The sequence below is a fragment of the Populus alba genome, chromosome 5, assembly GCF_005239225.2.
Source record: "Populus alba chromosome 5, ASM523922v2, whole genome shotgun sequence".
Classification (NCBI taxonomy): Eukaryota; Viridiplantae; Streptophyta; class Magnoliopsida; order Malpighiales; family Salicaceae; genus Populus; species Populus alba.
The window spans coordinates 4,275,462-4,346,002 of record NC_133288.1 but is presented as its reverse complement, the minus strand read 5'-3'; the positions used below and the strand labels follow the sequence as shown (position 1 = coordinate 4,346,002).

The window sequence follows — 70,541 nt, the reverse complement described above, 5'->3', positions numbered from 1 at the left end:
TCCCATTCAGGAACCATGCATCTGTCCCTACTACATCCTCTGCCCCCATCTTCAAAGCACCTGACCCTACACCCTGTATCATCACTCCTTATGGCCCAGAACAAGTTAAACTCTTTTTTGAAAGATTTCCCTCGTGGGTGGAATACCAAGATCTGAAAAGAGCATTTTGCAAGCTTGGTCGAGTTACCAAACTCTTTATATCTACACGAAAGACCGTTCTTGGAAGACGTTTTGGCTTTGTGGACATCTTATCTCCTGTTCCGATATCTGATCTATGCGATCAAGCTAACACCATCTGGTTTGATACATATAAGCTGAGAGTGAATCCAGCTAAACTTCACCCCATTAGGCCTCCCCCTACATCGCCAAAACCCAGCCCAAAGCCTGTCAAAACACATAACACAAAGTCTACGTTGCGAGACAACAGATCATTTATTGAGGTTCTCACAAACACAAAACCCCATCCGATCAGTACGAAAAGAAGAATGATGCAGTATGTCTCCACAGATGAAGATAAGGAATGGCTTTATAGGAGTTTGGTAGGGAATATATTGCCCAATGTCGATGTCGCAACCATGGAGGCAAAAATATTACAAACCGTTGATAACACAGTGAGCTTCAGATTTTTAGGTGCCAGCCAGGGGATCATCACTTTTGTGGACCGGTTGAGTGTACAACAAGAACAAGCAAAGGAGGGGTCTTTATTGCAATCACTTTTTACTAACCTCAGACAATGGGAAGGAAGCACTAGAGCTCATGATCGATTCGCTTGGTTAGCAATTTTTGGCCTACCAATGGAAGGCTGGAACAAAAATTGCATTGACATTCTCCTGCAGAGTTGGGGAAACATTATTGGCTATGATACAACATGTGTTAGTCAGGGATCCATCTCTGGAATCAGAGTTCTCATTAATACTAGAAAGTTGGAACCTTTGCACGATCAAGTGATTCTCGAGCTTGATGGAACACAAGTCGATGTTAGCTTGCAAGAAATTAAGGGTGATCTAATCCCCTCACTCACAACAGTCAAGCACTCCATGGATGTCTCTCTCTACACGGAATCTGTGCTATCCGATGATGAAACAGGGGAAGTGGAAGTGGAAATTATTCCGGCAGTATCAATTCCCAGGGCTACAAGACCAAATGTTGAGTTTGAATTTTTATGTGCATGGGATAACCAGAACCAGGTTGACAACGCATCTCTCACATCTGCCATATCATCGGAGTACCTGCATCCAGAAATCACGGAGGTCTGCAGACATGCAGCTCCATCAGACGATTGTATGTACGATTATAGTAACCGTTTGGCTTTGGTTCCTTATGAATATGTTGGGGTGGCTACAACTCAGTGCATAGAGACAGATGTGCAACAAACAGGATGTTTTTTCAAGAAATATGGGCTGGACCAGCAAACCGGTTGCATTAGCGAAGATTTGACAATGATGGGCCAAGATGAAATCCAGAAGCCATCCAATATGGGCCAGATATCAAGTGTTATCCCAAGCAGTGGGCCATCTTTTGCCAACTTTATTTCTTCCATTGCAGATCCAATCGAACTGTGTGATTTGAATTTACAGAACAGGAGATCCCAACGCAATAAGGCAAGAAAGTTGTCTCGTAAATCTTCATCCTTCAAAAGAAGAAAATCGCGCAAAATGGAAAATCGAAGCTCTAAACAAGCTGAGATGGGAATCACTGAGTATTCAGTATCCGATAATGGAATCATGAATAGAAATGCTATTATTCGATCTGGAAGGGACCTAGCTAGAGAGGATGATGCAAGCAGTGTGCAAGTTCTTTTTTCCTCATCAACTAACAAACAAACACCTGAGACTGTGCATCCTAACCCCAGGGATGAAGCGAACTCTTGCTGGGTGGTGGGAAAAGCAATATTGCAAAGTCATGAGGACAGCCATCTCATGACACAGACACTACAAGGTTTTATTGAAAAAGAGCAGGAGGAGTGGATTAGAAGGAAGAAATAGTGAGCTCACTATTCAGTTCTTGTCCAAGGTATGGTTATTATTCCTTTTGATGAGTAGTATTATTATTTGGAATTCATGTGGTATAGGAGGTAGAGACAAGAAAAGTTGTGCGAGGTCTCTTGTTAGAAAATTTAATCTAGATATTTTGGGTATTCTGGAGACAAAACTTGAAAATATTGATGATTGCACTATCAACTCAATCTGGGGTAGACATTCTAGGGACTGGTTTGCAGTGCCTTCTCTAGGCCTTTCCGGGGGTATTCTCTGCATATGGAATACGACATCTTTCTGTGTTTCTAATTGTTCAGTGGCTATGAATGGTCGTATTCTAAATATTGAAGGGGTACTGTCTCGGTACAATTTGGAATGTATGGTCTCTTTGGTTTACGCCCCAAATGATGGTTTATTAAAGAAGGAGGTCTGGGATTATCTTGTGTCTTTTACAAACAGCATTAGCAAACCATGGTGTCTTGCAGGGGACTTTAATGAAACTCTCTCCCCTTCAGATAGGAAAGGTAGCTCTAAAATCTCATCCTCCATGCTAAGTTTCAAGATGTGTGTTGACAGTTGTGGTCTGATTGAACTCCCCTTAAATGGAAAGAAGTTTACGTGGTCTAGAGGAAATGCTGCAAGTCGTATTGATAGAATGTTTGTGACGGGCGATTGGCTGCAACATCTTCCATCATCTACTCTGTATGGACTCCCGAAGAATTTTTCAGATCACAGACCATTACATATGCTGGTAGACTCTACAAACTGGGGACCAAAGCCTGTTCGGATGATGAATTGTTGGTGGCTAAACTCTGAATTTGTGAAGATGGTTCAGCTCTACTGGAATACAGCCTCAAATTCAAGCTCTGGCAAACGAAGTATGGCTGTAGCCTTAAAGTTATTAAAAGATAGATGTAAGAAATGGAGCAGAGATGTTGTGGGCAACACTTCTAGCAAGATCTCATCTCTAGAAATTGAAGCAGACATCCTAGATTCTCAAAAAGAGAGTAGAGACTTATCAGCTGATGAATTACTCCGAAGCAACATAATCTCTGCCAATCTTAGAAGGTTATACAGAATGCAAGAGTCTGCATGGCATCAAAAGTCAAGAGTGCAGTGGTGCAAACTTGGAGATAGGAACACCCGCTTCTTCCATTTATCTGCTACAACACGCCAGAAAAAGAATCAGATCTTTTCTCTGGATGTTGACGGAGCCACTTTGACGAAACCCGGTGATGTGAAGATGGTTGTATTCAATTTCTTCAGCAAGTTGTACTCTTTTTCAGATAGACCAAGAGCCTCCTGCAATAATCTGAATTTCCTAAAGCTTCAGCCCTCGTCCTCGACTGCTTTAGAACTGCCATTCTCTGCTGATGAGGTCAAAACTGCTGTGTGGGATTGTGAAGGAAACAAAGCACCAGGTCCCGATGGTATCAACTTCTTCTTCATCAAGAAATCTTGGAACATCATTGGCGGGGACATTGTTCAAATGGTGGATGAATTTTATCGGACTAATATTCTTCCTCCAGGCATCAACAGCTCTTTTGTCACCCTTATCCCAAAGGTAAAAGGAGCCAATAAGCTGCAGGATTTTAGGCCTATCAGCTTGGTAGGCAGCCTCTACAAAATTATCTCAAAACTGCTAGCATCCAGAGTGAAACGAGTTTTGCCTGAAGTCATCAGTGACCACCAAAATGCTTTCATAAAAGGAAGACAAATTCTGGATAGTGTGTTGATCGCCAACGAGGCAATTAACTTCATGAAGAAGAAAAAGGGCAAAGGATATCTCTTTAAACTAGACTTCCACAAAGCATTTGATTCAGTGTTATGGGACTATGTGAATGAAGTCATGGCCAGTATGGGTTTTGGAAGTCGATGGCGAGGCTGGATTATGCAATGTATATCAACAGCCAAGATGTCTGTGCTGGTAAACGGCTCCCCCACAAAGGAATTCAGTTTAGAAAAAGGGCTTCGTCAAGGAGACCCTCTTTCTCCTTTTCTCTTCAACATTGCGGTGCAGGGGTTGAGCTGCATGCTACAACGAGGGTGTGATCTGGGGCTGATTGAGGGAGTGAGCATCGGGCAGGCTGGTTTTCATTTATCTCATCTACAGTTTGTAGACGACACACTCATTTTTAGTTCAGCCTCCTTAGAAAGCATGCAGAATGTTAAGCGCATACTATTGTGCTTTGAGCTCATGTCAGGCTTGAAAGTTAACTTCTCCAAAAGCAGTATCTTTGGTGTGGGTATAGAAGATCACGTGTGTGATTACACTGCACAGACACTAAGATGTAAGCAAGGGCACCTCCCTTTCAAATATCTTGGCCTCCCCATTGGTGCAAATTCCTGCAGACTTCTGATGTGGAATCCTATCATTCAAAATATCAGCTCTAGGTTGGTTGCATGGAAAGGGAAGCTCTTATCGATAGGGGGAAGGTTATGCTTAATTAAATCGGTTCTTAGCAACTTGCCAATTTACTTTCTCTCTCTGTTCCCTATGCCTGTGGCGGTATCAACAGCAATTGAAAAGAAGTTTAGATGCTTTTTATGGTCCGGAAAAGAGGAAGGCAAGTCTATATGCAATGTTGGCTGGCCAACTGTGTCGATGCCAAAGAGTGCTGGTGGACTTGGCATTGGATCTCTGCAAAACAAAAATAAAGCTCTACTATTCAAATGGCTATGGAGGTATGGCTCTGAGGAGTCGAGCATGTGGAAGGATGTGATTACAAGCATTTACAATCCTAAATACCACAGTCTTATACCGCATGATCATATCACAGGTGCTGGAAGCACATGGTCTCGGCTTGTTAATTACTGTGGCAAAGATTCTAGATTGCGGAATATTGTGACTAATAACACTGTGATGCTAGTTGGCAATGGAAAATGGATTAAGTTTTGGCTTGATGACTGGACAGGCAATGGCAGATTGGCAGAGAAGTTCCCTACTCTATTTCAGTTGTCCAACGATAAAGACGCCAGCCTAGAAAAGATGGGAATGTGGGATGGTCATGCATGGTGCTGGGTTTTCTCCTGGATCAGAGATTTGAGAGGACGGAATACTGGACTTCTTACTCAAATGTACGCTATTCTGTCAAGAATGCAACTGGACAAAGAAGCAGAGGATCGGCTTGTCTGGAAAGCCAATAACACAGGTAGATACTCGTTAAATCTCTATGTGGGCTTTTTATCTCCTAGTTCTCCATTGAACACTGTCTTCTCCTTTAAGGGGATTTTGGAGAGGTCTCGTCCCACCTAAAGTAGAGGTTTTTTGCTGGATGGCCATCATCAACAAAAATCAACACCCGCAGCATGTTAGTTAAAAGAGGCATACTGGATATCTCAGCTGCAATCTGTCCGATCTGCTTGGCTGAGGAAGAAATGGTCGACCACCTTTTTATTCATTGCTACAAGCACTGGCTCATTTGGTCCAAAATCATCAATTGGTGGGGCTTAGCTTGGTGTTGTCCAAGGAACTTGGCAAATCTCTTCTCTCAGTGGGACTCTTTGGTTTATGGCAAATTTCAGAAAAAAGTATGGGTGATGTTTGTTCTTTTCTGCGACATGGTCTATGTGGCTTTCTTCGCAATGATGTAATATTTAAGCAGAAGATCCCAGATTATGATACTTTGTTCTTCCTTATTGTTACTCGGCTTTGCTTATGGTTAAAGGCTATTGAACCGGATTTTCCCTACTCCTCCTCAGATTTGCTTCGATCTGCTGAAGGTCTGGTTCGGTGGACTAATTCTCAAAAGTTGAGGATTGGTATTATGTGGTCTCCCCCTATGACGAATAGATTCAAATGGAATGTTGATGGATCCTCTATCGGAAAACCTGGCCCCTCCGGAATAGGTGGTGTTTTGCGGAATCATCATGGAATACTTTTAGGTATTTTTTCTATGCCGATTGGGATCTTAGACTCTAATGTAGCTGAGCTGAGAGCAGTAGTCAAAGCTATCGAATTGTCAGCCTCTAACTGCTTCTTACATCATAAACATATTATTATCGAATCTGATTCTGCCAATGTCATTAGATGGATGAATAATTCTTATAATAGGCCTTGGATTCATCATAAACTCTTCTCTTCAGCTCAGAGGCTAGCTTCATGTTTTGATTCAATCACCTACTCTCATTCTTACCGGGAAAGCAATCACATGGCAGATCATCTCGCTAAACAAGGAGTGCACAGAATATCTGATTTTGTGGCTTGGCTATGACCCTCATAGATAATTTATCGGTACTTTGTTTAATCCAATGCAGATTATGTTGATTGGGGCATTCTTTTGGCTTCTATGCAGGAACCAGATGGTGGAAGGTTTTTATTGAGTTTGTAGGATTTATGTTATATAGGTTTGCTAGCTAATTCAGCAAACTTTTTCTCTGTGTAATGATTGCATTGCACAATTTTGCATTAATTAATAATATCAGCTTCTTTCAAAAAAAGTAAAAGGTTGGAATCTTTGTGGCGTCAGAAGTCTAGAGCTACGTACTTGGTGTAAAGTTCATAATACTAGATTTTTCCAGCTACCAGCAACTAATCGGGGAAGAACAAATTTTGTAGAAAGGGTTTCATCCAGTGGCGGTTTGATAACTGACCCCTACAGAACTCAAGGCCGAAGCAGTTAATTTCTTCCCAGGTCTGTCTTCAACCAAAAATTGGACGAGACTGAATATTGGAGGAAACGATTTCAGAAGGCTCAGCAGTCTCTCGGATGGTTTCTTGGAGAGGAAAGTGTCTTTAGATGAAATGAAGCTAGCTGTACGGATCTGTGATTGTTCGACAGCTCCAGGTCCTTATGGTTATACCTTCATATTCCACAAACGGGCTTGGAATTTTTTCAGTGGAGACTTTTTTTTACTCGGCTTCGAGATTTCCAGAAAGAGAATTTTGCCAAGAACAATCAATGAAGCCTATATTATTTTGATTTCAAAGGAGAAGGATGCTGTTGCTTTTTCGGAATTCAGACGAATTAGCTTATTGAATTCAGAAGGCTTGTCTGTTCTGAGGATGGCGGATTCTTTACTGGTATCTCCTCGGGACATGGTCGAACAGTTACCCATCTCCAACATGCTAATGATACAGTGATTTTCAGCAAGGATGATCAGGACAGCTTGCTTAATATGAAGAGGATTTTGAGGTGTTTTGAGCTTTCGTTTAGGCATGAAGATTAATTTGCACAAAAGTTCCATTATGGATATCAACGTGGATGATAGTTTCAGTGAAGGTATGGCTGGTTTCCTAAGGTGGAGGAAAGATACTCTCCCTTCAAATACCTTGGATTGCCTTGTTAGAAAATTTGTTTTAAAAATATGATCAATAGGTGGCCCAAATTAATAAACGAGAGCCACAACATGATAAAAACAAAAATCATAAACAACACAATGATCATCACTGTACGAAAACTTTAATTTTAAAATTTTATTATTGAATATTTTTTTTAAGTTATCTCATGAAATACAAACCAAACAATCATATTTATATTAGACCTAACCTAAACTAAAATAAAAATAAATAAAATTTTTAAACTAAGTAGAAAAAATAAAAACATCATATAGAAAAATATCTTTCTAAACTAAATAGAAATAAAAATAACTAAGAAAACAAATAACTTCTCTTAAAAATCATGTTGTATCAATCTTTTCATGTTAGGAAAAACTCATCATCAAGTTCAAATTATTATTACTCCAATCCCATGGATGTGCAATCAAGGCTCTCCAACATGTTTTATTTCTTCGCTTCAAGTGTATAAAAATTTTAGATATCAATTTTAATTCTTTAATGTTAAGATTATCATAAGAAAACAACAATTTACAATTTATTTCTTTTCCACTAGATTCTAAAGTATTGAATTGCAAACTTTAAACTTGTTTTTTCAACATATATTATATTAATATAACCCTCAAACAAGTTTGTGATAATAATAAACTTTGTAATCAAAAGTTTTGTGAGATTTAATGGTTTGATGAGCGACAAAATAAATTTGTGAAGGAAAAAATCTTATAAAATCACCTTAAAATATTTGAACTCAATCCAATAATTGGATCTCTCGTTATTATTATTTTAAGCCACTATTCTAGTTTAGCATGATCAAATCTATTCTTGAGCCTACACTTATCAAATTGATTTATAAAAATAAATCATCTATATAGTTTGTCTATAACATATCTTCATCTAATTATATTAAATCATCATCTAAATGCTTATAACTTTTAGTTTTATAAGCTTAACTGTATCATTTACTAAGTTTTACCAAATTAATATATTATTTAATTCAACTAAAAATTAACCTAGGTCAAATGGAGATTTAAATCTCAAATTTTTTAAATCATCTGAGTTGGGTTAGGTGTATTTTGCTATAAGTTGGAGATATCATCGGATGTCATATCCACTGCAAAGAGAATCAACTAGCAATCAATTTTTTTTTTTAAAATAAAAAACATAAAATGGCTGAAAACAGCCTTCTTTAAAATGTATGTTGCTGTTAAGGATTTAATGTTTTCTATCATGTATAAAAACAAGCTATAATTTATAAGATTTAATTATTTATAGTTTTAAGTACCATAAATTTTTTAACAAGAAACACACTCAAATACATGGGGAAAGGCTCAGACTTGCAATTAAAAACGTCTCGACTTGCATTGACATATATACCATTCACTTACATCTATCACACACTCACTCCATATATATATATGTTCTGGAAAAATGAGCAGGGTTGATTTCAAACAGCGAAAAATCAAGAAGGGGTAGAGTAAGAAACCAATTGTTTTTTTTTGTTTTAAAAATATTTTTGAAAAAAAATTTTAAAAAATATTTTTTAAATTTATTTTTTTATATTTTTATATTATTTTAATATGTTAATATTAAAAATATTATTTTAAAATAACAAATATTTAAAAAAAAAAAAAAACAACAATTACCCGCAAGAAAAGAGAGGCACTTGTTTCGACATCACACAAGCATTGAACTTGGCCACTGGGTTTTTTGTTTTTTATTCTACCAGCCCAAGTTTCAGCTGTGATGACCTTCGATGGCTTTGTATTGCTGGATCAGCCTGGTAATCAAATTTAGTAGCTGTTAGGCCTCTGATCAGTCTAAGTGATCGAATAAGAAGATCACTTTAGCCCTTTTACCTCTCTGTGGATTAGGTCATATATGGCATTTATCTCTCGCAAGCCTTTGTTCTCTGTAGATTAGGTCATAGCCTATATACTTAGCCCATTTGTTTTTTGGCATGATTTAAAGCTTAAATCACCTCCATTAAACTATGATGTTTTAAAAAAAACCTAGTGATATCAAAAATCGGTATTGTTTTATTGTCGAAATGTACCCGCCTGATGATTTCTTTCTTGTGTCCCTCTTCAGCACCTCTTGTTAGGAATTAAAAAAATATGACATGAATACAATTCCATGATCCAAATATAAAATTTAAAAACTATGCTAGAAGGACCAGAGAGTATGAAAAGACATGCACAATAAACATTGCAGTGTTTTGCATTATAAAAGCATCCCAAACATCGCACCTATAACTCAGCCTATTTGAAAACACACTTGAATATTATTTTTTGCACAAAAATATCTACGGAGAAGCCCGGACACCACCAAAGCTAGTGGTTGCTTAAAGGGATGAAGTTGGGTATCGGGAGTAAAAAAAATATATGGCTATTTTTAATTTTTTAATTTTTTTTTTTATAAAAAAGTGTTGTAGCAGACCTAACATGAATCTGAAGGATCAACAGTCCAGTGTTTGGTGTTGTTAAAGTCAGGATTAGCCATCTAATAATATTCTTTCCTCACCAACACCTAAATTAATTCAAATTAATAAACTAATATTCCACTAATGCACATAGTCAAAAATTAGCCAGATTCCAATCATTTTCTTCTTTGATATTAACACAACACCAAATCAGAAGAAAAGTATCAAATTGGTGGCCAACAACTCGTACAAAGGAAATGTACCAAAATATGATATTTTTATTCAAATTCTGCTAAATTTTCCAAAAACTATGATTTCATTTTTATGTTGTGGTTTCAACTTATGAATTAATATATGCATGCATGAAAGAAAGAAAGAAAGAAAGAAAGAGATTCCTGTGAGTGAGTGGTGAACTCGATCCATTCATGTTTCTGTTTTGGCTTGAATAGATATTCTTTGCTAGACAGAAGATCAGCACTAGTCAAGGATTTGGCATTGCATGATCTTACAAATACTGCCCTGTAATTAATAGCGGGGGATATTAATTATAACCATTGAGCTAAGCTTCCATTGGTAAACTCAGCAATGCTACTCTTACTTTTGGCTTTTTTGTTTTGTATCATCTGAAAATCTTCCTATCAGCGATCGCATTTGTAATACATGTATTTGGTATTATTAAACTTGAACAAGTAGGTTAACTTGAAGATTTATTGATCTGTTTTTGATATATACTAGGTTTTAAATAAAACTAGATGAGAATTAATTTGGTGTAACCTGATTGATCATTTTATATATCAACCTGTTATTTGATTTACTTAATTTGATTTTTTTCAAATAATTAAAATAATATTTTTTTTAAATTAACACGGACCCATCTAACTTTTAACTCCAAACTTAAAACTAAGTTTGATTTAATAACTTTGGATACATTTAAAAAAGAATCATTGCTGAGCAAGAAAAATAAGATATTAAAGTCGTCGTTAAATAGCACAAAATATCATCATAGAGTGTTTTTTTTTCTCTAGTACTTATTATTTGCTAAATCAGGAAACTTCAGAATTTCGTGAAATGTCATTGATATATAATTTGTTTGCTTACTTTTCTACATTGATTTATCAGTTTGGCCAAATGAATTTGACAAAAGTTGAAGTTCCATTACCTTGAGTAATATATGGGATTGCTAGTCACTTCTTGGATATTTGATAGACGGATGAAATATTATAGAATATTATATCTTAAAAGTTTATTTAAAATTATAAGTTATTGGGTTAAAAATTTTTTTTTTTATATAATATTAGAGTTTTAATGATCAAGCGGTCACAAATTTAAATCTTATTATCCTTATTTATTTGATAAAAATAAAGCATAAGGTAGTATGGATATGTATAAATTTTTCAAGTTCAAAACGATGTATTAGAAAATAATATATATTATATTTTTAGGTATTACTTAAAAAATTAAGCTATTAAATAAATATGATTTTTTATATTAAACATTATTTAATGTAAAATATTTATCTCAGATATTCACAGAAGTTATTAAATTGAATTGAAGTTTTGCCAGAGTGTTCTACTCCTCCATTTCTATAAGGAATCATCTCATTGTAACCAGTAGAAAGTTATTTTCATGCACAAATTATATCTCGAGGCTGCTGTTGTGAAATTTTCTTTATTATTTTTGGACTCCTTTTCTAATGACAATTGAGATATTTATTTAATTCAGATATTAGTAATTATTCAACTGTGCGAAGGTCACGCTAGTATTAGTGGTGAAATTCATGGATGTTTCTGTTTTAGTTTGGCTAGTTTTTATTTGCTAGACAGAGGAGAAGTGTAGGATTTGACATGGCATCATCTTACAATTACCTGTTTTAGATTGACAATCAGCATGACAAATCACACCATTAGCAGTAAATAACTATGATTTTGGATATTTCTTGGTAAAACTGGAGAATATCATTGCTATTAAGCTCAACATCCATTGGTATACGAAAAATGAGATTTATTATCACCTCAAAAGGAAAAAATAAAAATTGAGTATCTGTTTATATATATATAGTTATCAAACATGATTTGACTGGCCGATCAATTTAATTAGTTACCTGAAACCTAGTAAATGATGTTTTTTTTTATCATTTTAAAAATTAACATGGTAAAACTATAATGACTTGATGAGTGAATTCATAATTCAATTAATTTAACCAAACCCTAGCGCAAAACTTGACTAGATTAACTTTAAAAAAAAATTAATTTTTTTTTTCTAAAAAAATATCATTTGAAACAACTTGGTTTTATATATAAAAAAAAAAAAAAATCCTCTTATCAAGCATCCAATCAATAACATACAAGTATATATAGAATTAAGGTAGTTAAATATTGCTGGGAAAGAAAATATGAGATTAAGAAATGGTAGTTAAATAGAATAAAATGTAATTATGTACTTAGTTTTTCTGCAGTTAAAATGTCATTAGCTAATCAGGAAACTTGAGAGGATTTCATGCTGGCGCAACTTATGTATCTAATTTCTTATTATTCGCCGACTTTTATATATAGTACCTTAACTTATCATTTTTATATATTTTGACAAAACAAAACTTATTTTTTACTATCAGTTATACTGAATTTGATTAAAGATTAATATTCTTATCATGGAAGTTTTCCTGTTCTCATTCCATTAACTGAAGCATTTTCATGGATTTACTTGCAATTCATCTTGTTTGTTCCATGTACTGTGACTTTAAACCTCGAAAATCTTGTTTTTTTAAAGAGCAAAGAGAAGAATATTTGCATATGAACCGTTGATATATAATAATAATAGTGTTGCTAATAATTGTAACAATAACTATACTAGTAATAATTGTAATAATGAAAGTAATAATAATTTGCTATAATACTAGTAGTGATAGTTATAATAATGATAATAGTGATAAGAATAAAAATAATAGTAGTAGTAGTAGTAATTATAATAATAATGATTATAGTGATAGTGATAATGATCACGATAATAAAAACAACAACAACAAAATAATAATAAGTGTAATAATAGTGATAGTAATAATAATGATGATGATGATGAGAATAATAATAATTATTGATAATTTATTATTTAATATAAAATTTATTGAGAATTGAGTTCTATTTCTTTTTCATATATGATATCGCCGATCTAACAACCTGCATTACAGGTTTAAAATGTTTACTTGGCTCAACGTCTCTTTTTTTTATTATTATTGTTTTTTTTCATCGACTTTATCATTCAACATTGATTTTTTTTTAAATAAAAAACGGTCATTCATATTTTCTTTAAACCTATTAAATAAACCAACTCACATCAAATTAGCTTTTATATGATTTAATTTAAAACTTATGCTAGACAAAAATCCAAGTTAAGAGATTTAAAAGATTTATTTTCTTACATAGATTTAATAACATTACAAAAAAATTTCAGTGTTCGTAATGTTTTTTTTTATATTTTTAAAAAATGAATTGACTCGTGATGAAGTGTCGGCAAATAAACTAGTATATATATATATATATATATATATGTGTGTGTGTGTGTGTGTGTGTGTGTGTGTGTGTGTGTGTGTGTGTGTGTGTGTAGCATAGTTATAAGAAATAAAAAGAATTTTCAAAGAAATTTTATAATTTAAAAGTTTAAGATGAGATTTTGAAAATATTTTTATGTTAACTTTAATCTACTTTCTTCATTGGGCATGAAAGTCATGCATGCTCACTACATATTAACTTTTTGCTGGTTTTTTTTAACAAGGAGATAATTAAGCATAGATGCTTTTGCTTTCAAGGGGATAATCAATCGCAAATTTCTTAAGTCTTTGTTCGTATGGCTAGTTTCTATTTAATAATTTTTTTTTTATTTTGTTAAATAAAAGGGCTAAATGTTCAAAGAAAAAAAAGAGAGACAACAAAGCACAAAGACAAAGAATAGCCATCCCTGGCTCTTATCTTATAGGTGAGGAATCAAAATAACGCACTCCAATTGAAGCGAACAAGACTTGATTCACAAGCCAATCTGCAAACCTAATACATATATCCTCAAGAAAAATCAAACTAATGAATATGAACACCCCATTCTCTACTCAGAAGCTGCGATAATTACTTGAAGATAGGGCCCAGGATCAGAGATAAGATAATCATGGACTAACTTAACAAAATCATAGAATCTTGGACCGAAAGGCGAGCGTCAGCAAGCTTCTGGAGATCTAAAATATCTAATAACTCCATGATTGATCACCATGGGCACCTGTCTTCTTGCTTGTGCTGTCAATACTTGCGTTTCTGCAGTTTATACACCAAATATAGACAAAATACAATAAAGCCTGACAAAAAACAATAAACAAAAAACAAAAAACCAAAAGCATTAACGTATGCTCTCCCTTTCTATCCGCGAGAGGAGAAAGAAAGCCTGCCCTCCCACTGTTTTCTGCCACTGTTTTTAAAAGAGCGGTTTTTTGCCTTTCAAGACTGTGTCATTGTCTTGTATTTCTCACCTGTTAGCTTGCGGCCCCCACGTCACTCTTGGATATGCTTGATTATTATTGCACCGTGTCATGAAAAAATATTGTTGGATATGATGAGAGTGACTGCTACGATGGTGCAGAAAGCTTGATCGATTTATTGATTTGATTAGTTTAAATCTTGTGCTAGGAATCTTTAATCCTGATGTTCTAGTTCTATCCATGATTTATGAGCTGAGGTTATCAACTTTTTGACGGGTGAATTAATCAAAATTTATTGGTTTTATTTTTAATAAAATCATGATATTTTAAAATAATATAAATTATATTTTGAAATTTAATCTCATAATTTCATTTCAGTTATTGAATTAAAATGATTCTCTAATATAAATGGTATCACTATCTTAATAACCAAGTGGTCACGAGTTCGAATCTTACTATTATTTTTTATTTGATAAAAAATAAAGCATAAAGTAATATGACATGTGCAAGTTTTAAGATAAAAAAACTTTCACTTGAAGGTGTATGTTAAATAATAATATAAATTATATATTAATGCATTACTTAATAGTTAATAATTTAAACTATAGATGATTCTTTGACATAATTTTTTTTATAAAAAAAAACTCAAACTACATTTTTTTTTATTAAAAAAGAAACTCAATTTAATTCAGATTTTAGTTTAATAAATTATTATAATTATCCGTAACTAAACCTTAATAACTATATATAATTAGAAAAAATAAAAATAAAAGTATGCTTTGAAAATAAGTCATAAATCAAAAACATGAAAGCTGGACAACGGAGAAGCCCGTCCTCCTTCGGCTGTTACAGTTTAAAACTTATCAACATCAACCCTAATGTTTTAAGAATGTTTCAATGTAGTCCCTGACTGACATAATGGATCTTAATGACTAATCCACTTTTTCCATCGTCTTCCTTCATTTTTATCTCTCTCTCTCTCTCTCTCTCTCTCTCTCGCGCGCGCGCACATCCTCGTCCATGTGATAATACCAATATGCTTATAAGCTTCGAACAAATTAATTCAAGGAAGTAATTCGAAATTCGCTCTTGCAGTTAGGTGTTTAACATTTAGGGGCTGCATAGTAAAATTCTAGAAACATTAGGGATGATATTAAGAAATTCCAAACTATAAGGGCCAAAGTGAAAAATCACTGAAAGTCCAGGACTGAAAATTTAGGCCACCTACCCACGAGCGATGTGGAATTGCGGGTATCCAATGTGCTGTTTCTCTCCCTTCTGTTTTTCCTTTTTTTCATTATCATTGTTTTATTATATTTTTGTTTAGTACTCTATTTTTTGTACAATAAAAATTACCAAAAACTTTTTAGCAACAGCTATAATAAAATAAATCATGTCAAGAGACTTTATCAATTGAATTGGAGCGCAACTTGCTTTGATAATTGAAGAAGGGAAAAGAGGGACTATTCTGCACTAAAGACTTGTGTTCTTGGGGATTAACAGTAGCACAACGTATTATTCTTGCAAATGTCTCTGTTACATTACAAAAAGTTCCTAAGAAAACTCAAGCTGTTATGATCAATAATCTATCAGTCTGTCAAATTTAGAAACTGGGTTGCAGCAAAAACATGGTCAGCAACAATTTATGCCCACGCTGGAGAGCTGACTAGACAAGCTGGACCACCACCCAAACCCCTTATCTTGGGCTTAACCACTGGAGGTGTCCACAGACTGCTATAGCCATGACGTGAGCCATTTTTAGGCTCACCATTTTCTCTGCTGCTGTAACCAATGTTACTGTCATTAGTGACTTTGCAACACCTAGAAAGCCATTTGGACTGCATGTATGAGCTCGTCCTCCATGGGGGCACATGGAGCCCTCTCTCTCTAAGGGACTGTTTGGCAGCTGAGCAGAGCAGGGAGATGATTTTGCTGAGCTTTTCTTCACTGCCAACAAAAAAAGATGGGAGAGTGTCGGTTAGTTCTTTGTAGAATGGTGTTGGTCTTGCCAGTTCAAACTGGGACCTGAAGTCTATGTCCACTATGAGCCTCATTGTGTCACCATTTTCACCTTTGAATGTGATGTCAATGTACTCGTAAGCACCTGTTAGACAGCATTAAAGAAGAGAGTTAGCTTCCACAAAAAACAAACACATAAATGAGCTTCAGAAAATTAAAATTACTTCCCTTGGACCCTACAACCATTTCCCTAGGAGCCAGAGCTTGAAGTTCAAAACAGAAAAAGAAAAAGAAAAAAGCCAGAGCTTTGCATCCAAGATCTCCAAAGATAAGGGTGCTGTCAACAAGAAGCACCCTGTTCAGAGTGTAATTACACGGCATGTCTGACTTCTTTCTGATTAAGAAGGGATTGATTTTTTTTTTTTTATGCTGAAGATTTCTGGCACTACCCCACGTACACACACACAAAAAAAATGTTTGTATCTACTTTGTGAAAATTAATTTGTGAGACAGACTTGTAAAACAGCTTTTTGAAAACTAATTTGTAAGGGAAAAGGCCAAACTAGCTAGCCTAGACATTTCAATCAAGATCAAGTACTCCAAACAGATATTTACAGAGATACGTAACAGAGAAAATGAGAGAAGTTATAGGCTTGAGTATGTGTGGAGGTGTGTGAATAGAGAGAGGGGGGAGAGACTCACCAGCAGGGCATCCTAAGGAAGTGGCCCAAGAAGTTTGACAAATGGAAGCATTAAAACCATCCATTTTCAGCCTCTTCAGGAGCCACATCTTCAAACTGGTTGTTTTCTCTGCATCATTTTTGTTTCTCATATGCTTCAATAGAGTCTCAAGAACTCTCGTCTCAGCTTCCGTTACTCTCCCAAGCATCTCCTACCAAAACATAAGATCAAAATGAGCCCATAATATTAGAAGACACACATGGATAAGAAGGAATATTTCAAGACACAACAATATTAAAGAAAAAGTTACCTGTAAAGTAAAACACCTGGCTTGGTTGATAGAAAGGCAGTTTGAGGAAGCAGGAAATATGGGTGGTGTTGATGATTCTGATTCTATGAAGTCATGTACCATTTGAACCAGCCTTTCTTCTTCTAAGCTAACCATCCCTTTTGAACTAAGAACTTGATGAAGATTTTATCTTGGTTTTTCTTCCTCTTTTTACAGGCTATTGTGTTCTTGAGAGTCTTGCTTTTATAGCAGGCGGTGGGATTTACAGCTTTGCAAGGATGCAGATGAGGTCACAACCGGAGGTGGCATTATATGGTAAATATTGCTAGGAAACTATAAATAGGAAGAGAATAATAGAAGAGGATATCCTTATCTTTGATAGATTTAAAAAGACCATGAAAGTGATAGTGAGATATTGTCCTATTCCAGTTGTCCTGATCTCAGATGCAGTTTTCTATGCACTGAACACTTCAACTCCTCATTTATCTCTTTTCTTTAACTACAAACCATAGCACTTATTGAATTTTCTTTTTTATTTCAACATTTGAACTATAAGCCATTTTAATGTTCTCTTTTTAAATTACTAGAAATTCAAGTCTTTTGAGCATTATTTTTTATAGTATCTTGATATTTTAAAAAGAAGTATATGCAACTTATATATATATATATATATATATATATATATATATATAACATCCTGTACTTTAATTATAATAATTTATAGAAGGTTAATTATAATGATCTAGATTTCAGAACGTGTTTGTTAGGACTAACCCTATACAGTAGTAGTACACTATAAAGTGGTTGAGGGCATCTCTCTCACAGACAATTTGTGGTCTTTATTACGGCCTGAAGGAGGCAGCAGTACCGATCAGATACTCAAGCTTGCCCTATGCGGAAGAGGGTTGAACCTTATGGCCAGGACAAAAGTTCACAAGGCCTTCACGTGCATTGAGGCATGACCATCTCCAAATATTTTGCTTTTTATAGTTTTGGATTTTCCCATGCACTAGATATTTGTCTGCATTATTATATTATTATACAATACTCTAAATGGTGTAGAGAAATCACTTCCCCACATATCTTTTTTTTTTTTTTCAACTTTTCTATTTTTTCATTTTTTAACAGTGCTTTCCTCCTTTTTGTTTTTTTTTTTTCTAACTTTTCCTCTTTTTTTCCCGTTTCTTTTCTTTCTTTTTTTTCAACTTTCCTATTTTTTCTTTTTTTTCATTTTTTATTAAATTTTTTTTGAAAAATTTTTTTGTTGATTTTTTAAAATGTTTGTTTTCTATTTTTTTTTCTTTAAAATATTGTGGAATGCTGTGATGTTTTTTCACATATTTTTTCTATTTTATTTTTTTATTTTTTTAAATTATATTTGTCGATTTTTTTTTAATATTGAGCTGATTGAGAATTTAGTTCTGTAATTTTTTTTTCTTTAAAAAAATTGTTGATTTCTACAATGTTTCTCTGCATGGTTTTTTTTTTCTCTGAAATTATTATTTTTTATTTTATTTTTTAATATGGAGCTGGTTAAAAGTTACAGTTATAATATGTGAGGAAAGCACTGTAAATTTTCTCAAAATTATTGTTGATTGCTACAGTTTTTTTTCTCACCTGGTTTTTTTCCTGTTTTTATTATGTTTTTCCCTAAAATTATCTTTGTCAATTTTATTTTTTAAATATTAAGCTGGTTAAGAATTGCAATTACAAGTTTTTTCCTCACAAAACACTATGGATTAATACAATTTTTCCTCATATGGTTTTTTTTCCAGTTTTTTTTTGTGTTTTCTTTTTTGTAATATTTTTTTCCAAAATTATCTTCGTCCATTTTATTTTTTCTAATATTGAGTTGGTAAGAATTTAACTTTGTAATAAAGCTTAATCATGTGGGGAAAGCATTGTAGCTTTGCTCATAAAACATTATGGATTGCTACAGTGTCTCTCCGCATGGTTTTTTTTTGTTATAATTTTTTTCAAATTATCCTTTTTAATTTTATTTTTTTTAATATTGAGTTGTTTGTGAATTACAATTATAAGTCATTACAAATAAGGCTAAATTATGTGGGGAAGCACTGTAACTTTCATCACAAAACACTGTGAATTGCTACAGTGTTTCCAACATGATATTTTTCTCTTTTTTTGGTGTTTGTTTTGTTTTGTTTTTCTAAAATTGTCTATGTCGATTTTTTTTTTTAATATTAAGCTGATTAAGAATTTAGCTTTTATATATTTTTTTTCTTTAAAACACTATGAATTGTTGCAGTGTTTTCTCATGTGATTTTTTTATTATTTTTTTCAAAATTATCTTTGTCGATTTTTTTTTTTTAATATTGAGTTGGTTAAAAATTATAATTACAATAAAGCTAAATCATATGAGGAAAGCGTTGTAGTTTTTCTCACAAAATACTGTGGATTGCTACAATATTTCTCTAAATGGTTTTTTATTTTATTTTATTGGGAAAAGCGCTATAGTTTTCCTTACAACATTGTCAATTGCTGCAATATTTTTTCTCATGGGTTTTTTTCCTTCCAAAATTATCTTTATTGGTTTTTTTTTTAATATTAAGTTGATAGAGAATTTAGCTTTGTAATTTTTTTTTTCCTTTTTATTAACTAAAAAGCTAAATCATGTAGTGAAGCACTATATCTTTCCTCACAAAACACTATAGATATCTACAAATCATTTTGTTCAGTCTCTGAGTTTTTGATCACCAACACAACTTTTTTTCCCGTCATGAAATATTTGCTCTATCATACCTTTAATTTATATTACTTATCTAGCATTGGTTCACAGTTATAACACTATCAAGTGTATTTTTTTATAAGCCCGCGGCAGCGCGCGGGCATGTCATCTCGTAATTATGAAACTTGATCGGGTTGATTGGATTAAAAAAATTATATTTTAGGTTATATAAGTTGATTCAAATTAATTTAAATTAACTTTGAAAAGTTATTTAAAATTTTAATATTTTATATGAAAAAATTAAAAAATAATCCATGTTAATATAAGCTATATATGTTGTAAATAATAAAGTTTAAAAAAAATATTTCAAAAGGTTTTTTTTTATCTTACATTCAAAAAATACTATGTTATTCTTTTAAATTAAAGTATTTAAATCAAAAAGGTTTTTTTTTATCCCATAGTGAAAAAACATAACTTTTTTCTTGTGAACATGGAGTATATATATACTAAAGAGTTTCAAATTCCACATTAAAAAAATAAAACATTCTTCTAGTGTGTGTGTACACACACACACACACACACACACACACACATATAAAGGATCTCTCGCTATAAGAAAAAACACATTTGAAAAAAAAAATGTTTCTACCAGGTTTTGCCAAGTCGTCCGGGTCACAAGTCGACCAGGTTTGACCTTTTTTTGCTTTTGTCAGTCTTTCACCTTACTCAGACCGGTCTAGCCACTGGGTAGACCAGGTCCTAGGTCGATCTATCGGGCTAGTCCGGGTTTAATAACTAAGATCAGTATTAGTAACCTGGGCTTGGTTTGGATAATTTGATAGGATGAAGTATCAACCATCTAGAAATTAATAGACCTTGTTATATATAATACTAACATATTCTCTCGCACTCCGCTACAAATTAGATTTTTTAAAAAAATAAATTAAAAGTATAGATATATTTTAGTAATATCAATAAATTTAATTAAACAGTTTGATCTTAAAACCTATCAATTTGACTCTTTGTTTAGCTTGAGTTTCAAGTTAAATGGGTCCAAAAAACAACTGGAATAACCAGTAAAAATTTTAAGATGATATTTTTTTTTAATATTGAGATGATTCTAGATTGGATCGATTTCGATCACCTAGGGACCTAGATCATGGACTTTAATGGGTTTATTAACTTTGTTGTTTTTTGTAAATTATTTTTATTTAATTTTATGATAAAATTAGATATTTGCAAAATCAAGCATCAACCCTAAAAAAATGTTTATTTGAAATCATGATAACTCTATAAAAAGTAAAAATAAATAAATTATGAATTCTGTTTCTCAACCAATTCAATATTGAAGAAGAGCGAAATAAAAAAAAATAGAAAAATTAAAGGACCAAATTTTTTTTATAAAAAAAAATATCAAGTTTGATGGGTAAACCTGTTAAACTCATAAATCAGGTAACTAGGGTCAACACTTCAAACCTGCAAACAGTGTAATGGACTTCATTGGAATTAATAACTTTTTTTTTCTAAACTTATTTATTTAACTATATAATAGCAAAAATATACAATCATAAAATCAAGTGTCAAACAAATACCAGGATTTTTTTTTAAGACTCATGTTTAATATCAAGTGTCAAACTCATGTTTAATCAAATAAACAAATAGTCATTTATGTAAAAAAAAAAAAAAAACGTTAACAATAACCAAAAAATAAACTAGAAAAATTAAGAGATAGATATAGGTCAAGATATTTGATCCTGTAAAATGAGATATGTACCTGTTTATGCCTACTAAATTTACTTATTAAAATCAATAAAAGATGATACAAACAAAAACAAATACGGAACTGAAAACATTATGCAATACCAAACATATAAGAAATATTATTTAAGAATAAATATTTTTTTTATAAAATAAAGCTCACCTTTATAAAATAAAAAGAATTATTCAAAAATTAAATTGAAAAAAATCATTTTTAAAAAAACTTTTATTAAAAAAAGGTCTGCATAACCCACGGCTTAAGCCATGAGACTAGAATAAGCCGAGAATTAAATTGAAAATCAATAAAACTTTAACAAAAGAGTCAAGGGAAAAAAAAAATAGAAACAAAAAAAATAAGGACTGCATTGAAAAAATAATAATATATGACATTGTAATTCAAGGACTAAATTGAAAATAACTAAAACTTATAATAAGACCAAGGACGACAATAAACAATAAAAAATAAAGGGATTGAAACTGACAAATCTAAAGAAAAAAGAACAAATGTGCACTTTCTCTGGAAGAGAGAGAAGAAGAAGGAAAAAAAGAGAAAGAAATGATCGCCAATAAGAAACCAACCATAATACACCGGTATGACACACACTCGCTAGCATGTGAACGTAACACGCTAGCACCTTTTTCAAATAAAATAATTGTTTCCAATATAGAAATACCATAATGCCCTTCATGAACCTGAGAATCATGAAGAAAAAAAAAACCTTAGTGAAAGGACACAAATACCCCTAGATGCATGTCTTGATTTTTATTTTTTCTAAGAGTATAATAGTATTTCTATTGTATTTCAAAGTACAAAAAACCAAAAAAACCCTCCATTAACAACTCATTTTTTGTTACTTCAAAGGTAAAATAAGTATTTTAACTATTGCAATGTTTTTGAAAAGACTAAAAAAACCCTTGGAAAACAACTCAAGATATTGTTAAATCTAGGGAAAAAATTGTATTTTTACCATGTACAAAAAATAAAAATACTAAGATATCTCTAAACAACTTTTTAATGACTAAAAGATCAATTGTAAAGACCAAAACACCCTCAATACCATTACACTTTTTTTTTAACTCAGGGGCAAAAGAGTAATTTAACTTTAGCAATTCACCGTAAACTGTATCTACTACTACAATGAAAAACCCTCGCAGTTTAGAGTTTTGGTTAATTAGGCTGTTAAAGAAGAGTGGAAGTTACAGGAGTCTTGCAGAAAAGCTCTTGTTTTCAGATTTTGACAACGGGTCCTATCAGAATGAAACTGTGTTATATCGAGGTTAGGCCATGGGTTTTGGTGGTGTAGGCAAATCGCATGACCAAGATTTTGTCCTGTGAGAAGGCAAGCAATAACGGGGGACACTTCCAACTTTGATTGTTATATTGGATTTTGGAGACTTTAATTAAAATCAAGAAGTGCTAAATCCCCTGCAAAAACAAGATATGATGGCTGAAGAAATTGATGCACTAGGATATCTTGTGTGGGACTGGGACTAACTGGGACTGAATGAATAACGGTGACCACCTCTGTATGTAATCATGAATTTGGCATTTCGAGCTTCTATTACCATGTCGAAATTAATAGACCATTGAATTGGTTAGAGTTCACCACACAAGCCAAAAGTTAGATTCAAGTGCCCTCACCTACTCAGGAAAGGTCCATAAAATGCGATTCCTTGAGAAACTTTTAGCAAATGGTCTTTGTAATCTGTTTGTACCATGCAAAATTCAACCTGTAAGTCCCAACAAAAGAACACAACGCAGGTGCAGTATAGATACAGGAAGACTTCAATTGGTAGGGGAAGAGGATTACATTATTTAATTTCATTGCATAAACTTTTAATAGAGTGCGAAGTATCTGACAAATAATTGAACATAAAGTTCACTTAATCAGTTAGACGAACAAGAATTCTGGTAAAAGAAACGTTACACAAGCTTGACATTCTGTACAGACCGTGATATGCACAGTTTGAAAGCTTAACAGATGAGCTTGCTATATTTCACCTGCATCAAAACTGTCTTAGTCATTCGATATCTAGTTTCAGTCACCTGTAATTGTCCGATACCTAAGATCAGCAGCTGGGAATGATCTTTCTATTCAATGCTGAGCTGCAAATCAAATAATTGAAACGCAGCTTTAGATGCACAACTTGAACCTGACTCTCAAGCATGTAGAACCCTGAAAAGAAAGATGCCATCTAATTCAAAATTTAATGAAATCGGAACTCTTTATGTCAAAGAATAAAGCAGCATCAGGGGAGAATAACATGGCCAAGGTCATGGATGCCAGAGCATCCTATAGCCTATTTGCTTATCAGTTTACATATTCCAAGTTGGAAAAACTCGGTATGGATTTTCAAAACAAATTTCAGAATTTATACTATAAATTTGATGGGAGATTTATTTATCTTTTTCTTCTGTATTTTTTTCAAATTCACAAATATATTTTACAAAAGAGAAGGGGAGCACCTCGGCTTGAAGATTTCAAAATTTGTGAAGATTTTTTCATCTGATGAAATTTCCAGCTGACAGAATTCATACCTCCTAAAACAAAGGGAAGCAACTAGAGCGGTGATGCTGTCCATAAGGATTCTCACTGTCCGTTTAGATGAAACATCAACAACAGCAACTTGAAAGAAGCAAACCATCTTGTCAAACCTGAAAATCATCACACGTGCATTGTGATGAGGAGGTATAAATATAAGTGAAACCAAAATTTCCACGAATCCACATAAATGAATTTGAATGAGAATTTGGAGATTGTACAACCCTTTCAGTTATGCCAAATGAATTGGCTGCTCTCGAAACTTGAATCTCAAGCCTTGTGATTCCAAGAAACAGCCTCTATAATGCATGCATTACGAAACAATCGAGGGCATTCACATCAAGATCTTGGACAGCCTTGGTGTATAGGCACTGGACCCAGCAGCTTAATAAATCTTTCAAAATAAACATAAATTTTGTATGCATAGGAATAGGAGGCCAACATGAGACAACCAGCAACAAGCATCCAAAGAAGCACAGCACATCTCATGTCCCAGTTAACTCTTATCAGCAGCTTTGAAGAATCCCTTTGAATTATCCATGGATAAATGGAATATCTCAAAATTCACAATTGAGAAGTCAGAATGTAAAAACTGAAGAGAATACAGAAAGATATGTCAGTGAAGTTTCATGATAAGCTGCAGCATATATTGAACCAGAGTTGATTAGATACACCATGAAAGCCTCTGCAATAAAGCATTCATTCCAGCGTTCTAGTCCAACATGATGGATCAAATTGAATCACAAATGGGGCTGACAGAAAATACAGCATCAATATGTAAAGCAACTGATAGCAATACTTGCTTTCCTACAAATTATGAACCAGAAAATCATAACAAAGGTGAAAATACAAAATTGCATTTAAAAAAATTTAGTTAGTGAAATGTAGAGGGGGAAACAATTTAAAAAAAAGCTCGAATGGATATTTTTAAATGGAAATACTTTGTAAAAGACCAACAGATTATTAACGCAGAGGATGCCAAGGAATGAGAATTACAATATTCCATTGAAATCTGTATTACAAAAAATTTTCCTTCAAAATATTCCTAGGCTAAATTCTAAGGAAAGTTTCTCTCCTGCTCTATTTATGTCATGGTCTCAGAAAAGGCCAGCTCTACATCATAAATTACTAAATAGCCCATGGATACATTAGAAGAAATGCTTTTTGACTCTGCAATAGCAATGAGTAAACCCTGAAATAAAACGCCGGATGAGAAAGGATCTAGCTGGATCCAAAATTGCATCCCAGTTCCGTAGGATTGTTAGATATCTATAAGTTTTCTCAAACAAAATGTTGAGTGGGGTATTCATGCTCATATCCATTATAATCATAGTATAGCTTCTCCCCTTTAGCAATATCACGAGTAGCAACCAAAATGACCCGGCATTCCCCATTTACACTGTATCTCACACATTTACAATTCTGCTTCTTCTTACCATCCCTGCACAGAATTGGATATAACTTTAAGCTTAACAGAGGATGGGCTGATAATTTCTAATTCGGATACAATTTTCACAGAAAAAGTAGAATTTTATATGTGAAGTCACATAGGATATGTGGAAGGGCAACATGTGTCGTATAGAGCAGAAGACATAGCAATAAAAAGGTTTAAGAATAAACTGGTCATATTTTGCTTCAATATATATCATAATAGGAGAAGCAATGGGTTAAGCGAGCTTACGAGGTATGATTGTTAATGCCATTGATAAAGCGAGCAATATTTCCACGTTTATCAGGGCAAATGACAAGGCTTTTGGATGGGTCTCTTGCCAAAAGAAGGGTCATCATGCTATCACAATCATCATGTTCTCGGTTTTTGATGTAATCCACATCACCTGAGTATTCTGCTATGATGGTCAAATCCTTTATCTGGTCATCTGCCTCAACTGTATATCTGCATAGAAGAATAGAGTTGAACCTCCTCAAATATGCAGTAACCAAAATATAGTTGCTACCTCAATAAATCTGTTCAAGATGCAAGTACCCTTCACATGAATCAAAAACAACTAAAAGAGGAGGGCATTCGCCCCTTTTGCACATAGCTCTGCACTGTTCCAATGTCTCTATGTCCTCCTTGGAAAGAACCTAATAGAAGTACCAGATAAAGCAACCAACATGCAATACAAGACAATAAAAGGTCTGGAGAAAAAATAAGGATAAAAAAGAAAATTTTAAATTCAGACCTGCATGCCACCCTGCTCAAACTTGGCCTGATTGGCTGAATGAGGAGCCATGCCAGGCAAGTAGGTTAAATCATCACTAAATTCCATGTGCAATGCTGTTAACGCAGAAGCAAGGGTGCCCATTTGTTTCAGCCTTTGGGCGGGATCTGCTGATGGAATAAATGGCAACAGTCTCCTTCTTTTCTTTTGATACACCAATGAACGTCTCCGGCGCTTCCTAGAGTCTTGAAAACAACTCGAGAGAAAAGAATGAAAACATCAACTTTACATCACCAAATCGAATTCAACTAGTTGATGCATTAGCACTAGCATTCTTAACTAAATGTTTATGTGCAATAAAAAAGCACAAAAAGAGCAGTAATAGAAAATTGTGTTTTCAAAGGTGCATGCAGCAAAAAAAACAAGGCAATAATATCATTCATGGAAACCAAAAGGCAGAAATAGGTTAGACAAGGCCCCAAACTATTTGTTCCATGAAAGTCAATGCAATTAAGAGAATAATTTAAAGCAAACAACAAAATACATTGACAAAACAGCAACTTCCTTTATTACAACGTTTAACTTTTATGCTTTTTCCTTTTCATTTTACAAAGATACAAGGAATTATTAGTAAGAATTTTAGAAATTTTTGATGCTTATATGGTAAAACATACAGTACATTTACCAGAGTGGATTCAATTTTCAAGAAAACTTAGTCTTAAAGAAAGGTTTTGAGAATATAACATAATTCATAAGAGTGATGCTTTATTATGGGAGTCAACACTACATCGATTCATACCTAATGTTTAGCTGAATATAAGGGAATGGAAAGAAACAATGATTTTGCCTTTCTATTACGTTGCAGTACCTGCTAGTAAATGCAGAATAAATGTTTTTGGGTAGCTAAGTACTATAATCCTTTTTTAATAAACTATGTCATAAATGGTGATGAATATGCAATCATAATCAAAGTCCAAAAAAGATGTGATAAATACACAAATTCAGGTGTCATTTGGTTATCAGGAATGAAAGATCCAAAATGGAGAAATTGGAACGAAAACTAAAGAATTGGAATGACATTTTAATTCTAATACTGTATTTGGAATAGTAACAAGAAGTTGAAATGAAATTTAAAATTTTTAATGCCTTATTTTTAAGATAAAAGTGAATAATGATTGAAAGAATGATTTCATCAACTATCATGGTACTAAAAGTAATAAAGATGATTGCGGTGGTGGTGGTTATAATTATAGTGTAATAATAACAATTATCTATTTTTAAAAAAATTAATGCCACCACAATTGGAGGTGGCGGTGGAAGAAAAGTGGTGAAGGTGGTGAAAGAGTGATGGTGTAATAATAATAATAATAATAATAATAATATTTTTTGTAAAAAAAAGTCATCACCACCACCAATGATGACAACAACGATAGTTAATGAGGTAGTGATGATGGTAGAAGTAATTGATATATAATGAAAAGAAATATTATATCTTTCTTAAGAAGAAAATTCATTCTTGTTCCTTGTTTTTATTTCTACCTCCCTCATAGAAATGCAACTAATGAAAAGAAATATTATATCTTTCTTAAGAAGAAAATTCATTCTTGTTCCTTGTTTTTATTTCTACCTCCCTCATAGAAATGCAACTATATTTAATTTTCATTCCCATTCCCATTCCCATTCCCATTCTCCATTTATATTCTCATTTCATTCCTTTTAACAAAATACCTATGAAGTAGGAATAAAACTTTCATTCTCATTCTCATCATTCCATTCTTTGTTACCAAATAACACCTTAGTATGTTTGTGTAATCACATAACATACCATCAATGATCACACTCCAAACGTTGATCCCACTAATTTTGAACATGCATGGGCAAATGCTTGATGCAAATAAAATGTAATTGTGTGAAATGATTTATGTAGTATCCTAATATGCAAAACATAGTGATGAGGCATAATTTTGTTGATTATGAGATGAATTTCTCAACATGTGTCGACAATAAAGCGCAATCTTCCCTGGCCCATGTGATTCTACATGTAAAGCAGCAATTTGCTTGTTCTACAAAGTGAATGTCAAATGGATGCATCCAGGACTTGATTAGGTTGCTTGCTGACCATTCTAAGCCTAGGTCATGGAGGACATGGATTCAAATGCTGATTTAAGAAGGAATTTATCATTTTCCTTCAATAAAATCTATTCCTCAGTTAACCCTATTTAGTATTATTCTGTTAAGAGATTAAGAAGAGGGCTTGATTAACAAAAGTTAAAGCTATTATCCTCATACTTTCCACCATCATTGCCATTGTTGCTGTGCCACATCATTTTCAAATCTTTTATGTCTATATCCTCTATCCCTTAACTGTCCATCTTTTAGGTTGTTTAAGAATAGTAGATTAAACGCAGTTCATTTTTCCTTTCTACCAGTTTTGAACTCAATGTGTTTATTTAAATTTTTACCCTTAGCATATGGTTCCTGGTAATGAGAAAGAAAATTAGATAATGCTCACAATTATTACCGAATGATTTCTTTTACTTCAACATATTCTGGGCCATAAAAAGAACCAAATTTTGGACCATTTTTACAAGACATAGAATAGATAACCAAACTGAAAATATTTAAAACTTTTAACAAATTTAGTTAAGTATTTTCTAAGTCACTGAGGTTTTAGTTATATATTAGACTGTGTTGTTAATAGTGATAGCATGGTCAAAACAGTTTATAATACAGTGAAACTCCAGTCCTTTGATACCACCCATTTAATATACCTTCTAAGGACTACTTTCTTGGTTCTAAACGTATCAGGACTGTTCTGCTGAAATATTGGGTAGATTAGATTACCCATCTTTTTGTGTTCTTAGCATTTATGCCCTTGACAAATACTCCCAAAACAGTTTACTCACATGTGCATGCTCTGTTTGGTAATGCGGTTCAGCCTGCTTTTCAAAGTACTTTTCAAAAAAATTTAGCTTGAAAAAGCATCAAATTGATTTTTTTTATGTGCTTTTTGATGATTTTGATATGTTGTTATAAAAAATAAAAACTGAAAAAAATCATTTTGATGTGTTTTCAATTGAAAAATACTTTTACAAAAACACTCTTCACCACATTACCAAATACATTAATCCATGTCAAATGCAACACAAGTGTGCAAGCCAACTGAGCAAAATTTGTTTAGTGGACATGAGATCTTAACATTGATTCCATTTATGATTAGATTAAATGTAAAATCAGGAAAAAGAAGAGCAATAACTATCTTACTCAAAATAACAGGGATTATCACAAACCATACCAGAGGTCAATCACGTTTGTTGGAATCTTCTTTTAAGATGTGAAATGCCTCAAAAGGTTTCTACATTTGATCTAACTTAAATATCTCTACATCCGGCAATGATCAACATTTAGCAAAAACCCCATGGTGCAAAATAAAAGAATCAACTTCGCTCTAAATTGCAAGGCATTGAGCCCCTTGCCACGCTTTGTGATAGGTATTGAAATTCATAAATGTTCTAGCAGTAGTATTTCCAGAACTTCCTATGAGCTAGATCCAAGACAAAAATAATATCCATTTTTTCTTTCTTTTTGTTTTTCACTTCTTTTTTTAATTTTATCTCAAAGTTCTTCTTTATTCTCTCTTTCTTTCCTACACTTTCTGATTTCATTCGCTGAAGCCTTCTATGTTTCAAGTATTCTAGACCATTTCTAGCTTCCCTGGACAACCATAATTTTATTGTTTGTGAGTCATTAGTCCTTGCTATGTAAAGAGTACCATTTAGCTGCACGCCTATGATACCCCCCCCCCCCGGCTCTCATTCTTTATTATTATTATTAAGAGATTTGAAATTTTTTCACTTTTTTTTCATTTTATCTCAAAGTTCATCTTTATTCTCTCTTTCTTTCCCTCTTTCTAAATTTTATTGTTTGTGAGTCATCTTCTACTGTCCTTGCTATTAGTTCTAGTAAAAGTTGAAAAAAATATAAATTTTTTTTCACTTCTTTTTTCCCTTCTTTCTTAAATTTTATTGTTTGTGAGCCATCTAGTCCTTGCTATTAGTTCTAGTTAAAGTTAAAAAAATTTATCTTACTTTGAGTTATGTGGGCAGGAAGGGCACAATCCCACCCGAGTCCTACCCTCTCCCAATGCTTTCCAGTAAAAACTACCATTTAACTACACACCTATGATACCCCTACTCTCATTCTTTATTATTATTAAAAGATTTGAACCCGGTAATTTTTTAACTTTTAGTATAATTTTTTGCTTGCAAATCCTGAAACAAGTTCAATAACAATCCAAAAAAAAAAATTAAAAAATTCCATGAATCACAAAAACACACAAATTAAATGAATAAATAAATAAAACAATCTAGCACTTAGAAGGATAAATAAAGAATTCACCTTGTAGGGACCTGCATTTCATTTTAATATCATCCTTCTTACACTTCTGAATCCTAAAAAAATCGATTATCTTCCTCTGCGATAACCCTAGCACACAAAAATCAAACCAATCAAAACGCACATTTGGTATTCTCAAAACGACACTACAATCACAAAAATAAAAAAATTCAAAAGCAAAAATCAAATTCCCCTACTTCTTACACGTCTCTGGCCATCTCCAGAGCACTGGTTGCAAATCCACGAGCCAATCGGAACCCTAACAACAATCGGTCTCAAGCACTTCATGTGATATCCTTTATCACATTTATCACATAACAACAGCTCCTCCGATCGTTCCCCGGAGCGGCATTGTTCGCAGCTGACATCGCCGTAGTCCTCCCTCTCCACCACCGCATACGCCGCCTTCTGCAGTATCTCCGTCAACAGCTTCATCCTCTTCGGCGGCGGTGACGGAGGCGGTGACCCCCTCCGAGGTGCCGATGTGCGGCGGCGAGAGCTGATTTGGCGCCTAGCCGCCGCCGTAGTGGTGGAGGTTGGAGGCATTGGTAAATTGGGAGGTGAGCGGAGGGTAGAATTGGAATTCTCGAAGCTAATTTGGTGTTTTTTTTTTTTTTTTTTTCTGAGAATGAATTTGGTGTTTGTTTGTTGCACTACAGAGAGAGAGAGATATCAGGAGGTCTTTTTATTTTTTTCCCAGTCGCGGGTAATGGCGAGAGATGCTAACGTGCGCCGGGTGAGTGCACGGAATTTGATGCAACGGCCGTTACGGGGTTTTGGATTTTATAGCCGTTTGATAATTAAAAGATAAGAGTGGCCTTTATTTATTTTTACAAACCTATCTCGGAACACGTTTAAAATTGTGTTTTATAAAATTTATATTTTTAAAAAAATTATTTTTTTATATTTTTAAATTATTTTAATATGTTATTATTAAAATAATTTTTTAAAAAATTATAATAATAAATTATTTTAATATATTTATGATTGAAAAGCACATTGAAAAACATTTTTTTTTATTTCCATCCTCTAATATCTTGTTTTAAAAAGTATATTTAAAAAAAAAAAAACAATAGCTACACCATCCTCAAACACTTAATGCTATGTTTATATTTGCTTTCTAAAAGATTTTTTGAAAAATTTAAAAAAATATATTTTTTTTTGCTTTAAATTAATATTTTTTTGGTGTTTCTTAATATTTTGATATATAAATTGTTGATGTTAAAAATAAATTTTAAAAAAAAAAAAAAAATTATTCTGATAGAGTTTAGTTCTTAGGAGGTCAAAATTTTATATATAGGGTTAATTTAGATTTCTTTTTTGCTGTATAAATATTGGTTGTGCGGGTGCCTATCACTAATAAAACAAAAAAAGTAAAATGACTAGTGATAGATTTCAAGAACTTGTTTTTCAATTTCAATATTTTAAAAATAAACATAGTCTATTATTAATGGGCTCGATTCTTTCTTTCAAATTGATGTGATGATCAATTTCCAAGTCTATCCTTTAAATTCTTGATTCTTTCCTTGTTTGTTGCAATAATAACCTTGCTTTGATACCAATATGAGGTACTAATCAAAGCTATGAATTTGTTTAACAAATATAAAATTCTATATAGGGCAAGAATAGACCACATTAATTTACCTGAAATAAACTTGCTTTATTAAAGACAACAAAGGAGTTTAAATAGAAATTAACAATTATTTCTAATTCATAGAGTTAGAGATAGGACATCAAGAGCTAATAATAACTAAATAACCAAAATTTATTCAAAAAATAATTAATAACTAATTGACATATTCTTAAGTAAGGAAGCTTGTTGACTTAATCAATCAATCAAGAATATCATTTTGATTTTATAAAAAATTCATTTAACTTGGAATAACCTGGATCAACTTGCTAATTATATGATCCAAAACTTATCGTATGTCAAGTTTAAAAACTATAATACACATGTTAATCATGTAATTATAGATAATATTATCTTAAGGTCAAAATAAAATTAATAAACTATATAGGTTAAGTTCAAGGAAAGGGTAACACTATAGATATTTAAAAATTTTACCAATATTTTTACAACATTGTAAGTTTTTATTTATTTATCATCAAATGCATTGCATTGTAGCTTTTTTACGCTCCTTAAAATATGATAAATTCTAATTTCCACAAGATTAAAAGTTTTTGATATATTATATGTAATATCATTTAGTACACAAATTTTGATAAAAAAACATTATTTAAAAAAATGTTCAGTGTTGGTTTTTTTTTTTTTTTTGGTGGACGAAATGTGCTCCCACACCCATGTGTACTAGAGAAATTCATCATATTTGTCTCAAAACGAAAATTCAAGCTATCCCAGCTAATTGGTTCTCAAGACTTTGAATTAATATGATATGCACAAAGAGATACGTCTTAAATCCAAATGAAATTAAAGTCTAAAGTATTTTCCACTTAATTAAGATGGTGTTTGTGAATTTCATGAATTACATTATATTTATGTTTTCTTTAATTGATAAGTGTAATGATTTATAGTTAATAAAGGAATTGATTAATCTAAAACATCTATGATTTAAAACCTAAATCATACTGGGTTTTAAATTAAAAAAAATATATTAATATAGCAAAACTCAATTAATTCAACTGGATTTTTAGTGACTCGATCAAATTCAGTTTAAATCTAACAAATTAACTCTAATTTTTTTTTTAAAAAAATCTAAAACTACCTTTTAATAGAGATAATTGATTCACCATCCAAGTTATTCCTGAAACTGGGTTTATCAAAACTGGGTTTATCAACTAAGATTAAATAATATTTAAGATATGAACATAGTAGGAAAATATTATTCAATAAAATGGATGTGGGGTAAATCATCCCCCAGCAAGGTAAAATTAATTTACTTAACAACTCATGAATTTCACATAATAAAGTTTTTTTTTATTAATATGGATAACCAGGTTAATTTATTTACACCTTAACTCATCTTGACAATAAAATTTTTATTGATAGTATAAATGCATGAGAAATTATTGATGCAGAAATTAGTTCACTTGATATTATACTGAAGTTTTTAAATTCATGTTAAGGATAGCATTTCTCATGCTTAATTTAATTATATAGATTACATGAATTGTTTTACTGGGATTTTTTTACCAAGAACAGATTAGAAACTCAATTTTCCATATAGCTATTCAAATTGAGAAAATACGCAATAATCAAACTTAAAAACAAGTCAATTTTCTTTAAAAAAAAATAGTTTTTCTTGTCCATTAATATTCATGAAAAATCGAAGGTAAATATTAGATGAGTTCATTCACAATTGAATCCCAAAAAAAATACATTTTATCAATTAAATCTCAAATGTTTCAGACATTTTTCAATTGAGTCCACCTGACCTTTGCATAATATCTATAAATCTAAGAAGATCCAGACACCAGGGAGAAATAGAATCAAATTTCACTCCCTAATCCCTATGGAAAACGTAGTGAAGTCCTTTTATTATAGTTTTAGATAATAATTTGATAAAAAAAACTTGACAACATCAACATACAACAGATTCTCCTCTCAATCCCAACAAGAGAGGATGAATAACATTCTCAAAATCTCTATTAGTAATTCATAAGCTACCTTGCTCTTTATATATATATATATATATATTATATATATATATATATATATATATATATATATATATATATATATTGACCAGAGGCTTGAGATGAATTCAAGACTGCTCAAAAGAACTCCACTTCTTGGGCTTGTCGAAAATGCCGGGTCCGTATGTTGAGAAGAAAATCTCAACAAGGAGAGGGAATTGTAGCAGAGCGAAAAGCGTGACAGGAAGACTAGCCAGCAATATAATCGGAAAGGAAATCCACGGGAAACGATCGCGAAGCATCATAAAAAGCGTAATGCCGAAGGTTATCATCATAGTTGCTATCGAAAAGAAAAGACAGGAAAGGCCGACAATCATTTTCGTAGGCAAGGAGTTGAGGAAATCTTCCTCTCTGTACCGTGATGTCAGGATTCCTAAGAACATCAACAACGAGGATGTAGACGCAAACAATGACATTGCATCGGACACCATGAAGACCATGAACGAATTCCTATGCAAGTATATAGGAATCCCTGAATACTGATCGTATCCACCTGGAACAGTAAAGATCGCTGCAAACATTATGGTGGAAATAAGAGCAGCCACAACCGTGCAAGACTCGGATGTGTCCTTCATCCATCTCTCCCCTTCTTCCACTAATCTCTTGTGCTGATCAGTGAATAAAGCTTGGGGTGTTTTATGGTTAATATTTTTCATCTCTCTGTACTTGGGTTGGACAATGCTCTCCACCTCCTGCAGTGCAGCAAACTCTTCTGAGAAATATGTGGAGTACATTCTGATGAAAATCATCAACTATAGGAAGTAAGATTACCTTGTACCATTGTAGCTCTCTTTGCATTTGTAATGCTGCACCCGAAACACGATCAAGCTGAGAGGAGGGTGCTAATAATGCAGCTTGGTGTAAAATGTTGTTGTAATTCTTGTCCCAAGAAGTTGCCATTGAGTTCTTCTTTGCTCCCATTTTGTATATAAGGCTGAATATCTTTTCTTGGCGTTGCAGGGTTGCATACAAGAATATGCCCCGGTTAAGATCATCCTCGCACCATATAACGTCAGGATAATGTCTAACAATCTCAACGATGAATTCAACAATTCCATGCTTAACAGCATTGAATACAGCCTTGTACACACCAATTTCTTTGAATTCTGATCTATGCAGAGTTGATATTTGTTCGCATAGGCAACACAGAACTGCTAGTGCTTGGCCATGTATCAACTTCAGGTTATACATTTTCTTGATAGCTGGAACTGCAAGTATAACTTGGTTCAGGTTATTTTCGCATATAATTGGGTTATCTATTATTCAGAATTTACTTACCAAAAATCTTCAATCCCTTCCAAGCCATTACCAACAACTGGTCAGATGCTGCGAAGTCCATATAACATATCAAAATGGAATTTCTGCTCTTATAAGGGAAAATAATGTAGTAACTATAAGAAACTGAAAACTTTTAAATCTCAGATTGACATCTCATGTTTTATGGTATACCTCGTTTAACAATGCTCCTTCGATCAGTTGGTCCCTTATTCGGCCTCTCAATGTCCCCTTGGCTGTGGGTAGAGGCAAGTGGATGAGGTACCCGGATACCTACAACAGGATAACGCCACATTGAAGGATGTGAAAAGAAGAGCCAAACTGTCTTTCATTAAACCATCAGGTTTTTGTTGGCCTAATGGTCATGTTCATCATGATTTTTGGTGACCATCCTCAATGGTATTATGTTTTATTTGTAAACTGAGTGATAACAGTTGCATACCGTTGTATATCCACTGTTGCCACCAAGCAAGTTGAGTTCCACTGGGAAAAGCAGAAGGTTTTTGAGCAAGCATATCAAGAGCTGTGTCTTTGTCACTATCTTGATCCAAAGCCAATCGTGGGTAATGTTGAAGCAGATCCAAGGCAATATCTGCATGGGCATTAAACAATGAACCAAGAAAAGTGAACAACGGCTAAACAAGATGGAGAAAACAAAAATATGATCAACCGATCTTATTTTTGGACTGAGCTCTTCTTATACCGTAGAGTTCGTCCATGATACATGTTGTGAGAAGCATAACCCCATTCTTATTGTTTGTAGCTGGACTGAGCTCTTCTTTTGGACTCACGCTGTACAGATAACGAACCATGCCTTTATGCCCATAGAGAGAAGCTACAACAACTGGGATCTGGCCATTCTGGTTTGGAAGTTTAAGTAAACCTCCATTCTTTGCTACCAAGTCCTCGGCAATCCTTGTGATCCCTCCAATGGCAGCATAATTAAGAGCGGTGGCATTATTTTTGTTTCGGATTTTCAAGTCATCCGGCTCTAACCGGTCCACCAGCTCCACAACAATCTCTCTGTGTCCAGCCAGAACCGCAACATGGAGGGCAGTATCCCCATCAGCTGAAAGGCTAGCAGTCAGTCCATCAGGTTGTTCTTCCAGGAACTTAATTGTAGCCTCTAGGTCGCCATTGTCAACAGCCCTGTATAGCGGCAGATACTGAATGTATGCCGTATCTTTAATCTCAGCCAAGTTATAGCATCAAATGCATTCTCATTAGATATAACATGAAACACATTGAATCATTTGTATTGAACACCAGACAAGATTTAAAGCTTGGAGGGTTAATTAATTACCATGGTCCCCGCTTGAGCTCTCCTTTGATACTGAAGGCGCCCGTGATTTGAATTTGCGGGGTGGCTTGCTTAAGGCCAAATCACTGTAAGGGTCCATACCTTTTGGAGAAATAGCCTATAAATATCATTGAAACTTACATCACATACTGTGACAGAATTTTGTTCACTGGGTAAACTAAGTGAGTTATATTGTGCTTGACTTTCTACTTCCAGAGAGAATTTTTCGACATGCTCCCCTGCCTCTACAGTGAATAGCAGCCATAACTTTGTGTGGGTGTGCACAAGCAGAAACTCTCAAAATTATGATACAAATCAATAAAATGGTGTGTTTTTATCTCTAATTACAAAAACAGTTTGACTAAGAACTTAATATGCAAGTTCAATACTTACAGGAAGTACACTGTACAACCACAGCTTGCACTCGAGAGGATAGGTTGCAGCAGACGAGGTGACCTCAAAATCTTAACAACTTCAAGGAAGTGAATCCAGTTAATTTATAAGAGAGAGTGAAGCATGAAACATGAAAGAATAGAGGAAATCTCCATTTCAAGTAAATGAAACTAGGAATATATATTCAAGGATCTGCTTTGGATTCTAACAAAGAAGTGATTCTGTGTCTTTTGAAAGAGCTGATTGAGAACATATTTAGGATCACAGTAATGTTTTCTTTCCACTGTGACCTGGATCTCATGTCCTCTTTAATGATTCTTGCAAGGGTTAAAGTTGAGAGAGTAGATTTACGATCCAATTGTTCAAACACTACTAAAAAATATAGTAATTAGCAACGGACCATTCCGTTGCAAATAAAACTAAAATCCGTTGCTAAAATAATTTAGCAACGGAATCAGCAACGGCAAATATCGGATGCAGATTTGTCGTTGCTGATTTTTTAGCAACGGATTTATCCGTTGCTGATTTCATAGCAACGGATAATCCGTTGCTGATTGACAAAATCAGCAACGGATTTTCCGTTGCTGATTGAATAATTATTTACAATCAGCAACGGATAATCCGTTGCTGATATTGTATCAGCAACGGATTTTCCGTTGCTGATTGAATTATTATTTACAATCAGCAACGGAAAATCCGTTGCTGACTATATTATTTTTATTAAATTAATTTTTTTTATTTATTAAAATGAATTTTAATTTGTTTAATTAATTATTTATGGATAGTTTAAAAGTTGTAGAATATAACCAACATAAATTAATATTAAAATAATTGTATCACTAATAAAAAATGGAATAAAAATAATATTCATATTATAAAAATTTAGTTAAACTTGCATTAATACAAATAAATTGAAATACAATAAAAAGAAACAACAAAAGATACAATAAAAAGAATCCATCTGCCGTTCCACGATACCGTTCTTCACGATCACTGCTGTGCCCATCTCTCCCCTCCTGCTTTCATCCCTAGCATCATCTTTATGGCCTTTTCTGTCCCTACCTCGGTCATCTCTCTCACTCCCACGACTCCCTAGACCTATCACTCCGGGAACTCCCAGTATAAGTAGCACAATCCTTCAATTGAGAGGGAAAAATTAGACACCATATACAGTATATACTCTTACAAACCACAAAATCTCATAAAAATAATTGCTAAATACCAAAGAAATGTTTAGTGTAAAAGGCACAATAATTGAAGGCATCAAGGTATAATCCCCTGCCACCCTAGTCCCCTGATTTCTACTAAACTATGTTTGTGGGAAAACATTGATTACAGAGAGCCAGTAAGCACATGGAAGTGAAAATAACAGCAGTAATTCTGTTATGGCAGAAACTTATCCCTTCAAATTCTTAGAGTAGAACCGTTTATTCAAAACACCTAAAACAGACCAAGGAGTCAGAAGTTACATGTTATGGAATCAAGAAGTCAATAGCTTCTTAGTAGGTTTGTTCAACATATCCAGTCCTACATAGAGATGTTAGCATCATGAACCTCAGAAGTTACATTTTGTCTCAATAGAATTCAAGGACAGTTTCATTGTTAAAATTCTACAAGGATCAACAAAATATCACACTATTAATAGATTAGAACTTTTTTCCTATTTCTCATTGTTGTTCTGTACTTTTACTAAGCAAAGCTGAAGTAAAAAAATCACTTTCTTGGAAATGCATTAGTGAGTACCGAAATATCAACAACAAGATAAAGAAGGAATGCAAAATTGTTTCCTTTGTTCTTCATACAGGTACATATATATCATTGAAGAAACATACATGGATAGAAGCTAAGCATAAAAATAAAAACAATATGAATTAATTAGTGGTTCTAAATTCTGATTTAATAAAAGTGTTTCAATTAGCATTTCTTGCTATGTCATTCAAATTTTGATTTTAATAAATCTATTCAGTAATTTTAAAAAAAATAACAATAAAATCCATAATTTATAATGAATTGAAAAAATAAGAAGATGGTGGCACCTTGTAACTCCTTGGGTGAACCATTCTCCAGAAGTTTCAAGGGTCTCATTGTTTGGTGCTTTCTGCTTTCATTGACCCAATGTTCATTGGCTACTGCTACTTCTAATAAGACTGGATCACTTACTATGCTTATATTCTTGTGCATCACGCTAAGCATCCTTAGGCTGGAGTATCTTTAATGCATTACTAAGTACATATCCTTTTCTCATGATAAGAAGACACCATGGGATCACCTCCTCTGTGCATTCTATCTATATCTCAGAGCCGTTCAATCAATGATCCCCAGCTCGAATTCATTTCCTTGACAAAAAATCAGTAGAAGCTAAGATCGAAAAAATCATGACATAACTCAACACCACCACTATATTGCCCTATGGACTAACGGATAACATGTCTTGCGAATCAACATTATACCTGTTTGTCTATGCATGACCGGCAATAGGAGGATTATATTAGGGAAGCAGGAACAAGCCTATAAGCAGGAACAAAAATTCTTTGTATATATACTGCCTGTAAGCAGGAACTGCCAGTTTATTAGAAATGGTTTCAAAGTGATGATCAATACGAAAATATGATCAATAAGAAATGGTTTCAAAGGAACAAGCCCATATGTCAATGCATTCCTGTAAACTTTGCAACAAAATATGAAAACCTGTATTTACCTGGCAATTTTGACAATGCTCATAAAGGGAATGGATATATATGGAGAAGGACATATTTGAGACTGGTTTTCTTGCTGTGTGGTAAGAATCACCCCAAGTTCATTTCTGTGCCATGAACGAGCAACCATCAGAGGAGTCCACCTTGAACCAAACAAAAGAAAACCAGAGGTAAGTCAACACAATGATATGGTTTATCTCACCAGAGTCCATACAATAATGGGGCAAATGGACATCCAACAGTACAGAACATTTGCTAAAATTTAACTGTAAGTTTAATTGCAACAGAGAAACAAATAATTCCTAAAATTAATTACCTCTCCATCTGGCAAGGAGAAGGCATGGTACCTCGACCCAGCTGGGCAAGGGACTGCTATTGAAGAATAAGAACTCTTCAGGTCTAAAAAAAAGATGGAATACCCGAAAAAGGCAAAGGCCGATCTACGGTAAACCATTCGCCCCGTTACTGCTTGACTGACTTTAGGCTCTTCTCTTTGCTTTGTTAGAATGCCCTCTTACTGCTCATGAAGGAGCTCATAACCTGACACTATTCAATCCAATTGCCTTTCTTACCTTTGCTTTAGCATTCCCAGAGGACGGATTGAAGGTGGCAGGGGAACGGAAACCAAGAAAGAAGAATTGTCAATTCAGGATTACTCTTCTGTGAAGCTAGCCGCACCTTCTATTGATGGCTCACCAAAAGAGAAAGAACAAGGTGAAAGCATAGCTTGATGAGATCCGGGATGAGGAAGCCGTTAATCGTCGAGAGAGTGGCTTCTTTCTCCTCCCCCTTCTGTCTCCCATGCCTGCCTAAGGTGAGGGCGGGCCGCCCTCTTTTCCAAGAGAAATGTTAGGGACAAAGGAAGATCAGATCGAGGAAGAGAGAGTGCTAAGTTAATTGTTTTTCTACTGTTATGGATGTTACTATCAGGGGACGAAGGGGATGAAGAAATTCACTGCAAGTTAATTAGCATTTTCTGGGTTTTTTTATTTATTGCTCTGTTTACGTTTCTGAAGGGGAGAGAGTATGTAAGTTTAGGATCACTAATTAACGGTTGAGATTGTAAAAGTAAAATTCCTTATCAACGGTCCATGTAATTTTAATTTTATATTAAAATTTAAATATTTATTTTTTCAATCAGCAACGGATAGTCCGTTGCAAATTTTATCTTGTCTTTAGCAACGGATTTTCCGTTGCTAAAATCTGTTACTAATATTAAAAAAATAATAAATATGTAATCCGTTGCAAATCCATTGCTGAATTTAGCAACGGAATTATCCGTTGCTAAAATCAGATGCTAATAGTCCCTTTTTTTAGTAGTGAAAGAAGATCAGTGTGCTTGCAGTCCAAGCAAGCCAAAGATTAGGGTAGAAGACTCAGCTTCTAATACCTTTAGGAACAGCAAAAAAAAAGGCATGGGATCATTGTTATTAATATTTTCTTGCTAAAATATCTTCTTTTTGTACATTTTGTTGGGTATAAACATTGAAGAAAGATGGAAGTGATGGCTGGAAATCAAAAAAGATAGTTCCTGGTAAAGAAGAATAACTAAAACAGAAGTTTGCTCTTGCCGACAATCGCAATCATCCTAATGATTTGTGAGCACAGCGTTTCTTTCTTCCCTTCTTTACTCCTTTTCTCTGTTCTTTTCCTATTACGGCACAGAACTTCGAAATTCTTGCTCTTTTCTTTATTTTAATTTCAGAGAATCGTTACGAGGATCGATTAATAATTTAACTGCTGAATTAAATTTCCATACGAAAAACTTAGTTAAGGTAAGTTCATTTCATAGATTGTACTTTTTATTATGGTAAATTTAGAATTGTACTATCTTGTAAGTGTGCTCAAATTTTTTCAAATATAAAAAAATATACAAAGCCAACACATGGCAATTATAAAAAAAAGCAAAAACAATTTGAGATTGGAGTTATTAACTTGATTAAGTTTAATAAGCTCGATTAATTTAAATAATATTAATAAAATATACAATAATGATAAATAAATTGACAAAAATAACTAACAATAAAAAAAGTAAAAAAAAAAAAAGAAGAAGGATTGGAGCTCATCTGGGTGTCGGTTGCAATATTGGAGTACACATGTCAAAAACAAAACCAAATGGAAGTATGGAGCTTAATTATTAAAAAACCCGATACTCAAGAGCAAAATTGAAAAAAAAAAAAAAAAAGAATTTGTTTCAACCCGTTAACCTTGAGACCATAGGTATAAGATTGAGGATAACCCAAGAGAAAAAAAAAAGTGAAAAAAAAAAAAGAAGATAAGAAGATCAATTCTCAATAAATCAAATATATAAAAATAAAAAAGAAAAAAAAACTCAATTTTAAAAAAGAACCTAAAGAATAGATCATATTCAAGCCATGGTAACTTTCAAAACTCGTGATCCTGATAATGAGTTATGGACTAACCCCATTAAATGAAATCAAATGATAAAGATAAAATCAAAGAAAAAAATCAATCAAAATAACAAAAAAAAATTAAAACAATAAAACACAAAATAATGACTAAATTAGATACAAAAATCAAATAAGAGTACACCTTTACATTTTTGTAAGAAGAAGAGAGAGAAAAGAGGGAGGAAAATAAGAAAACTGACCTAAGCCAAACCACTTCTTTGTTATTAACACACACAACAATGTTGGAAAGAAAATGAACACCACTTCTAACGCCATCTTGAAAGGCAGTGTTTGGGCATAGGGCAACACCGCACATGTTTTTTTAAAGAGTGTAGGTGTTGCCCACTTGTATACACTAATAAATTTTTTAAAAAAAATATCACAATTAATAAGAAAATCAAATTGTCTGCGACCTTACATTTGAATTACAGATAAACCAACTTAAAATGATGCAAGTGTCTTCCATTCATAACTTTTTTTCTTGCTTTTAAAGGTATATTTGTTTTTATATTATGCTTTAAAAAAAAAAGACTAAATTGATGTTGACCATCCCTTTAACATTTTTGGCCTTTAAGGATAGATAAGTCATTTAATTATATATTTAAAGGTTTAAAGATCAAATCACCAGTTGACTAGCCCTTTAATTTTTTTTTTAAGGGTTTAGAAGTTATTTCACTATGTTTTTTAAATTTGTGAAGATAAATTTATTCCAGGTTAATTAAATAATAATAAATTAGTCAAATAAAAAGATAAAAATACCTTTAAAGTAAACTTAAGAATTTTCTTTGTTAGATTGATAAAAAAAAAAAAAAAAAAAATTATACTATTCAAATGAGTAGTGCAATATGTCTATTGCTACGAGGACTTTACCATGGCAATCAATTTTCTTATTTCACATTTTGAAGAGCAATGCTATGTATAAGCCTATAAACCATGCCAAGGTTACAATGCTTTTTCGGCAATTTGTTTTTAGAAATTTAGTTAATTTTTATGATCTTCAAAAATTAATTTAATTTTACAGAAACTGAATAATTAAAGTAATATAAATTTTTATCTAATTTTGGTCTAGAAAAACAACATACCAATATCATTTTTTTTTTTGTTTCTTGAAGAAAATGAATATACAAATAGACTAATCACAAATCCAGCAAAGAATATTGGGTCTCTCACGTCCTGGTAACGAGAGACCTACATATAACAATTTTCTAAGAAGTCAACGATAAAGTTAATTTAATCATAAAAGCTCTAAATTAAATGAGTTTTCTATGATGTGAGTCAACCCCATGTTAGCATCAATATTAATTAATACTACCTTAAAAGACATAAAGCAATTGTTTTCCAACAAGGTTCTTTTAGTTCTGGAGCTTTAAGTAAATTATGTGTCTGTTAATTTATTTTTTAATTAAAAATATTTTAAAATAATATTTTTTATTTATTTTCCATATTGATATATCAAAATCATTAAAAAATAAATGAAAAACATCAATTTAATATTTTTTTTAGATGAAAAACACTTTAAAAAACTGAAGCTAATACAATATCAAACAAATTTTATATGTTTGCATATATAATCGGTGCATTAAATAATTTATAATAAACTTATTTGAATTTAAACTTAATAACCTGACTATCATGTTTATTTTTCTTATACTTGCTTAATCTAAAATTTCAACTCCCTCACACAAAAAAAAAATTAATCACACTTTCATTCTCCTAATAGAGACTTTTACCGAAAAAATCTTAGTTATAATAAGCTCAAATCAATTAGTTTTACTAAAATAATAATATTTTATTATTTTATTTGATTAACCCAAATATGTTTAGAATAAATTAAACAAATTACTAAATACTTAGTGAAGTCAAACAAGTTTAACCAGGTAAATGACTTGCTTAATTCAACTAGGAATTTGATATGAATTAGAGCATGAATCCTTAATTTTCTAAATATATTTGTCAAATTAGGTTAGGTTTGATAGCTATTTATGAAATTCTTTTTTATTTTTTCAAATATACAAATTATATTTCAAAATCCAGTTTGATCCTACGAGGTGAGTACCGCCTCCAAATAATAAATTTCTAAATTGAGAGAAGCCATCCATTTTGACTCAACCATCAGAAGTCAGAACATTCATTACCTTGCAAGTACTTATATAGTGCCCATGTTTTGAGTTTTGACTTCTATTGTCTTCGATCAAATTTGTCTTTCAATTTTTTTTCTGATCTAAAATTATTATCAATATCAGAGCTTGCTAAGTGGCCAATCGTTTTGTTTTTTGTTGTCCAGCCACCATAATAATTGCCCTGAACTTGGGGCATCCACACCACCTCTCACTTCATTTTTCTCTTCTTTTTTTCTCTCAATCCACCGTTGATCCTCCATCATGGACCCCTACCAGTATCCCACCACCGGCAAACCGCCACAACGGCCACCGCCACCATCTCCAAAAAAAGAAATTCAAATCCAAGGCCCTAGACCTTCAGCGCTAAGACTCCACCAGGGCTCTCACAAAATCAAGAAGCCACCCCTCCCTCCTCAAAGACAACCTGTCATCATCTATGCAGTCTCTCCAAAGATCATCCACGCAGAGGAATCCAACTTCATGGCCGTCGTCCAACGGTTAACAGGTCTCTCCTCCGCTGATTTCTCCCACGACGGGTCTGTTTCTCCAGCTGCAAGACTTGCTGCCACTGAGAAAGCAAGTCCAAGAGAATTAACTAGACCAATTACCATTAATGATAGTAGTAGTGATGATCTCATGGAGATGATTGAAGAACTGGATTTTGATCAATTTCCAGGGATCTTGTCACCGGCACCAACGATGTTACCGCCGGTACCAACTGGGTTCTTCTCACCCGTGTCAACGGATGCAAATATTTCACAATCTTTCTGGAATGATAATTATAGTATGAGTCCATTATTTACGGCCAGCCCTTCAGGTTTCTTTTCAGGTTCTGGTATAGTTTCTCCTCTACATTCACCAGATATTTTTAGCAGCCTGTTCATGGATCTCTAGACAAGAAAAGGAAAGGATTGTGAAGATTTTAGGGTTTAGTTTTGGATTGGATTCTTGTTTTGACCAAGACCAAAAGGGGTGGTTGGATTCTTGCATTGACTTTTATTTAGAAGAAGATTCAAGATCAATAAGGTTTGGAAAAATTGTTGCAAGTTTTGTTAGTGGTTTAAGGCAAAATTTGGAGGTATTTATGTCTACCTACTTGTATATTTTACTCTCTTTTTTATTGGAATTTTGTTTCTTGGTTTTTCGTGGAGATGGTTGTTGTATATTTATTAATGGTATTTATAGCTTCGATGGCTGGTGGGTCAAGTAAAAAGACACTCTTGGCCCACACATCCTTGCTTAATTGCTCTTTTATGGTGGGTTGTTCATGCCTGAGGTGTTGCTTTGATCATCATGAATTCATGATTTCTCTTCAAAGAGAGTTTTCTACGGATTTAGTTTATGTTGATCGAAAGTAGTTTAATTGGTTGGAGAAAATATTGTCCATTGTTGTAATTGATTGATGTAAATGATTAGCCGGCACATGTATCATAGCCTTATTACCGATTTCTGTGTTTCAATGTGTTTTAAAAATAAATTTACTTTGAAGAAATATTAAATTAATTTTTTTATGATTTTAATGTAGTAATATTAATTATTTCAAAGTATTTTTAAGTAAAAATTACATTTGAAAAATATTTTATACAACAATATCAAACACACCAAAGAAAATATTTAAGATCATAGTGTATAGTACTTTTTAAAATAGTGCTTTTCAAAATAGCTTTTTGCTTGAAAATAAATTTAATCTTTTAGTTTTTTGTTTATTTTTTACTCATCACATTAAAATCTTTTAAAGAAAATAACACTAAAAAAACATCAATTTAATGTTTTTTAAACAAAAAATACTTTTGAAAAAAACACCTAAAACACATAAGTAAAAATTGTGTCAAGTACTCTCTAAATCTAGCTTAGTGTGATTAGTGTCAGAAAATAATACAAATTATATTTTAGAATTTTATCTAAAACTTTATATTACTTTTTAACAATTAGCCAATCTAAGCCCAGTTTTTTTATATAAAAAAAAAATAGAAAGGATCAACCCTATCAAATCCAAAAAACCCAATGTATCTCATATTATAATTCGGTTTAACTTTAAAAAATTAGTTGGTTTTTTTATTGAAAAAACTTGAAATAATCCACTAGACAGTGATCCATGCTTTGGCTAAATCATGGATAAGATTGGGTTTAACTTTCATTTAAGTAAGTGATGACTTGCAAGGGAAGCTACTATTTCTATAAAGAATTAGCCAGGAAAGTTGTCATCACCAACCATCAAGATTTACTTTGAAGAAATATTAAATTTATTTTTTAGAATTTATTTATTGAAGTTTTATAAATTCTAGAATCATTAAAAATTTATATGATTGTTAACTTTATAATTTTTAAAATTAATTAAAATAAATATAAATTAACTCGAATAAACATGTTAATATAAAAAAAAATAATGTAATGACAACCTTGATTATTAATCTTTATCTATACAATTAGAATACAGATGTATAGCTTAAGTTTAGGAGCAAGTTAATCTCCTCAAATCTGTATTTATACACCTATTGTTTCAACAGTAAAAAAAGAATAACACAATCAATTTTTTTGATTGAATTCTCTGTATAATTGATGTCTCATATAATCCACAAGTTAGATCCATTCCAATTAAACGCGCTAAATTTTTTACTGACCAGAAAAAAATCAGACGTCTCATCAAGGCACCACAAAATTCAGAATGTAGGCCTGAAATTGTTAAGAGTTTGTTTCAGTTTAGAGTTTGTTTCGTGTTGAACTAGTCTTTAGGTTTCCTGATTTCCTGCTTGAATAATTCCTATTGTTTAGGAATTCTGTTATTTCTGTTAGCTTTCCTTCTCTGTGTCAAGTTCTGTAAATGACTATATATTTAGTCTTAGAACATCTCAATAAAATTACAAAACTTATTTTCATTCTCTTATATTATTTCTCAGCAAACACCAAAACAATTCCAACATTGTGGTATCAGAGCTTGGTTGCTGGGTTTTAACATCAGAGATGTCAGCAGAAGGAAGTTTTGTGCAGCCTTCAATTCCTCGATTGGACGGACACTATGACCATTGGTGTATGCTCATGGAGAATTTTCTCCGTTTAAAGGAATACTGGAGCCTAATTGAAGATGGGATTCCAACAGTGATTGAAGGAGTCCAACCCACTCCAGCTCAGACGAAGGCAATTGAAGATGCAAAATTGAAAGATCTCAAGACAAAGAATTATCTTTTCCAGAGTATTGATCGCTCAATTTTAGAGACAATCTTGAACAAAGATTCTGCCAAGAGTATTTGGGATTCCTTGAAGACAAAATTTCAAGGAACAGAACGCGTGCAACGAGCTCATCGACAAGCACTTCAAAAGGAGTTTGAAATGCTAAACATGAAGAGAGGTGAGTCTGTAACCACTTATTTTGCTCGCACTATGGCAATTGTGAACAAAATGCGGTTAAATGGTGTGAAGAACTTGACTGATTTAACAGTTATCGAGAAAATTTTACGATTTATGACTCCCAAATTTGATTATGTAGTATGCTCTATTGAGGAATCAAAAGATCTTGATGTTATTTCTCTAGATGAATTACAAAGTAGTCTAGTGGTTCATGAACAGCGTATGAATGCCCATAATATAGAAGAGCATGCTTTGAAGGTTACAACAGGTGAATCCTCAGCCTGGCGAGGAAATGGTCAGGGTTTTCGAGGATCCAATAGAGGGAGAGGCAGAGGCAGAGGAATTGGAGGTGGACGACGTCATCTTGACAAATCCACTGTTGAGTGTTATTACTGCCACAGATTAGGACATTTTGCTTATGAATGTCCTAAAAAGGTGAACGAAGGGGAGACAAACTATGCAGAAGGAGGTGAAGAAATGTTGTTAATGGCCTATGTGAATGAGCAACCAGCTCACATGGAGGAATTATGGTTTCTTGACTCGGGTTGCAGCAACCATATGTGTGGGAAGAGGGAGTTATTTTCTGATTTTGATGATAGCTTCAGGGAGACAGTAAAGTTGGGAGATAATTCAACAATGCTTGTTACTGGAAAAGGAAATATCAGAATGTTTGTGAATGGTTTTGTGCAAATCATTACAAATATTTTCTTTGTGCCAGGTCTGAAAACCAGTCTATTGAGCATGGGACAACTAGTTGAGAAAGGTCTTGCTATTCTTATTCAACAAGAAAAATGCAAGATATATCATTCTGACAGAGGTTTGATTATGGAGATTACCATGTCTTCAAACAGAATGTTCAAACTATTTGCCCAGGTGCAGCTCAAGGACTCCAACGAGCAGGCATGCTTTAACACTTCATCAGAAGAAACTGCTATGCTTTGGCATAACAGGTATGGGCATCTTAGCTTCACTGGCTTGAATCTTCTTCATCAAAAGGAGATGGTGACAGGGCTGCCAAAGCTATGTACATCAACAAAGGTGTGCGGAGATTGCTTGATTGGCAAACAACATAGACATTTCTTTCCTGCAGAATCCTCATGGAGAGCTACTCAGGTTCTACAACTCATACACTCTGATATTTGTGGTCCCATTACACCCACTTCAAACTCCAACAAGAAATACATAATCACTTTTATTGATGATTATAGTCGTAAAGTCTGGGCTTATTTTCTTGCTGCTAAATCTGAAGCTTTTACTGCCTTCAAATTATTTAAGAATCATGTTGAAAAGGAGGCTGGTTCATGTATTCACAGCCTTCGCACTGATCGTGGAGGTGAATTCATGTCACAGGAATTTATGGAGTTTTGCAATGAGCATGGTATACGTCGTCAACTTACAGCTGCCTACTCTCCCCAGCAGAATGGGGTCTCGGAAAGGAAGAATCGAACCATCATGAACATGGTTCGAAGCATGCTATCAGCAAAGAACATGCCAAAAAGCTTTTGGCCGGAAGCTGTAAATTGGGCTGTGTATGTCCTAAACAGAAGTCCAACATCTGCAAATAAAAACATGACTCCAGAAGAGGCTTGGAGTGGCATTAAACCAGCAGTTCATCACTTTAGAGTCTTCGGTTGCATTGCACATGCTCATGTCCCAGACTGTAAAAGAAGCAAGCTAGATGATAAAAGTGTAAAGTGTGTCTTGCTTGGCATTAGTAAAGAATCAAAGGCTTATCGGCTATATGATCCCACTTCACAATCAATTGTAATCAGCAGAGATGTGGTATTTGATGAAACCAATAGTTGGGATTGGAGTGAGAGTCTAGCAGCTGTGGATTCGGTTGATTTAACATGGGAAGATACAGTCATGGATGAACATGCTGCCACAGCTGATGTTTGTGCAGACAGTGGACACACAAGGCAACATGATGATCAAGATGAAGGACAACATGATGGACAAGATGTTCAAACCATTTTGCAAGAAGAAAACACCACCGAAAGAGCATCTAGCAGTACCAGTGCTGCCAATGCTGCTGTCTCTCCAAACAACAGTGACATCATTTGCAGCAGACCAGAAAGGGAGCATGGAAGACCCTTGTGGATGAGGGATTATGTCAGTGGGGAAGACATATCTGAGGAAGAATCTTATATGGTCATGTTTGCTACTGCTAGTGATCCTGTGTTCTTTGAAGAAGCTGTGAAAGATGCAAGATGGAGAATGGCCATGGATGCAGAAATAGATGCAATTGAAAGAAATCATACTTGGGAGTTAACAAATCTACCCACAGGTGCAAAGAAGGTTGGGGTAAAGTGGATATACAAGACAAAGTTCAACAAAAATGGGGAGGTGGATAAACACAAAGCTCGATTAGTTGCCAAAGGCTACACTCAAGAGCATGGAATTGACTATACTGAAGTATTTGCACCCGTAGCACGTATGGATACAGTTCGTTTAGTCATCTCACTTGCAGCCCAGAAGCAGTGGACAATTTTTCAGCTTGATGTTAAATCAGCCTTCTTGCATGGACATCTTTCTGAGGAGTTTTTTGTTAAACAACCTCCAGGCTATGTGAAGAAAGGTGATGAACATAAAGTATACAAACTGAAAAAGGCATTGTATGGTTTGAAACAGGCTCCTCGAGCATGGTACAGTCGCATTGAGTCTTACTTTACGAAGGAAGGTTTCGAAAAGTGTCCACATGAGCATAGCTTGTTCATCAAGACAAACGAAGGAGGTAAAGTTTTAATTGTTTGCCTCTACGTAGATGATTTAATCTTTACTGGAAATGATGAACACATGATCACTGTCTTTAAAAAATCCATGATGCTTGAGTTTGATATGAGTGACATAGGAAGGATGAGGTATTTTCTGGGTATAGAAGTCTTGCAAGACCAGGAGGGTATTTTCATTCATCAAAGGAAGTATGCACATGAAGTGTTGCAGAGGTTCGGTATGGATAAGTGCAATCCTGTGCTCAATCCGATTGTACCTGGAGTCAAACTTGTGAGAGACACAACTGGAGAACAAGTAGACAGCAGTCACTACAAGCAAATTGTAGGGAGTTTAATGTATTTAACTACAACTCGACCTGACATTATGTTTGTAGTAAGCCTACTGTCTAGGTACATGGATCATCCTACAGGAATGCATTTTGACGCTGCCAAGAGAGTATTACGTTATGTGAAAGGAACTTGTAATTTTGGAATATTTTACAGCAAGAGAGGAGAAGACAAATTGATTGCCTACACCGATAGTGACTATGCCGGGGATTTGAATGACAGGAAAAGCACTTCAGGCTATGTCTTTATGCTCAGTTCAGGGGCAGTTTCTTGGTCATCTAAGAAGCAACCAATAGTTACTTTGTCTACCACTGAAGCTGAGTTCGTGGCTGCTGCTTCATGTGCTTGTCAAGTGGTATGGATGAGAAGAATTATGGCAAGTTTGAAACTACCTGAAGATGAGAGCACTACTGTTTTCTGCGACAACAGTTCAGCTATTGAACTATCAAAGAATCCTGTCTTACATGGCCGAAGTAAACATATTGACATTAGGTTTCATTTTCTACGTGAACTCACCAAAGATGGCACTGTCAAGATGTTTCACTGCAGCACACAAAACCAAATAGCAGACATAATGACCAAACCTTTAAAGTTGGAGATGTTCATAAAGTTCAGAAGTTTGATGGGGGTCTGCACATTCCCAGGGATAAACTAAGTGAATTGTTAGCACTTAGTTTAAAAGAGGATGTTAAGAGTTTGTTTCAGTTTAGAGTTTGTTTCGTGTTGAACTAGTCTTTAGGTTTCCTGATTTCCTGCTTGAATAATTCCTATTGTTTAGGAATTCTGTTATTTCTGTTAGCTTTCCTTCTCTGTGTCAAGTTCTGTAAATGACTATATATTTAGTCTTAGAACATCTTAATAAAATTACAAAACTTATTTTTATTCTCTTATATTATTTCTCAGCAAACACCAAAACAATTCCAACAGAAATGTGCCAGGTCACATTGTTTGATCCGAGGTGAGAAAATTAGAAAACCGAGTAAGCTACCCGATCAAAATAGGGCGAAGGGGTCGACATTTGAACCAAAGGAATGTAATTTAAGGGTTTAAGCCATGAGTATCTGGCTTCCCCAAGAAGCAAAAACCCGGTCGAGTCAAGACCCGATATGCAATACGAGAATTTTCTAAATCCCATATGGTTCACAAAAGATAATGATGACCCACGGTTCATGCCCATTAACCCAGTTGTCTTTGCAGAAAGAGTTAGATTTAAAAGTGAAATGTTAAAAGTGTTAAAAAATATTAAATGCAGAGATTTTAAGGATATTTGATAAAAAAAAAATTACGAATAGTAATGAAGAATATAAAATAAATTATTTTTTAAAAAAATATATATTTATTGTCCTGTAATGTAGCATATTCTAATTTCCCATTAAAAAGATTTTTATGTACTAGATATATCAAAAAACAAATTCTAGTATATTTCTAGTGATTTATTTTTATTAGATTTTTATAAATTTTGAATTAATTTTTTATATATATTAATTGAATTGAGATGGATATAATTTTTGGAACAACTATTATTTTCAACCATGATTGTATTCAAATTGTATTATTTTTCTAATATTTTTATGAAACTCTAGGAGAATTCTATAATACCCTAAATATTAAATATAAAATGACTAAACGACAGCCTGCTCACCATTCAACTTTACATGATTCATGTTCTCTTGACAGAATCCACCAATATAATGATACCAATAAATTGTACCGGCCAAACCATCTTGAACTTCTCTCTATCTTTTTTCTGTGCAAACATAAATATGGTTCTAGCACCCCAGTCATTACTGGTAATCCCCCAGAATTGGTAATTGGTGCAAAATTTCATATGATTAACCCCAATGAACAATCATTTGAAACATAATTAACACCATAAACACAATTAAACCTAAGATTATAAAATGGGATTAGAGAGGCTCCGTGGAAGGAGAAGTCGTTTATAAAAAAAGAGAGCTCACGGCAAGTACACTGCCCTTCAACACATTTGGTGCTTAACCTCATCATAGCAACCACATCCCTTGTGATACAAAAGGCATTGACTTGATAATGTCATTAAAATCCGCTAAGATAATTATGTTATTATCATTAGCCCAAATGACCAAAAAGGACTCTTTTTTTCTCTCAAAAAAACCTGAACTACTCCACAGGAGAGATAGAAAGAGGGGTCAAAGGAGAATGAGCAAACAAGAAAGGTGCTCAGACAGCCAAGATCAGAAACTCTAGCCCACAAACAATTTGCTTAATCGCTATGGGAGTCGCGTAGAGGGAGTGGAAGGGTTAGGTCAGGGCGGCGACGCAGTCTGTTGTTGTTTTTGGGACAATTGGTGGAGGAAAGGGGTTCTGGTGGTGGTGGTGGTGCTGGTTGAATCAGTTTCATAACTTGAGGAACTTTGATAGAGAGAAGGGAAATTGAAAGAAAAGGGGGAATCCTTTTGTGAGAGAGAGAAAGCGGGATGGAATTGCAAGGGAAGGAAGGAATCGGGAATTTTAAAGGGAGGGAAGATATATATACATATTTATTCTTTAAAGAAGATGTTAAATGTTGGTGGGCGTATAAAATTCAAATACAAATAATAAGTTTTTAAACTATAATTGGTAATCTTAATACGAACCAAACTAGAAATTTTTCCTTTAATTTTATAAAAAATATGATTACAAAAAATTTAAATAATACATTTGTGGTTTAAAATATAAATGAAAGAAAAAAAATAAGATTAAGTTCAATTAAAAAAAAAAAAAAGAATAGCGCAAAAACCAAGAATTTTCACCCTTGAAAATTCCTTCATCCCTCCATCTCTCATCCTAAACACGAGTAAAAGGGGTGAATTCACCCTAAGAAATGAACACGCAAGTAAAAGACTGATCGAATTATTTTCCTTTCTTTGTTTTTTTCCTCTAAAATTTCCTCTTTTCTTTTAAGGGTAGGAATAAGTTAGTTTCCAACTCTAATATATCAAAGTGAATAAGAATAAGTTGCTTGACCAACACTGCAACAAAATTTTCACCGTCAAAAATACAATGCAGTTCAAAAGAATCCAATATTTGACAAAATTATTTACAAAATTAACTTTAGTAAGTACCTCAGCTGGCAAATTTAGATGTTTTGGTTTCAACCCTGGCATGCTTTTATCTTCTAACTTCCAATGCAAGCTCCGAGATGCTTCCAACGAATAAGCTGTTTGCACAAGGAGCAAGTAGCCTCTAATCTAAAATCCTAAACTACAATAGTTGAAGCAGCAAACAAATGGAAGTAATCATCATGTCCTTGCTACTGTTGAATTGCATGTCCCTCCAATCAACGTGCCAACCCTTTCTCCCTTTATTGCTTTTGCAATGTTACCCGGTTTGGATAGATTGAAGACAACAACTGTGATGAAGAAGCTCAGTGCAATAAGTCCCTTTTAGATGCTTTAGGCTAAACATAGCAATGATACACGCCACTAGAATTTTTCAGGAAAAGGAGAGGGAGGTAGGGGGAGAGCTGGCATCAGTTAAACAAAAATTGGGAACCATTCTCTGATGGTACCAATTTAGCTTCCCTGAGTACAAGTGAGCCAGTGCACCTCTCTAAGGCAGCCACCTGACTCATTTCACCCATAAATGCTAAATGTTAAAATTCCACACAGATCATCATCCCAGATCACAAACCTTGGTAATGTGTCTATTAGACAATCCTAAGGATTTGAGTGCGTGGTAGAATATCTTGGATCAAGCATCTTGTAAATCGTTAAAACAAATCCCCAAAAAATTCAGGCCCAAGTTTCATACCCCTCAACAAATCCCTTTTCAGAGACCACCTCCAACAACTGCACAGGGCATGCAGGAAGGAAGGTTTACTTGTGCCTACAAATTAGTCAGATGCCTAACATGTCTTGGACATCTTTAAAATTTAGACAGATCTACCTACAGGCTACTATCTAGATGCAGATTATGTAGACATACCTGGAATATTATTTTCTTGGCACAAAGTAATGGCAGTCATGTCCATCACTGAAAGATCTTTTGAAGTCACCTCGTGGTAAGTTAGATCTTCAAGAAGACGAGCATTTGGATTACGCTTTGGATCATCATCATAAACTCCATCAACATTTGTAGCTTTCAACACAACCTGTGCATTAACTGGAAGAACAATAGAAAATATCAGGGCAGTGAAATCATTTTTGTGCTAAGATACAAAACGATTAGTTTGTCCTTGATTGGAGTATATATTGGAAAAGAAAAAAATTTGTATATAAACATAAAGAATAAAAATACTAATAACATTTCAAAGTTTGCGCTAAGACACAATTTTGTATATTGAGGGGTCAACTAACGTTCATTAAATAAGTTTTTTATTGAAAAAAAATAAAATTAGCAAGTTCAACAGGGGTTGCATATTAATTAAGAATGCCAATGTGCAAAGTAAAACTCTGATACAGAAAATTAAACTTACTTTCTGCACAACGTAGTGCAGCAGCAGTATCTGTGGTGAAAAATGGATTCCCAGTTCCAGCTGCAAAAATCACAACCCTTCCTTTTTCCAAATGCCTTACAGCCCTTCTACGGATATATGGTTCTGCAACCTCTGACATGCGAAATGCAGTTTGAACCCTTGTTGGAATGCCAATACTCTCCATTGTTGCTTGAAGAAATATAGCATTCATGACAGTTGCCAGCATCCTATCAAAAAAAAAAATAATAAGTAGAACACAAGTCATGCAGCAGGGACATAAAGCTCCGAGGAAAGCATTTAGATTTCTGATAAATAACCACTTAATATCTACTGACTAAAATATCCTCGTGCCTATACAGGCTAAAAGAGCTTTTGGATTTCAGATAACTAACCACTTACTGTCTTCTGAATAAAATATCCAGATAATATTCTTATGTGTATCAATAACATAATTATAATAACCATCTGTACATTTTAATTGTTAAAAAATAATTGAAGAAAGCATTTATACGCAGCATGTTGAACAGAAAAACAGAACTGAAATTTTTACTTATGAGCTATGCTCAAGGTTGTCAAGTTGTATAAGGTCTATAACTTCATAAAAATGAAGCCTGCATTGAAAAAAAAAAATGTGATCCAGAAAAGCTTTGCTCACACATAATGCTAGCTTATATTCTGTTTCACAAAAAAAATGTGATCCAGAAACTTCAAACTAAGGAACTTAATGTTAATCATATTGGATCCTAAAAAACCGATGCACTGGAAATAACTGAACTTTTATCATTGAAATCCCAGTTTCAAGCTCCTTTAAACCTAATGAACCAAGCTTTGTTGAAATCTTCTTCAACTGATTTTAGATTTGAGGATTAGGATAGCTAATGGGATCCAATTCCCATCCCTGGCAATAGTTTAGCGGCAGATATCCATGGTTATAAGTCATTTGTGATTGCCGCTCATTATTTTTTATCAAAAGTTAACAGAAGTTTCCAATAGCTTAACCCAGAATTTGAGATTATTGGAACTAAAATCCAAGGACCAAGTAGATGTAGAAAGCAAAAGGGCACTAAAATTTAGTTAGGCCTGCTTTCTTTTGATAACAAGTCAAAGATAAGATTGAGATCATTAAAACTTCTAATGGTTCCACCTTTTAGAATAAATTTCCAGATTGAAACCATTATAGAATGAGTGATCACTGGTATTAAATCAATTCAGGAGAGTACCCAATGTAATCAGCTGATGACCGGTCAAGACCACTGCATCCTGCCCATGAAGATCCACGGAAGATATTCCCCCCACCAACAACAATTGCAACCTGCAGCATTGACCATAAATTATTTAGATGAAACAATTGATGGCCAAAAAGCATCCATCTTGTGTTCATAATCTCTATCCTGTAACAACCCCAATTAATATTAAATTTATTCTTGTCAGACTTATTTACTTGACGAGATAGCATTCCTCCCACCTAGCATATTGTCCACATCACACAGACCTTTTTATCCAACACCAAAGCAGGTTACATGTTATAAGCTACACAAAAGCAAGGACCAGATATGAACTATGACACAAAAATTTCCACCAAAATGATCACTTAGCTTATGATTTGTACAAAAATCATCACACATGCCATAGAAATGCCACAGTGAGATCACTAAAGTTTATTTTACAAACATTAAAAATAAAAATAATATCAATCACAACCATTAACTGCAATAAATTCATGGAAAAATGAATTAAAAGCAAATATATACCAAGGAAAACTATAGAAAGGTGTTGATGGTTAACCTCGATGCCAAGGCGTGTCACAGTTGCAACCTCCCTTGCAATCGCCATTGTAACCTGCATAGTTACAAAAACTCATCTATCAGTGGTCATAAAGAAATGAAGCAAATAGAAACTTAAAGTTAACAAAAACATTCGCATTCCAAAACCTTGGGGTCAATATTCTGCATTTGGTCTCCTGCAAGTGCTTCTCCACTTACTTTAAGCAAAACCCTTTGCCATCTATAAGATTGCTCATTCATTGTCACCCCAAAGGGAGCCACTGATGACATTTGAGGCTGCCTGGTAACAAAAAGAAAATAATTTCTTAAAAAACACTAAGATTTAAACTGTCTACAAAATACCCAAATAAAGAAACTACATATAAATAGCAAAGCTAGAACAATGGTATTAAAGGCCACCGACAAGACTCTGCAATCCTGACTATATCATGTCGGCCCCACAATCATGCACTGGTCACAACACGCATCCAGGATTGCACAGTTGTGTCAATCGCAACCGCCCTCTAAAACCCATAAAAAGCCATACCAAAAACCCATTGCTTCACACAGGCATTTTAACAAACACCCAAAAGACATGAACACGAGCATAAACTTAAATTCCAGCAATCCATGAAATCAAAATATAAACAAAACCCATGTTAAGTTATTACCTTAGATTTATGGGGTCTGAAGTCGGACCCATTTCAGTAGAGCAATTAATCACCAACCGTCCATTTGAGCTTCGTTTACCCCTCATCAAGCGGTGGTGATTAAACTTCACTGGACTCAAAGAAGAAGAAGAAGAAGAAGAAGAAGAAGAAGAAGGGGAGATAAAACTTAGTGAGGTAAGGGATACAAATGAAGGAGCAGAGACGGCCATTGAAAACAGTAGTGGAAACTTAAAATAAGTGGCGGCAAAGCTGTCTGCTTCCGTTTATGGGGACTCTTGTGAGTTTCTCTATCTCCAGGAACAAGATAATTGCTTTGTTTTTTAGATTTTATTTATTTAGTTATTGGAAGAGATAATAATGGCATTTTGGAGAAAAAAATCTCGTGCGGAAAATAATAGCCAACTAGAAAACGACACCACAAAATATCATCCATATTTGTATTTTGTGCTAATTTTTCTTCCATAATTTTTAAAGGGATGAGTCGGATGACTACAGATCAGTCCTCACAATATATCCTTGTTAACATATTAGTATCTGATGTTAGAACACTCGCTAATTCTTCCCTGTACTTCCTTTAAGTTCATTTCCTTAAGATTCCTTCATATAATTAAATTATAAAGGTTTTCTATTTCAAGGATGTGATTAAGAAAGGTACGTATTGATATTTCTGTCTGGATAATTCATAAAATAAATTATATTTACTTGACTTCTTTTCTATTTTTATGATTAAATTCATTTATTGCATAAGTTAATTGATTGAATTGTGAGAAAGGTTATAAAACATTTAAAAATATATATATAAATTAAATGTGAATGATGTATTTAAATTTTAATTACAAAAATTAATCTCGATTTACAAAATCTTACCGATAAGCAGACCCCTTTCCAACTTTTTTTTTTTCTGAAAAAAAGAAAGAAGCTCGGTGCGTGTTTAATTTTGTTTAGAAAGTCCATGGATTTCTGATGGGCTCTTGATGGGTCTCTGAACTTATTGCTTAAGAGTTATGTGCTAGGCCCTTAATAAATAAATTTCCCTACTCGTTAAAATGAAATAAATAAGGCCTTGCATCTGAATAAAACTGAAGCCGAAATAAAATTATGTAAGCATGCAGGAAGTAATTGCAATGTATCATCACTTCGTCAGTGCTGTAATCATGCAAACTCTCTACACAAATATTAATTGCAATGAAACCATATATATATATATATTCACGAGCGCGTGAGAGCGCGGTGGAAGCATAGTAATAATATTATTATTATTATTAATTTAATTTTTTATATTTAATTTATTAGAAATTAATTTTTTTTTTTATGTTTGATGTTTTTGATATAATGACTCGGGTCAAGGGTTTAAAAAGTTGATGTGTATCGACATCTTTTTTTTGGCTTATTGGGATTTGTAATTTTTTTTTTAAAAAAAGTATTGAGTTATCTCAATCTCATAACTTCGTAAATGATTTTTATTGGTTAACTCAGATTGACTTATTTCTATTAACTAGATTATATGTCTATTACGTTGCTTCATGTTGACTAGAGTATGATTTTTTTGTTTATTTTTTATACCATTATATACTTTCAAAGATTGTTTTTCCAACTTATTGTGGTTTTTTTTTTTTAATTTTATACCTTCACCATTCTTATTATTTTTTAGCTAATTAAAATAAAACAAACTTATTAAATTTGGTTGGTTAATAACTTGAGTCAATTTTTTTTATTTCTTTAAAATATACTTGCAATATCCAGACAATATAATGTAGCAAAATAATCATATTGTAAAACTGTACGTGAAAATATACCTAGGAGTGAGTATCCTCCTTCTATTTACTTCCCTTCCACTTCCACTTCTCTTTCCCTCCTCAAAACCAAAACAATCACCTCCTCAATACCCCCTCTCTCACCCATCCTATCTACATCCCTAACAAAATCTCAAACCCTAATTAGCGTTGCTTGTCTAGCAGTGCTAGGGTTGAGAATATGAGATTTGGGTAAAAGGTAAAGGGAAAATGGGAGGTTGAGAAGTGGGTAAAGGACAAAGTTAGAACTCAGGATCGAGAGTCAATAAATTTTGTAGTTTTTGTCAAACTCATAAACTTGGTTCAAGTTTATTAAGTTTATCTAGTTCAATTGAGTCTAACTGAGTTTGCTAGTTTTCAAGTTTTTAACCTGATTTTACATGTTATATATAAGTTTACTCATAAAATTATATTTGCAATTTTGACAACATTAATCTCCTTGTCCAAAGATCAAATTTATTGAAAAAAAGAGAGTTCTATCAAAATTAGGGCACCGAACAGAAATTTTGGATCATCCGGTCCAACCCAAATGACGGTATCCTTGTAGTTTAAAATTTATATAAACGCCACCGAAGAATTTACCTTATTTGTATGGGATTTGGGAATTATCAAGGCTTTGATGATGATGGCACATAAACTTTGACAATGACTTTTACTGGATTATAGTGGTTGCAATTGGGGAGGTTTAATTTTTTTTTAATTATTTTTTATTTAAAAGTATATAAAAATAATAATTTTTTTATTTTTAAAAAACTATTTTTAATATAAATATATTAAAACGATCCAAAACTTAAAATTATTCAAATAATCACGTCAGCCATATAAACAAACAACCCCTACTCTACTTCAGGATCCCTATTTGAAGCTCAATACAGAGACCAGTTTCGATTTCTAAGTAAACCCCCTTTTGGGTGTCCGCTGCAAGTACTTGATGTCAACTAATTAGGGCAACTTCACTTTATTCCACAAAAATTAAGCATTGAATTTCTAAAATCTGAACCTGTAATTTCCTTGACATAAGCAACTTAACAGTTACTTATCATTTTTGAAAAATTATTTTTTTCACTATTCTGCTGACAATTGCATTACCATGATCAAGAATCATGAATTCCCTTTTTATATAAAGTTCAAAGAAACATTTTGGCCAAAAAAAGAGGAGGATAAAGGACACCTAACAAAATAAAAAATTGACTGTATTTCTTTTTCATACCATAAACATGTTAATCATTCACAAATAGGGAGTGAAAAGATTTTTAAGAAAAAAACTGTGGCATGACTCGATTAGCAGCATGTGACCACAGAATCCTAATGGCATGCAAGTTACAAAGCATGTCAAGCGACTCACTTTCTGGCTTTCTGCTGGTGATTTGAGGATATTCTATCAAGAACAAGGGTGAGTACAAGAACTAGACTAGGGAACATTTACAACAGATGGTGGGGTTCGCATTTAAAGCTGCAAATCATGATCATTTACCTGCAGACTAAGATGGATCTGGCTAAATCACAAGTTGGCCCAAATTTGGATGACACTATATGTCATCTGGCGACACAAGGCTCGAGTCAACTTCATTAGCGAGACCTGGAAGATTGCTTGAATCTATTTGAGCATGATGGGCAATCCATAGTTGTGGAAAGCCCTGATCTTCCCATCCCATCCTGCAGTCACAATCACGAGCCCCCATGCTTCTGATAAAGAGATGTGGTCATCGGTGTTAACGCACTGCTGTTGATGGAGGCTTTTGATCTGCTGGTTTTGATATTCAGCATCCAGAACTGGTACATCCCACATAGGAAGTTTCTCCTCCGGCCACGTTGCATAGCTTCCCCTGCATCGACCGTCCATGAAGAACCAACTACCGAGAGAAAACCGTTCTGAATCTTTCCTCCAGGAAGCAGTCTCCTCTGTTTGCGCATTACTCTGGAAACTTCTTCTACTACCCAGGCCTCTCGCTTCTGTTCCCGTGCCTGACCAAGGCACTGCAACAGACACGCCTTCAGAGACGAAAAACTCACAGGACTTCACAGATTTTATATGTTTAGACCATGAAGTGCCCGAGCCATCATAGTTCCATACATAAACACGACAGTCCTCTCCAACCGAGATTATGTGTCTCCCATTTGAAGTAAACGAAGCCGACATCTGACTTCCTGACTTTGGAAGACCTATAATAATCAATAAAAAAAAATGCTAATTTAGGTTTGACTGGACCACATAGAACAGCAAACAATGAATATGGTGCTATAAAAAATGCAGATAAGATCACCAGGAATGTAAGTGGAAATGCGTTGGAAACTCATAAAATAGGAGCGTTGGAAGGGACTTGGAGGCCCTTTCTAGTACTTGAAAATATTGATTCTTATGAGACTGGTATATGGAAAGAATAATAAATAAAAACCCAGAAAGGCTAAGCAAATATTTGATTGCCATGTCTCTCACGAAAAGGGCCTCCCACAAGACACTTTAGACCTTTAAAAACTAACATATGCATTCTACTGTACAACAACACATGGCTCTTGATCAGTAGTCCAATAGAACAAAAAACTTGAGCATCTCTTTGCACAACCATAGATTAAATAAAAGAAGATGAAATGGCACTTCAAAATAGGAAATGTACATCAGAAACAAATTAGTAAAGGGTCTCCAAGTAACCCTTGAAAAGAATTGATATTGCATATTTTACCTTTAAATTTATTAACGATGTCAACCCCATCAAATACACGAACTTTAGAATCTTCAGATGTGATCATAACCCTTGGGCATATTTCCTGGGAAAACTGCAAGATGAGATGATATCAACTGTTAATACTGAACAAGATCATGTCAAGTTCAACTTTCTAATGAGAAGGGATTCAAGTGTAACACCTGAATGCCAGTTATTCTGTTGCCAGAGGTTCTCCTTCTGCCTTGAACATGTACTTCTGCCTCAAGCTGGAGATCAGTACCTATACACCATAAAAAATCAGTTCAAAATCCTCTAAGAGAAGGATGAATGGAGGAACAATTTAAAAAATGTAAAGCACTTCAACGTAGAAGAAATATCTACCTGATACTTCATAGAAACGGCAAGTGCCTTTAATGGTACCAACTACAAACCCCTGCTCAAAAAAAAAAAAAAAGTTAGCATCATAAAAGTGTGGAAACTTTAGATGGAGTATAATATGAAAAGAATAAGGATCAGAATCATACTCTCCCATCTGGCTGGTAACTTATGGCAGATATTACATCTCGTACATCAGTCCAGTGAACAACTCGCTTCTCAGACACTCCCCAAATTCTAACTTTTCCATCGATGGAGCCACTAATGAAATAGTTTTTATCAACAGGATTGAACTGGATGCATGTTACTGTGCCATTCAAAGAAATGAAGCAGAGTCAGCTTAGAAATCATTAACACGTAACAGATTCAAGTGGAAAGGGGGGGAAACAAAGAGAACATGTGAAATGATTTGCAAAAATGATAATGGAATCGCAGATCAAAGAGATATGAGAAGGAACTTTTCTTGTAATTACCATAATTACTGTGGCGAAAAATGTTCAGACTATGGTTGCAACCCAATCTCCACAAACGAACAGTTTTATCCATTGAAGATGAAAGGAGGTGCTGCAACAGAAATTACCAATTTAGCTTCATATATATTGATCAAAGACTTCTTATTTGGACAATTATGTAAATCAAACTGAGTTTTGTACACGATTTACTCACGTTTGAATCAGACCATGCCAAGTCTAAAATTTCACTGGCGTGACCATGAAATTCTTGCAATGGTGTCTCTTCAATCTGGAAAACCTTCTCAGGAATGACTACAGATGAACACATTCTTTTCTTTGAACTCAAATTATTAGACTTGGCTTCTTTCAGATTGCTATCACAATGTCCTTCAGATGAGAAAGACTTGCAAGATGAATCCACCAATGTAACACGCCAAACGCGTATAATCCTATCTTCACCTCCAGTTGCCAAATACTGTCCATCTGGACTAAACTTCATTGTCCAAATGAAGCCCTTGTGAGCTTGAATTTCCTGTCCCGTATATACCCCTGTAAACTCCATGCAACCCTTTTTGTTCTGCTTCACCTTCGTTCTGTTTGGTTTTGGTGCTTCAGTATCCACCTTCGATACTCCAGATACACATCTACCTCCTCTTTCCTCCTTGCTCTTTTTCAAAAAGTGTTTCCACCAACTCTTGATTATACTTTTTCCTGAATCACACTTTTTACATTTTTCTTCTTCACATTGTTCGCATCCTTGCAAATCGAGTAAAGGTCCAATAATCTCATTTTCAGAAGCTACATCCGATTTATCCATCTTGTGTTTACTCATTTGATCAACCACACAAATGGCTTCAGAATTTTCTTCTCTACCAGCACTGCAACTAACCATATTTACCTCTTCAACATTTGTACATGGAACTGAAGAACTTGATACAGCCCCACTGCATTCAGTGATCCTCTCCAGCCCTGTATTCTCATGCCTCTTGGAAGCAAACCCATCTAGACCCATTCCACGTAGAAAACCTTGGCGTCTCTCCTCAACACTTTGTGGCTCGGTCAACCAAATATCATACTCCAACTGATCACAACCCGATTCGAAGTAATCCACAGAATCATAGAACAGATCACGCTTTCCTTCATCAGAGTTCAGCATCTCTCCAAGTACTTGAGACCAATATTCCACATCAAAAACCACTGTCCTCAACACGCCCTTCTCTAGTTAACCATATCAAGCACTAACAACCACCTATATAAACCCACCAATGGCACAATTCACGGACCGAGTTCCACTGTATAAAATATGGAAAACAATATGAGTTGCATTTACTAGGGAAGTACCAGGAACCAACTTCTAACATCAACACCACCAATAACAAAGTGACAAGCTATTCATAAGCATTTTCTAAATCACCAATATAAGAAAGACCCCGAAACGAATAATATATAACTATAAATCGGCACACCTAAAATCCGGAAATGACAATAGTAATCAAATGGAATAAACAAGGATCAAAGCTCCTGGTAACCTGTACCTTGATATTCATGCAAAGTAACCAACACCTCCACTACAAAAACCACTATCAATCACCGCCCCCTCCTTTAATTATGTATCGCGGCACCTCAAGAGTCAACGTGCACACCTTTCTGCACATTTAAAACAAGCCCGTCAAAACCAATGCTCCTTAAGCGCTATGTATCGAAACACAATTCCAAACTCAATTGGTTGGCTTATAAGAGAAAATGGCGGATGAAGGAAAGGTGACACTGCCACGCACACACTAAAATTGAACCACGCCAATAAATGAATTTGCAACAAATGTCAATATCACCAATGGTTAAAGGTGTCCCGAGATCTGGATAATGTGAATGAAAGAAAGTCTAAATCTTTACTTTATTTTGCAAGCGCACGAGCATCAAACACGAGTGGCTGCTAGGTCCAATAAACAAGAAAACTAGTGTTGGCTGTTGTTTTAGCTACAAATACTGCTAGCCTCGTTCTCTTTTGTGTGCTGTGATTGTAATGTAGCAGCAAAGCAGCAGTCTTTCCTTTCACTCTGCAACACAAAGCCAAAGAAAAAAAAAAAGAAGCAGCGAAGCTTAATGAGACACTGGTTCGAGTAACGAAACTTAACCAAGGGAGAAAATTTCAAAAGAATCAAACGTTATAAAAAGAAACCAAATTTAAGCCAAAGAATTGAATTTTTGAAAAGAACGACAGCTAGAATTGTACTTAATTATAGGCATTAAAGTAAAGCCACGTGGACATAACACGGTTGAGCTTGGTTTTTACTTCCCTTTTCTTTTTCTGGATTTTTTGTTGAGAGTTTCTAAAAAGGCAATAAATGGTGAAATTTACAAGAGAAACAATAAAAGTAAAGGAAAGAACCAACCATGAACCAACCAATCAAGACAGGCTGTGATACTTCAAGAAGTAGCATAGCTATAGGCACAACAACACTACACAACAGCTGCTGTGAGCCTAAGAAGCTATTGTCAGTACTACCGAAACAACACAGCACATAAAACACGCTAGGTTGCTAGCTAGAAAGAGGACCTGAAGGAGAAAGCGATTACTCAGCTGTTCTGATCACTTAATTAAAAGCCTATAAAATCTTGGGTTTTGTGCTTCTTCTTTTTTTTCATTTTTAGAGATCGAAAGGAAAGGAGAGACTAGAGAAAGACCTTTCTGTTTCTGGGTTTTTCTGTTCTTGTTTTTTTTTCATCACACATTTCCGGGCTGTCTTGCTGACAGATAAATCCACAGAATGCAATAAAAAGACTGTAAAAAAACAAGAAAAGTCGAGATAGATAGATAGATAGATAGAGATAGAGAGAGAGAGAGAGAGAGAGAGAGAGAGAGAGAGAGAGAGAGAGACTTCGGATTCTATGATTACATGAATACTCGGCTTGATATCTTTTGTTGATTGAAGAAGTATCTTGCTTTGTTTCCCCTTACTATCATACATACCTTTCAGTTTCTTTCTTTCTCATTCTCCAAAACCCAATTCTCAGTTTTTTGCCTTTCCTCTATGTGCAAACCCCTTTTTGGTTTTATTTTTTCACAATTTGTGCTTTGTCATTTTCGGTGAATTTTCCTTCATTGAGAGTCATTCCTGGTGAAGCCTAAAGACCTCTGCTTTCCTACTGTTCTGGGACTTAGGACTTGTCTAATTGCTGCACAGCAATTACACACTCGCTCATAATAAATATGGAGATTCTTGTAATTAGAAGAAAAAATATATTCTGAATTGTCTTAATAAATATGGAGACCCTAATGGCCACAGAAGTACTCCATTGTGAGGTGAAGACTGCGGTGTACCAAACAGTACGGATGGCTTCGGTGGTTGTGGGGAAGAGGAGACTCGCTGGAGAGGTCGCGACTTGTGAATGAAAAGGAAATGATAAGATGGATCATGGTCCTGTATCTATCTATCAATATCAATAATGGTAATGCATCGTGTCACATCGTAAATAAATAAAATCAAAATTGTGGATATATTGTTTTGTTTTTCAATCTTTAGAAGCCTCCAAACCCCTGTTTAGTTTTTTTTTTAGCTAAGAACATGTTAGATTATTTTTTATTTTTAATATAAGTATATCAATGTTATTAAAAACCATTAAAAGATCAATTTAATATCTTTTTCAATACCACCCAAAACAAGAATAAAAGAAGAAGAAGAATTCAGTGTCACAATCTGAAAGGTCCGCACTAGTTTTGCCATGCTCTTTAACTTTATCAACCGATGATTTGGACACGTTGATGTGTTGTGTTTGGTCGTGGGTCCATGATTTAAATATGGCAACAAGAAGTGACCTTATTCTATTTGCTCGATGAAAAGGGTTTTGTCTCCTTAACCAAATACGTCTCCGTGAAAAGGAACCTCTTTTTCACCATTTGGAGTCGAGGGGAGTTGCCAAAAGATCAAATCAAGAAAAGGGCAAAAAGTTGAAGCAAGATCTTTTAGCATGAAATATATATATAAAAAAAGGGTTTTTACTGCCATGGAGGAACGAGTAGAACGCCCATGATGGTTAAATCGATAGATTTGAGTTTGGTGTGATTTTTTATTATTTTATTTAAATCTAACAATCTAATCGAGATGAATATTTTAGATTTTGTGTCGTTAATGGAAAGAAACCTAACATAAGAAACCTTGATGAGACCCACCATGTGCGATGGACAGATACTTAGCTACAATGACTACAATACAAAACAATGTGCAAAAGTCTTAGCCTATTTATATCTAGAGTAATTATACAGATGCTTTTTTCTGCTTTTTTTTTATATATATATATAACGATTAATGGGATTTTTTTCAATTAATGATACGGTAGCTGATGATTTTTTCAAAATAATTTCCTTTCATGGATGAGATTATGCTAAAATTAAATGTGATTGTACGTATTTATATTCTATCTTGACAAGGAGAACAAATCTCCTCGCTTATTTGCTGCATTAAATATGCATTATTATCACGATAACGTTACACACACACACACACACACACACACACACACACACATATATTTCCACAGATAAATAGACATCCACATCCTTAATTTATGTGATTGATGGGACGATGAGATGTTAACAGCCTTGCTATGTGCATTGTATGCCTCCACTACCATATACTAGCATGCCCATATGAAGACAAGAATTCCAAGGATAAGGACTCTCAATGTGCTGGTTTTGAGTGGCATATCTCATCTCAAGGATCGAGATAATTATTATTGATCTTCTAATTTTCAATGGCTGAAAAGATGAAGGCTGTGAACCCTACCTGGCAAGGGCATCTACTCACTAATCAAGATAGATTACAACCCCACACGAGCTCTAATTATCGAGTATGTCAGTAGATCTAATCACTAATCTAATTCTTAATACTTGGAAGCTTTATGTGCTTCTCTCATTTAAAATAGACAGGGTAAACCCTAAAACTTTTTTTTTTCCCCGAACAAAAGGTGTATTTCCATAATTTTAAAATAATTCTGATTTGTAAATTTATATAATATAAAAAAAACTAATGGTATAGAAGAAGTTTGCCACTTCATGATTGAATATTATAGATCACGAAATCCTAGTTAATGCAGCCGAATGAACATAAATTATTCGTAGTCTCGAAATGCACACAGATTACCTGTCATCAGTCTAGCATTTATAAGCTCTAACACGCAGATAATTTTAATTGAAATGGTGTTTTTGGAGGAGAGTCATGGGTATTTTAACAGTTAAAAGTTTATCACACAATAATCAACCAAAAAATAATTGCAACGACCTAGTCGGAGATGGAGATGGATAGGTACAGGTGACAAGACCAAGATATGGGCCAAAGTATATCGAGGAAGATGACAATGGGTTTTTTGGTGTTAAGTGCTGCAAATTACGCTGGTGTTATTTGACCCAAAAATCATGAGATTTGATGTGTTTAGGATAATATTTTGGTCCTTAGAATTAAAAACACACTCCTCTTTTGCTTAATAAGAAAAAGGCACTGAAAATATTCACTAATTCTTCGCTATATATGCTATGTCTACTGTGCTTCGATGATAAGCACAAGGTACTGGACATCAATTCCAAGCTACAATAATTCTTATAAAAGGAAGTAATGACAAATAAATACATTTTTTATTTATTTAATTATCACTGCTATCTTAAGTTTAGTGCCAGGAAACTTGGAGAGAAATGAGAATTCCCATACCATTTTGTGCTAAATGGTAAGATCAAGACAGGGTTAATTTCCAAAGACGTACAGTGCCTCAGTTACTATGCACCATGGCTGGCAGTAAGAGGAAAGATAACAATGGAAAATAAATTAAGAAGAAGAATTACAGCAAGGGTTCAAGTCCTATCTTAGGAAAAGGACGGCCTCGTTTCAAAGAACGAGAAAAAACCTACTGCTAGCAGATTAAGGGTTCTTTTCTCGACAGAAAAGATCAGCACTAAAAAAAATAATTAGGTTAGAAAAGAGAAAAGAAAGCAAGAAAAGGGAATCAATGGTAGATGCGTATAGTGTGAATTAAATTGCATGCATCTAACCATAGCTTGCCTCTCATGAAAAAGATTGCTACTTTTGTATGTAGAAGAGAAACGTAGAAGGGATATATATCCAAGATGCGAACCCTAATGACTAAGGGACTCAAAAATCCCTTACTTCAGTTTCGAAATGGTTTTTATCCTCCATTCATTCATGTTTTTCTCGCCAAACAAACATGAGATAAATACATGCATGCACATATATAAAATTAAACACAAGCTCAAAAAACCATAGCAGGAGTATAAACTTGTACAAGAAGAGCAAATATTCAAGAAACTGACCTGAAAAGTGAAGGCAGCGATGGAAGAGAGAGGGGGCCTCGTCAAGAATGAACTAGAGCTTGCAAATGCTGACTATCAATGTCCTCGACATATTTATATGGATAGATAGATGGAAGAGAGCGAGAGAAGATGATAGATAATAGTATGAAGACATGTTTGGGTGTTTAGCAAATCAAGTAGGAGCACATTGTCTTGTATACCATTTTTTATTGCACAACTATTGGAGAACTTCTTGCTCCTAGCATAATTAGCCACCTAGTCACCAAATGGTCCCTAGGTTTTTTTAGGGGCAAATCTCCGCTCAATCTTCTCTCGATATCCGCTCATTTAAATCCAAAAAGGTGCATGCTTTGTATATATATTAATTGGTAGAGTGTAGGGAAATCATGTTAAGGGGATTTTGTAGGTGTTTGATCACCCATTTATCATTAATTCTTTTACCCCACACACACACAAAGATATCATTAAGTTTATTAGCCTCGTGCACACACACGTAGACACATGTATACCCATAAAATTAGCAACCCTTTTCCTATTATTTTGTTTATTTCAATAGTTTTGAGTTTTTTGGATCTGCTTTTATGCATCAAAACCAAGGTTGTTATTTTAAATTATTGTGTATATATATAATTTGATGCATTCAGGAGAATTTTTTTATTCTTATTGAAAATCATCTGATAATGAAACTAGTGTTTCTATGTACACTAGCTAAACCGGATATTTGACCCTTTAATTATTGATTAAAATCAAGCAGTTAATTCTCATTAAAAAAATAGATTTGAATCCTCTCATGTTAATTGGAATATGATCTATTACGTTTGTCAAAACTTATTTTTTGAATTCAAATCAATGACTAATAATGTCCAGTATTATTATTTTTTTATATATATTTTTAAGTAAAATATATCCTGTATATTAAAATAATTATGAGTACATAGAATTTTCAATAATCAGAAGGTTAGAATTCTTAATAATCTGTTTATTATGATTGCATAACATTAATCTAAATACAAATAAATTATATACAGGTTAAACTGAAAATACTATTTTATTCTTAATAAATAAAACTAAATAAATATTATTAACATATATTGAAAGGAATTAAAAATAAATATTTATAATTACTGTAATAAAGGAATTCTTTTCCAAGCATTCTCTCTTCTTTAAATCAACCTATTTTTTTTTATTCTATTGGTGACAACCTTAACTTATAATGAAATT

At 33.8% G+C, this 70,541-nt stretch overlaps 6 protein-coding genes, 1 long non-coding RNA gene and 1 other non-coding gene across 19 annotated transcripts; 1 reads left to right on the top strand and 7 right to left on the bottom strand.

Annotated features, from left to right (window-relative positions):
- Positions 1-15,607: 15,607 nt before the first annotated feature.
- On the bottom strand, positions 15,608-17,389 carry LOC118032182 (uncharacterized). Of its 2 annotated transcripts, XM_035036801.2 has the most exons (4): positions 17,077-17,389; positions 16,788-16,977; positions 16,198-16,230; positions 15,608-16,073 (listed from the first exon to the last, which is right to left on the bottom strand). In XM_035036801.2, exons 1-4 carry the CDS (start codon positions 17,209-17,211, stop codon positions 15,823-15,825), a joined length of 609 nt encoding a protein of 202 aa, XP_034892692.1. In that variant the 5' UTR covers positions 17,212-17,389; the 3' UTR covers positions 15,608-15,822. The 2 variants fall into 2 exon arrangements, with proteins under 2 accessions (XP_034892692.1, XP_034892684.1); XM_035036793.2 differs by having other exon boundaries at positions 15,608-16,230; positions 17,077-17,386.
- A 5,900-nt stretch (positions 17,390-23,289) lies between these two features.
- LOC118032130 (probable Histone-lysine N-methyltransferase ATXR5) lies at positions 23,290-31,380 on the bottom strand. Of its 8 annotated transcripts, none has more exons than XM_035036746.2 (8): positions 30,797-31,379; positions 30,603-30,689; positions 26,226-26,449; positions 26,027-26,127; positions 25,724-25,936; positions 24,267-25,483; positions 24,039-24,155; positions 23,290-23,676 (listed from the first exon to the last, which is right to left on the bottom strand). In XM_035036746.2, exons 1-6 carry the CDS (start codon positions 31,143-31,145, stop codon positions 25,324-25,326), a joined length of 1,134 nt encoding a protein of 377 aa, XP_034892637.1. In that variant the 5' UTR covers positions 31,146-31,379; the 3' UTR covers positions 23,290-23,676; positions 24,039-24,155; positions 24,267-25,323. The 8 variants fall into 8 exon arrangements, with proteins under 8 accessions (XP_034892637.1, XP_034892651.1, XP_034892667.1 ...); XM_035036760.2 differs by having other exon boundaries at positions 23,290-23,606; XM_035036776.2 differs by having other exon boundaries at positions 24,039-24,634; positions 30,797-31,380.
- A 2,902-nt stretch (positions 31,381-34,282) lies between these two features.
- Positions 34,283-37,582, bottom strand: LOC118032119 (uncharacterized). 2 transcript variants are annotated; one of them, XM_035036733.2, is made up of 8 exons: positions 37,222-37,582; positions 36,832-36,946; positions 36,232-36,711; positions 35,971-36,120; positions 35,703-35,801; positions 35,532-35,579; positions 35,025-35,461; positions 34,283-34,945 (listed from the first exon to the last, which is right to left on the bottom strand). In XM_035036733.2, exons 2-8 carry the CDS (start codon positions 36,926-36,928, stop codon positions 34,322-34,324), a joined length of 1,935 nt encoding a protein of 644 aa, XP_034892624.1. In that variant the 5' UTR covers positions 36,929-36,946; positions 37,222-37,582; the 3' UTR covers positions 34,283-34,321. The 2 variants fall into 2 exon arrangements, with proteins under 2 accessions (XP_034892624.1, XP_073265391.1); XM_073409290.1 differs by having other exon boundaries at positions 36,832-36,930.
- A 489-nt stretch (positions 37,583-38,071) lies between these two features.
- LOC118032102 (uncharacterized) lies at positions 38,072-40,935 on the bottom strand. Of its 2 annotated transcripts, XR_004684613.2 has the most exons (5): positions 40,234-40,934; positions 39,920-40,060; positions 39,672-39,767; positions 39,258-39,557; positions 38,072-38,357 (listed from the first exon to the last, which is right to left on the bottom strand). It is a non-coding gene; the product is annotated as an uncharacterized lncRNA (long non-coding RNA). The 2 variants fall into 2 exon arrangements; XR_012169858.1 differs by having other exon boundaries at positions 39,258-40,060; positions 40,234-40,935.
- A 3,774-nt stretch (positions 40,936-44,709) lies between these two features.
- Positions 44,710-45,342, top strand: LOC118032097 (protein MKS1). Its single transcript, XM_035036697.2, has one exon. It carries the CDS (start codon positions 44,710-44,712, stop codon positions 45,340-45,342), a length of 633 nt encoding a protein of 210 aa, XP_034892588.1.
- A 7,422-nt stretch (positions 45,343-52,764) lies between these two features.
- On the bottom strand, positions 52,765-52,862 carry LOC118032637 (small nucleolar RNA Z152/R70/R12). The gene has a single exon (XR_004684682.1). It is a non-coding gene; the product is annotated as a small nucleolar RNA Z152/R70/R12 (small nucleolar RNA).
- A 922-nt stretch (positions 52,863-53,784) lies between these two features.
- LOC118032086 (uridylate kinase PUMPKIN, chloroplastic) lies at positions 53,785-58,059 on the bottom strand. Its single transcript, XM_035036686.2, has 7 exons — positions 57,719-58,059; positions 57,216-57,348; positions 57,070-57,123; positions 56,505-56,596; positions 55,285-55,511; positions 54,795-54,971; positions 53,785-54,219 (listed from the first exon to the last, which is right to left on the bottom strand). Exons 1-7 carry the CDS (start codon positions 57,925-57,927, stop codon positions 54,110-54,112), a joined length of 1,002 nt encoding a protein of 333 aa, XP_034892577.1. The 5' UTR covers positions 57,928-58,059; the 3' UTR covers positions 53,785-54,109.
- Positions 58,060-60,691: 2,632 nt separating this feature from the next.
- LOC118032063 (uncharacterized) lies at positions 60,692-66,428 on the bottom strand. 2 transcript variants are annotated; one of them, XM_035036652.2, is made up of 10 exons: positions 65,899-66,428; positions 64,895-65,058; positions 64,537-64,648; positions 63,216-64,293; positions 63,023-63,113; positions 62,699-62,856; positions 62,556-62,607; positions 62,375-62,454; positions 62,193-62,286; positions 60,692-61,674 (listed from the first exon to the last, which is right to left on the bottom strand). In XM_035036652.2, exons 4-10 carry the CDS (start codon positions 64,155-64,157, stop codon positions 61,109-61,111), a joined length of 1,983 nt encoding a protein of 660 aa, XP_034892543.1. In that variant the 5' UTR covers positions 64,158-64,293; positions 64,537-64,648; positions 64,895-65,058; positions 65,899-66,428; the 3' UTR covers positions 60,692-61,108. The 2 variants fall into 2 exon arrangements, with proteins under 2 accessions (XP_034892543.1, XP_034892552.1); XM_035036661.2 differs by having other exon boundaries at positions 65,973-66,428.
- Positions 66,429-70,541: the final 4,113 nt, after the last annotated feature.

Bases quoted from the DNA above. Each gene is read 5' to 3' on its own strand.
- LOC118032182 (XM_035036793.2), bottom strand. From the start codon at position 17,211: ATGGTTAGCTTAGAAGAAGAAAGGCTGGTTCAAATGGTACATGACTTC. The intron at 16,978-17,076 runs GTAACTTTTTCT...ATGTTTTGGTAG, and splicing joins CCAGGTGTTTTACTTTACAG to GAGATGCTTGGGAGAGTAAC. The intron at 16,231-16,787 runs GTGAGTCTCTCC...GCTGTCTAACAG, and splicing joins TTCCTTAGGATGCCCTGCTG to GTGCTTACGAGTACATTGAC.
- LOC118032130 (XM_035036750.2), bottom strand. From the start codon at position 31,145: ATGCCTCCAACCTCCACCACTACGGCGGCGGCTAGGCGCCAAATCAGC. The intron at 26,450-30,602 runs GTGAATTCTTTA...GTTGTTTTCAAG, and splicing joins GAAATGCAGGTCCCTACAAG to ACTCTAGGAAGCGCCGGAGA. The intron at 25,484-25,723 runs GTAAGCTCGCTT...AATTCTGTGCAG, and splicing joins GGCATTAACAATCATACCTC to GGATGGTAAGAAGAAGCAGA.
- LOC118032119 (XM_035036733.2), bottom strand. From the start codon at position 36,928: ATGGACCCTTACAGTGATTTGGCCTTAAGCAAGCCACCCCGCAAATTC. The intron at 36,121-36,231 runs GTATAAGAAGAG...ATGCCCATGCAG, and splicing joins TATCATGGACGAACTCTACG to ATATTGCCTTGGATCTGCTT. The intron at 35,802-35,970 runs GTATGCAACTGT...ATCCTGTTGTAG, and splicing joins GCAACAGTGGATATACAACG to GTATCCGGGTACCTCATCCA.
- LOC118032097 (XM_035036697.2), top strand. From the start codon at position 44,710: ATGGACCCCTACCAGTATCCCACCACCGGCAAACCGCCACAACGGCCA.
- LOC118032086 (XM_035036686.2), bottom strand. From the start codon at position 57,927: ATGGCCGTCTCTGCTCCTTCATTTGTATCCCTTACCTCACTAAGTTTT. The intron at 56,597-57,069 runs GTTAACCATCAA...TCAATGCTGCAG, and splicing joins TGACACGCCTTGGCATCGAG to GTTGCAATTGTTGTTGGTGG. The intron at 55,512-56,504 runs GTACTCTCCTGA...TTTTTTTGATAG, and splicing joins TCATCAGCTGATTACATTGG to GATGCTGGCAACTGTCATGA.
- LOC118032063 (XM_035036652.2), bottom strand. From the start codon at position 64,157: ATGCTGAACTCTGATGAAGGAAAGCGTGATCTGTTCTATGATTCTGTG. The intron at 63,114-63,215 runs GTGAGTAAATCG...TTTCTGTTGCAG, and splicing joins TGGCATGGTCTGATTCAAAC to CACCTCCTTTCATCTTCAAT. The intron at 62,455-62,555 runs GTAGATATTTCT...TATGGTGTATAG, and splicing joins CCGTTTCTATGAAGTATCAG to GTACTGATCTCCAGCTTGAG.